We start from the raw sequence: 68,438 nt of genomic DNA, 5'->3' as shown, positions 1-68,438 counted from the left end.
CGTCCAGGAATTTTCATTGCCTTGGAGCCGCACGTTTACTCCTCCTCCGAGAGAAACGGTTATGGGGGAGAGCCCCCCGTAAAGTCAGAGGTGTAGGTGAGAGCATAAAACAGACTCTGGTTTTGGGGTTAGATGCTCGGGAACAGGGGGTTTCCTGAGGCTTGATCACGCCTTTGCGTATGCCAAGCCTCCTTCCTCATGACCTTTGCCCTGGGCGGAGTTCCTCACGCTGGCTCCCAGCAAAATGGCTACACAGAAATTCACCAATTTTGATTTTTAAAAAATGCATGCTGATGAGACAGCTGTCACCATACAACGGCACAAAATTGTTTCAAATGAAGACAAGTGAGCGCTACCAGAGCCATCTTACAGAAATAAACGAACATTTTGGCCAACCCAGAGCAACACTGCCGTCATCAGAACAGTAGTGGTCCTGGCGCAGAACAGAAATAGACGAAAGATGGGACAGTGCAGACAGCGCAGAAATAAACCCGCAGCCCTGTGCTCAGCCACTCTAGACAAAGGGAGGGGGGTGCACAGTGGAGGGAAACAGCCTCTTCAAGAAACCGGACTCGGAAAGCTCACAGCTGTGTGCAAACACCAGAAATCAGAACCTTCCCTAATGACGTGTACAAAAATAGACTCAAAAGGGCCTCAAGAGCTAAGTGTGAACGGGCACAGCCGCTGTGGACGCCAGTATGGGGTTCCTGAGAAAACTAAAAACGCAGCTGCTATTAATACACGAGCCGGCAACCCCACTCCTGGGCATGTATGTCCAAACAGAAGTGTGAATAAAAAGACACGCGCACGCCTACACAAAAATTCACCAATTTGGATTTTTTATAATGCATACTGATGAGACAGCTGTCACCATACAACGGCACAAAATTGTTTCAAATGAGGTTGAAGACGACTTCAGCGCAGCGCTATTCGCGGCGGCCAAGACAAGGACACGGCCTGAGCGACCACGGGCAGACGGACAAAGAAGGTGTCATGGGGCTTCCCTGGCACTCCAGTGGTTGAGCATCCGCCCGCCAACGCAGGGGACACGGTTTCTATCCCTGGTCCAGGAACTAAGATCCCACAAGCTGTGGAGTAACCCGGCTCACGCATCACCATTTCCGAAGCCCGGGTGCCTACAGCGTCTGCTCCGCCACGAGGAGCCCCGAGTCGCCACAAGTCGAGGGCAGCCTGCACAGCAGCAAAGACCCAGCGCAACCAAAACGAAAGACAACTTTCAACCCGAAGGATCCCAACTACGCACTAGCTCTCCTGATCGCCACCCCTAGCTGGCACCCTGCTCGTATTCCATGGGTCCACTGCCCCACATGCATCCCACCAGCATTTTCAAATGTGCACAGTCCAATTCAACAGCTGCGCCTAGTTGCGGCCCCAGCGCACATGCCTGTCTCCGCTCATGCGCCTGCTTGCGTGAGCCGGGAAGCGTGTGGCTGGAAGCCGGTGCTGCCGGAGCCCTGGCGTGCCTAGAGCTGATGTGGCTGCCCTGCCCGGCTTCCCTCCGACCGCCGGGTTTCCTGGCATCCAGAAGAGACACGAGTGTCAGCCCGGCCCTCCGCCCTCCGTCCCCGGGCGTTCTCGGGGCGCGGCGGGAGGGGTCCCTGTCGCCGGGAACTCGTCCCTTTGCTGGAGCTCCAGGGGAAGGAGCCGGTGCTGGAATGCCGTCCCCCACTCAGGGTCTTGTCTAGTCCGTGGGTTAACGGCGAGTCCAGGGAGGAAGAGGGGTGAGGGGTGTAATAAAGCCCCAGCTTTAGGGGAGCAAAGGCCCACTGACCGCAGGAAGCCCGCACAGCTGTCAGCCCAGAAAGGCGCCCTTTCCCTCTCCCCCCAGTCACACCTCCACCCCTGGAAGGGCTGTTCGGGGGTCGTCTTGTCCCGGGGCTGCTGGCTTCACCCCCCACTCCAGGTCCCTTTTGGGACGAGAGGACCCTCCAGCTCTGGCACCCGCTCAGCTTGCCCTGGGCATCGCCAGAGTCCTGTCAGGGGATCGCTTCCCTGCCTCTTTCCCCTGAAAAGAAACTGCTAGAGCATCCTGAAAAGACGATGCACTGTGGCCAAGCGGCGTTTATTCCTGGAATGCATCTGCGAAGTCTGCCAGTGCAGGACGTTTAGAGGGTGAAGATGAAGGCCCAGCGTGACCATCTCAAATGGTGCAGAAAAAGCACTCCAAAGAATTTAACTATGACGTTTCCTCAGGGGACTTCCCTGGGCGCCCAGTGGTTAGGACTCCCGAGCTTCCACCGCAGGGGTCATCTGGTGGGGGAACTAAGATCCTGCCTGCCAACTGGGGCAGTGAAAAATATAATGAATTTCATAAATAAAATTTTTAAAAGTAAGCCAAACTCAGGCACACGGAGCAGACTGGATGTTGCCACAGGTAGAGGATGGGGGTGGGTGACATGGGTGAAGGGCGGAAGGCCTCCAGCTCCTGGGACTGCAGCGCCCGTTATGGCGACTGGCGTTAGTCACACTCAGCTAACTGCATATGCAAAGCTGCTAACGCCACTGAACCAAGCTGTCTTACCTGACACGGCGCAAGCCACAGTCCACGGGGACGCCTGAGATGCCGAGGTTTGAGGGTTTATTCAGAAGGTAGCCAAGCATGGAGACAGGAAAATGAACCTCCAGGCAGGCAAGAGGCTGGGGCATGATGGGATCAGGAATAAGAAATAGGGAGAGGTGGTGGGGAACGGCGTCCCATCGTGGGCCTGCGCAGGTGGAACCAGGGCCTGGCGTCTGCACCTTCCAAAGGTCACCCTGTGGACACCCGTGCCGGCCCAGTTGGAGGGGCCGTGGTCCCACAGCTCAGCTCACACCAGGTGCAGCTGAAGCCGAGTTCCTGGAGGACAACTCGCGCAGACGTGTTGTTTAGGCTGAGCTGCGTGGAGGACACGTGGCTCTTTACGCAGCAATGATTAAAATGAGCTTGAGGCGTCAAGGCAGGTTACAGGTGAAGTGGATTTAACTACAGACTCCATACAGTTTCACAGTGAGGGTAGGTCTTAAAAAGTCCTCATCAGGACAAAAAAAAATCCTGAAACTGTGTACGGTGACGGACTGTGCTGTCTCACAGCACATACAAACATTCAAGTACCTGGTACACTTGAGAGCTTCCCAGGCGGCTCAGCCAGTGGTCAGGAACCCGCCTGCCACTGCAGGAGACGCAGGTTCGATCCCTGGGTCGGGAAGATCCCCTGGAGGAGGGCATGGCAACCCACTCCAGTATTCTCGCCTGGAGGATCCCATGCCAGAGGAGCCTGGCAGGCTGCAGTCCCTGGGGTCACAGAGCCAGACCCGACTTAGTGACTAAACAACAAACGTTTAACCACGAGAGATTACATACTAAACAAGATCATTTTCCTACTTGTCTTCAGAGTATTTTGCAGCCCTGAGCCTGCCCTCCGCCTGGCATAGCAGCAGGGGCTGCTATCAGTTGCCCCCTTATGGACCCACCAGGCCTTGCAAACCACCTCATTCACTGGTATTTTCTACCTGGTCAAGTAGGCCTGTATGTTTGTGGACCCTGGGATAGATACAGTTGGTGCTTTTGTCTGTGGTTTTCTTGTGGGGTTTTCGGTTTCCTGGGACAAAATGTGAATAGACAGGCATCCAGACAGAAGAATGGGGAGCAGGGAGAAGGCGGCACAGAGGTGTGGGGGGGGACCCCCGTGAGGACGCAGCTCTGGTGGCTCACCATCGGGTGAGCCTGTGACGCCCTGCTCCCCGGGGCCCACAGTCCCCACCGGGGCTGGGGGCACGGATTCCCGACCGGCCAAGGCCAGCAGGTGCCGACCGTACGTCCTTGAAGGCAGCACCAGGGAAGGGCGGAGAGGACGGTTGAGAGGTCACTCTGGAAGCCAGCTCTGCCGGCTGGGGTGGCCGCAGGTCAGGTGCGCGCCAGCTGTCACCTGCCCAGGTGCCTGGAGAAGCCAGCCTCCAGCTGGGCCAGCCTCCACTGGGGCTGTGGACATTACGCGTGTGTCTGCGGGGGTGCAGGCGGCAGGGATGTCCTGTGAGGAACGCGCGCTGGTCTCCTGGCCCGAGGAGAGGGGCCCAGGCTGCTCTCTGAGACCGCAGAGCCCGGAGACCGCGGCGGGGGCCGGCCCAGGGCGCGGTCTCCGCCCGGACCCGCACCGCAGAGCCGCCTCCAGAGCGGCCCTGCACGAGCGACCGCCAGCGAGGGTCCAGATCGCCGGCCCTGGGTCGGCGCCTCTCCCCGAGCGGCTCCCTCGGCGGCCGCGCGAGCCCGCGTCGTCCGGGACGCCCCGAGGCCCGTCCTCCGCCGGCCCCGCCCAGGGCGCGCGCGCCCCCGCGCCGCGGGAGGCCCGCTGGGAGGCGCGCGCGGTCTCCATGGAGACGGCCGCGGGGACGCGCGCCCAACGCCCGCCGGGGCCCGCAGCCCAGACCTCCGGCGCAGGTGGAGGCGGGCGGGCGCGAAGGGCCGGGGGCGCTTGGGGGAAACGCGGAGGCTGGGCGCCCGCTCCCGCGTCCCTGGGGCAGAGACGAGCGTCCCCACCCCGGGGACCCTGCCCCTTCTGTCCCCAGAGGCCTCCGCCGACCGACCCCGGCCGCGACCGCCACCCTCTCCGGCGGTGATGACTGTCTTGCCGAGAACCTCCCCGCTGCCCACACGGAAGGCTGCCCCCAAGTCCTCGGAGCCCCCCACCCAGGGCTCCAGGCCACAAGCGTCCCGCTGGAAAGGCTCCTTCCTCGCTTGGGCCCGCTGCTCGCCCCTCGCAGGCCTAGGGTGTGTGTGTGTGTGTGCGCGCGGCAGCGGGAGATGCCGCCTAGCTGCCCGCACTCTCCAGACAAGCAGCCAGGACTGGGGGCCGAGAGGAGAGGCCACATCTCGGAACTCCTCCTAGTCAGGGCCCTTTCTCCTCATCGATTCACACAAACTTTTACTGAGCACCTACTGTGTGCCGCCTACAAAGGGTCCGGTGACCCACAAGCCAGACAAGCAGAAGCTGGGTGGGGAAGAGAGACTTCGGCTGTAACTGCAGAAGCTACAGCAGTGACGCGTGCTTTGAAGAACCAACCTGGGAAAGGGAGAGACGGTGGGGGGTGGATGGCCCTACTTCAGATGGGGTGCTCAGGGAGGGGTTCCCGGAGGAGGTGGTATTCACCTGATTGGCAAGAATGGGAGGCGAAGGAGGGCTCACCAGCACACAAGCCCCAAGCGGAGGGGCGGGTAGGGGCCACGGTGCAGGGCAGGACACCGAGGCAGCACGCTTGGATTTGATTCTAAGTGCCATGGGAAGCCGCCCGAGGGTTTAAGGAGGGATAGGCAGGATCTGATGGGGTCCAGTGGGGGCTCTGAGAAAACGGTGGCTTCTGTGAAGATCTGGCCACAGGGAGGCCCACTCGGAGGCGCTCTCTGTCTTCTGGGGCTGGTAGTGCCTGGCGGACAGGTCCAGGGTGAGCTCAGAGGCCAGGAGACAGCTCAGGCCCTCCCCCGGGTCCCCTACCGATGTTCCCAAGCTCTGGGGCCTGGCCCCAAAGGACAGCCTCCTCAGCCAGACAAGGCGGGCACATGGCCAATGTCCGTCCTCATCCAGAGGACTGGCCTGGCCTCCCCGTCCCGTCCCCACCCCCGGCTAACTGGCCAGACGAGAGGTCAGCAGGGGCAAGAGCACTGGACTGGGAGTAAGACTTGGAGACAGCCCAGAAACCCCGGGTGGGCTCGGCCCCTTCCCTGCACCTGGCACCTCAGCTTCTTCAGGTCCCAGGGGGTCCCTTCCCCTGAACCTATCGAGGATGCTCCCAAAGCATTCAGGGGGCCACCTCCTTCAAGAAGCAGTGGCTGATGAGAGGGGAGGGGCGGAGGAGGGCTCAGTTTTGGAGAGCCGTGTATGCCAGGCTCTCGAGTTAGGAGGAGGTGTTGTCTCCTGGGCTTTGCTGGCCTCTTCATTTTCAGAAGTGGGTCCCCTTGCACCTAACTTCTGAAACAGCAGTTGGAGCCCCTTCTAGAGTCTCATATTTGAGGCTACACAAGACAGAGGGGTCTTGGGGGCAGATGTTAAAGCAGAAGATAATTTAGCTAAGGAAGACTCAATGAGAAGAAATTGGGATGGCCAGGGTTGAAGGAGCTGGGGTGGGAAGCGGGCTGCGGAAGGGAGGGCAGGTGAGCCGGGGGTATAAAGTCGAAGACGTCAGCAGGGCCTGGATGCTGTGGCCAGGGCGGGCACCCTGAGTGGGAAAGCGACAAGCTCCCACTCTCCTCTTCAAAGGCCTCTGAAGCGGGCGATGGTGGGCAGTGGTGGGCAGGAGGAGGGGCACCCCCAGAAAGTGGCAGTTAGGGAGCTTTCAGGGCAGCTGGGTTGGTTCTAGATCCGGAAAGAAAGTCAGGACGCCCAGGATTGGGCGAGCCAAGCCTGACTGCTCTGAGATGAGCTTCTATGAGCCTTGCAGGCCCTCGTGCTAACCCTAAGCCTGCCCAGCTTTGACTCCCATTTCATTCATTCAACAAATATTTATTGAGGGCCTACTATGTGTCAGGCCCCGTGCAGCGTGGCTTGAGCGCATCCCTGCTCTCGTGGGGGTGACAGGCACAAGACAGGACAATCTCAGAGAGCAATTAACAGTGTAAAACCAAGTGCTACTGCTAGAATCGGGGTGGTGCCGCTCCTTGAAATGAGGGGAACAGCAAATGCTTTGTTGTCTTCCCCGGCCGGGGGGCCTTGCCAGTGCGGCCACACTGGAAGATGGTTTCTCTGCTTGTCAGGCTCTGCCCTGGCCCCAGCGCCCCTCCCAGAACAGTGTCTGGACGCGACCTTGCCCCAGCCCCTCGGCCTTCATCCCTGGGGCCCCATGGAGAAGAGATGTCAAGCTCTACCACGGCCGAGGCCGGACAACAGTTCCGACCTTGGCCTCCCCGGCGCATGGGCCAGCTCACCCCCCAGGAGACCCTGCCGGAGGAGGGAGGCAAACAGGCGAGGGGTCAGCCTCTCCCGGGCCTCCCTGTCCACGGAACACGGCTCGAAGTCCACTCAGCGCCACTGTCCCCCCAGAGCCTGCCCCCCTCTGCTGGGCAGCGATCCTCCTGCAGGAGAGGCCCTTCGGGGAGGCAGGGGCAAGCCTCTCCTAGGCCGCTGTGCCCACAGATCACGGCTCAAAGGCCACTCGGCGCCATTGTCTTCCCAGAGCCTGCCCCCTTCCCTGCCCCTGGCCGGCAGAGATCCCCACAGGGGAGGCGGGGCTGTGGCTGAAGGAAGAAGGGGGGGCAGAGCCAGGCTGTGAGGGGGCAGAAAGCCAGGCCATCCAAGCCTCCAAAAGGCTGAATTCGATGGGGGAGCCAGGAAGGCCTGAGGCTGCGGCCAGGTCACCAGGGGTGGCCTGATGGCTGTGCCTGAAATGTGGGGCGGGGATGGAGTTGGGAGACACGCGCAGGCCAAGCCGGGTGGACTCACAAGGCCCAGGATGGGTGCTCACAGGGGACGTGGGTTGGGGGCACACGTGGAAGCCTGCCGGGTCACAGGGCATCAACACTTAAGTGGATCTGTAAGAGGGGTCTGGAGGCTCATTCTGGGCTGGTGTACAAAGGACAGTCAGGGAGACTCATCAGGAACTGACCGGCCTGCCCCAAGGGCACGACCAGCTGGGCACACCGGACGCGGACTGGTGTCCAGGGCCGAGACGCACCCCTCGGCTGTCACCTCACAGCCTTGTTCCCCCAGTCGGGTTTTATACCACAAATAACTTCACTAAGCAAAAGGGCTCTTAAAGGAAAAAGACGTAAAAGGCCTGGAGAAGGCCATGTGGCCGAGCGGGTCCCCAGCTCTGGCAGAGCCGGCTGCGGGAAGCTGGGGGAGACGCTCCAGACACGAGCCTCTGCTCACGTCCAAGGGAACAGCACCACCTCCAGGCCCCGTGTCAGCTGTCGGCTCCGGGGCTGGGGGGGCACTGTCACTTCGTGCCCCTCATCCACAGGCCCCCCACCCCTGGATGAGCTGGGACCCCAACACATGGCGCCCGGCAGTAGTGGGTCCTTGCACGCTGAACAGCGCCCATCCCTTCTTTACACACTGTCTTCTAAGCACAGCTGCACTTTGGGGGCGTCTGCAGCGGGGAAGCGGAGGTGGATGGGCGTCGGGGCTCCGGGCTCGCTGCACTGCTCCCTGGGGACAGGGCGTGGTGGCCTCTCAGTCGCTAGTCCTGCCTCTGCAAGGGGCCTGCCTGCCGCTGGCGGGGAGAGGGGAGACCAGAGGCCCCCAGAGCACCCCCATTCAGGAATTCACAATACACATTTGCATCTTAAAGGCGACCTTTCCCCACCCTTACACCTGGTGAATTCCCCCATTTCCCTTTACATACTAAAAAGCACCTAAGGCCTCTTACTTCCATTTTAAACCCCAAACCGGGCCAGGCTGGAGCCAGCCTCGCTGTCTCAATCAGTGTGGGAGACAGAGCTTCCTGTCAGCCCCGGAGCCCGCTGGGCCTTCCCATAGGGGCTGCGGCCCCTCAGACCTCTCGGCCTCGCGCCTGGGGCCCCATCCCAGGCTGCCTAACTGTGAGTGTGTGAGTGGATCCTACAGGGGTGGGGACAGGGCTGGCCCAGGGCCCAGGCAGGTGGCTCGCATGGGGAGTGTGTGGGCAAGCGGGGGTCCAGGCCAAGCCACATGTCTGCTGCAGGGCCGGTCCAGCTGGCGCTCAGAGGGCCCCCTCGCCCCGCTACAAATAGGCAACCTAGGGTCAGATAAGGATAAGTGCTATGAGGAAAATAAAGCGGGGCGGCGGGCCTGGAGGCAGCTCTGAATGGATTCTGGAGGAAAAGGGCCGGCCACGTGGCTGTGCCAAGGCCCCAAGCGGGAGCCCCGGGCGTGGGGAGAGCCTCGAGTGTCGCGGGAGCCCCAGCAAAGAACAAAAAGGCCAGAGCCAGGGGGTGGGGCGGCGGAGGGGGGCGCGGCCCCTGCTCTCTACAAGTGTCGGGGAGGGCGGGATTGCAGCGGAAAGTGGGAGACACAGAAGAGCACTTCAGACACCCCGGAGGGGAAGGCGGGCGCCGCGGTCCGCTGCTCAGGAGAGAGACATGGGTGTCACCAGCGTATGGGTGGTGTTTGGAGCAGCAGGACCCCAGGACCTGAGGAAGGGGCGGCCGTCCCTGCCAGGCCCTGGCCAACTGCAGAGGCCTTTCCCCACGTTTCGCCATCCTTCCATTGGCCACGGGAGGCCTTCGCCACCTGTTCTGTCCTTACAGGGGGGCAGGCGGCTCCCTGGGAGTGGGGGGTTCGCGGGCCACGCCTTCCCGAAGGCATAGGCCCAGTCCTCTGTTTGCTCATCTGTATGCTGAGGTCAGTGAGAGGAAACTACTCCATCCCACCAGCTCCCGGAGCCCACCGGGCTGGAGGGGCCTCTGGAGCGTGTGCACCACGTCCTCCTGGTGGTCTGGGCTGCGCTGCCTGGCCTGCACGTGTGCAGTCTCTGCTCTGAGTCCTTCGCTCCTCCCGGTACGGCCAGGCCTACCCCTGGCCACAGAGCCTTACCCCTACTCCCGCTGACCCCCTCCTCGCCGGTCAGGTGCTGGACATCAGCCCACTGTTCCTCAGCCCCCACCCCGCTTCTGCCCCGACCCAGGTCCAATCTGCAGATTTTTTTAAAAAGGGAAATTTGAAATCGACTGCACTGTTGTGTGAAATGGCCTGATTTTTAAATTTCACCTTTTTAAATACACTGGGCTGAACAGGCAAAGTCCAGGCAGAGGTTCTGAGAAGTCGGAAGCTGGCCAGTCGGCTCATTCAACCAGTTTCCTGAGGGGCTGCCCTGGGTAGATAGGTCCTCGGTTCTAGGAATTCTCTCAATCTGCAGGGCCCGGGCGGGTCCCCTCCTCTCTGACGGTTCTTCCTCTGTCTCCAGAGGACAGCCACTGTCTCCTGCCAGCCCACACCCTCCCCTTCCAACCAATGTCCGGCAGCGGGGACAGGGCCCTCATCCAGCCTCGCCTGCAGCTGCAAGCGGCTCCAGATTCTCATTTACAGCCCATCCCCCGCCCCCACAGGACCAGCAGATTTCACTCTGGGGTCCCCTCGGGGGCCTCGCCCTCTGTTCTCCCTTTGACCTGAGTCCCTCTCGCCAGTCACCAGGTTGCCTGGGCCAGCTGTCTCCTGGGTGCCCCTGCTCACTCTCCACCTCCGTGCATCCTGAGGGGGACAAGGTGTCTCCACCTCGCAGCTTCTTCTCGCCCTGCACCTTGCATCTCTGGAACCCGAGGTCTTCGCTCAAGCCCTGTGTGTCCGCAGGCCCCTGACCACTGCTCCCCATCTCCCCCTGGACTCGGGGCTCCAGGCCGCTGGGCTAGAAGGGGCCCCGCCTCTCCGCAGGAGCCTACGCGGAGACTCATCTCCTCTCTCCTGCTGCATGTACTCAGTGGCCCCTTTCGTGGCTCCCAGCCCCTGACCTCCCCCATCCCCCTGCGAATCCCAGCACCCTCACACTTCCCTGGGTCAAAGTCCTCCTCTCCTGGGGCTTGTTACAACCGCAGCTTGTTGGAGAGCACGCCGGGCAGGGCAAACGCTGTGGCAGGGGTGCGAAGACCTCTGAGGGGCCGGCGGTTCTGCTCTACGCCCCCACTCCGTCCCGCCAGCCCCTCCTCCATGCTTGGGCCTCAGGAGACTGCAGGGCGCAGGATTGGGCCTAAATCACTCACCCTAAAAAGGATCCACCCTCCTCCTGGAGCGTCTCTACGTGTCTCAGCTTTTCCCAAGTGACGGCTCCTTTGGCTTGGAGAAAGATGGTCCGACGCCTCCTCCTCACCCCCAGTACTGGACCCAGCGGCAGGGCCACCAACTGAAACAAGCTTCCGCCTGGTACCCAGAGAGTGTCCCCGCTCTCAACTGCGCTCCCCACACGAAGAGGGGGGGTGCTGCCCAGACGAGAAGCCGCTCCCCTCCCTCATCCTCCTTGGGAAATCCTCCCGGGGCCAGCGCCTCCCCTCGCCCCCGCCGGAGCCACCTTGTGGCTCTGGGTAAGGGTGGAAGCTACTTCGTACCGTAAAATGGGGGCACTTGTAGCATCCGCGGCGGCGGTGGGGGGGAGGGGGGACGCCTAGGGAATGTCCCCAGAGAAGCACCTACAGTCCTCCTCGCCGCCTCCCGCGTGGTGACCTGGGCCCTCGAGGCCTAAGGAGGCCTCGGGTGAGCAAAGGAAGGCGCCTGCATCCGCCCTCCCCTTGCACTCAGGCGGAGACCCCCCTCGAAGCGTCCCGGCTCCTTCCACACTGCCCCAGCCGACCGCGCGAGGGCGTGCCCTGTGTTAGTTCGGACAAATTAAAGCTCGTCCAGCGGGCAGGCCCGGGGTCCCCTGGACGCGATCTGGGCTTGGGGGCCCGTGGAGCACTCTTGGCTGTCCGCTGCGGAGCTCTGGGCTGCGGGGCCTCCCTGGGGGCGCGCGCTATTCGGCCTCAAACGGGGTGCCCCCCTCCTCTCGCGCTCCCTCAGCCTAGGGTGCGCCCCTCCGTTCCCCTCTCGCGAGCCCTCCCTGGGCGCGGGCCGCCTCTCCATCGCGCCGCGGGCTCGGGCCCTGTCCAGGGTGCACAGCGGCGCGCACAGCGGTGCCGGGGAGGCCGGCTCTGGGAAGCCAGCGGCCGGGGAAGGGGCTCCAAGAAGCACAAGTTGGCGTCGGCCCCGGACCAGGCTGTTGTTGTTCTCAACGTGGTCCGCCGCGGAGCCATAAAAGGGGAGCGCGGCGCCCTCCCCGCCAGAGCGCAGCGCGCACGCCCAGCGAGTTCCGGTGTAGGCAGCGGTGGCGGCAGCTCGCTAGGCCGACTTCCCGGCTCCCAGGCGGTCTTTGCTCCGGCCACCTCGCGCCGGACTCCAGCGTTCCGATCGCTCCTGCGCCGGCCCCGCTTCCGGTCCCGATTCGGGACCCCCGCTCCGGCCGGCCCGGCCCCCACCCCAGCCCTGCCGCCCGGCCCCAGGCCCGGCCGCGGCCGCTCCCGCCTGGAGCCGCCGCGCGCCCCCAGCCCCCCGGCGCCCCCGCGGCCCCTCGCCTTTCTCTTCCCGGCGCGGCCTCCGGGTTTCCGCGCCCCGCCCGCCACCAACCCGCTCGCCACTATGTCTGTGGAGCTCGAAGAGGCGCTCCCGCTGACGACTGCCGAGGGGGCGGCCAAGAAGGCGGCGAAGGCCGGAGGCTCGGCCGCATTGTCCCCGTCCAAGAAGAGGAAGAATAGCAAAAAGAAGAATCAGCCGGGCAAGTACAGCCAGCTGGTGGTGGAGACCATCCGCCGGCTAGGCGAGCGCAACGGCTCATCGCTGGCCAAGATCTACGCGGAGGCCAAGAAGGTGGCGTGGTTCGACCAGCAGAATGGGCGCACCTACCTCAAGTACTCCATCAAGGCGCTGGTGCAGAACGACACCCTGCTGCAGGTGAAGGGCACCGGCGCCAACGGCTCGTTCAAGCTCAACCGCAAGAAGCTGGAGGGTGGCGGCGGCGAGCGGCGCGGAGCCCCGGCGCCCGCCTCTGCCCCGGCGCCCGCTGCGCACAAGGCCAAGAAGGCGGCCCCGGGCGCGGCCGCCCCGCGACGCGCGGACAAGAAGCCGACTAAGGGCCCACAGCCCGAGAAGCGCTCGCACAAGAAGGGCGCCGCTTCCAAGAAGGACAAAGGCAGCAAGGCCAAGAAGGCGGCGGCCGCGGGGGGCAAGAAGGTGAAGAAGGCGGCCAAACCCAGCGTCCCCAAAGTGCCCAAGGGCCGCAAGTGAGCGCGGGGCCCCGGCGCGCACTTTGCCACCCCCCAGTGCACGTAGGTTTTGCGCGGAGCCCGCACCGCCGTGCGCGCTCCGACATCAGTGGGCCCGGGCCCCGCCGGCCTGCCCATCCCCCAGCGTGGGAGCGTTTTTTTTTTGTTTCGTTTTTGGTTATTGTTTGCTTTAGATTTTTGAAACGGCCCTGGCGACGCCCTTATTGGCTCTCGCCCTTGGCCCGGGCTGTCGCCTTGGTTACCGGCTCCGGGGCGCCAATGGCCGGGCTGCGCCTGCCCGCCCCGTCCCTGCGCACGAGGACGCCACGGCGGCGCAGCCCTTCCCGCCTCCGGGCGCGCGCCGGGTAATGGCGCGGGAGCGCGCGTTTCTTTCCTCTCTTCGGTCTCCATTTTTGGGGCAAAATAAATTGTTTAAACCTTTCAACCGCTCTTGTCGTCTTCGAGTGGAGTGAGGCTGGGCGCGGCCGCCGCGGGGCTTGAACTTGGGCTGGATGGGTAACGGAGGGTCCCTTCCGCGCCGAGTCCGTTAGAAATGCAGGCGGGGAGCTGGGCGGTTCGTCCCCGAAGGTGGCATGGGTTTACCTGGGTAGAAGGGCAGTTTCGCCCCGGGGCTGGGGGAGCAGGGGCTTTGGCGAGGGTCTGCTCTCAGTCGCTGCAGGGTGGGTCTTCACAGAGCTTGGTGAACTCGAGTTCAGTGAGACTCCCTGTTGATGTGATGGACAGCGGACCCAGGCCCACCCACCGTGATGCAAGTAGTGGTCTGAGCAAGGCTGACCCTCCTGGAGCTTGTCAATCTGCAGCCTACGTGGGATCCAGAGTTAAGGGTAAATTGGCAGCAATGATAGCTGTTGGTCTAGTTGGGCAGTAAACAGGCCTATTTTAATATGTTTCTATGAAGAGACAGCCCTGCAAAACGAGAGAACTCTGGAGCGATGGGGAAGCCAGCGAAGATTCCAGAATAATGCATATGTACAGACCAGGCTGAGCAAGCCTGGGGCTAGATGAGAGCGCGGAGAATCCTGGTACAGCAAGTTCCTTGAGTGCTGCCTGGCAGCCACTGCCCTCAGGAAGAGAGCGAGGAGTAACAGCGCAGACCCTCCGCACGGTGGGCAAGCGGCCACCCAGACCCGCTTGACCTCTCCCGGCCCTGCTGGGGGTCCGCACTGCCTCCTGCTGCAGGGAACTGCGGGGCCAGCTGCCAGTGTTATTGCTCAGCCTTGTCCGGGGCCAAGACAGCTCAGGTGCCGGCCCTGCCCACGCTTTTGCTGGGGGTGGGAGGGAACCACGTCGTCTTCTCTGAAGTGACCAGGCCGCTGGGGCGGAGGAGGAATGCTGGACTTGGCGGTGGCTGTCTGGATTCTTGGGAAAAACACCCGCCCTGCCAGCCCAGGTTTTGGCTACAGCGTCATCTACTTTGCAGCTCTGATTGGGGGGCAGTGTGCCCAGTACCCTCCTGCAGGGCCACTGTGCCAGAGTGGGCCAGTCCCAAACTGTCTGCAGAGCTAGCCAATAGGCCGCCAGCAGCTAGCAGCCCTGAGAGATCTTGGCCTCCCCAGGGTCCAAGGGATGGTGCTCCTGACCCACTAAACGTGAGCCCTGATTCCACCCTCTTTCCCTGAACCAGATGCCACCTGGGCTCACCCCAGCTGTCCAAGTCAGCCTCGGGCTGGGGCCTGGCTCTCTGGGCCTCTCCCAGGTGGCCCGGGGAGGGGCGGGGGGCGGACCGGCAGAGAAGTCTGCCTCTTCTGGCCACGCTCTTCACACCAAGCAGCTTCCCCTTGCAGAGCTCCCCCGACCCAAGCTCCTCCCCTTGCTAACTCCACCCTTTGACGACCGACCTCCAGCTCCACACCCCCAAGTGGGCCTGCAGCCCGCCGTTCTGCACGGTGTTTCCAGACTTCCCTCCTGAATTGGCTCTGCGCTGCTCACCACCCAGTTCTCCCAGCAGCCTGGCTCTGCTCTGCTCACCACCCAGTTCTCCCAGCAGCCTCCAGCTCTGATGCCGCCTCCACCTCTCCTGGCACCCCCTCCCCTCTGCTCTTTGAAGGCTGGGCCCCTGGCTTGTTGCCTTTTCCACGCTAAGGCCTGTTTCTCCAGGAGCACTGGCGCGCCTCTTCTGATGATAAAAAGCAGTTTCATTTTCTCCCAGGGACACTCATGCCCCGTGTTGTCCAGCCACAATGCTCTGGGGTCTGGCCCTTCCAGTCCCAAGGGTGGTCACATGGCCAGAGAGCTGGCTGATGCCTCTTGAACCTGTTGCCTGGCCATGATCGGTGAAATGAGTTCTTGACCTCAACGAGTCAGTTTGGAAGTAGTGAGAAAGAGGTGCTCTTCCGCCCAGGACCCCTAAGGGTAGGGACATTGGGCCAGAGCTGCTGGTGGCCACCCTTGTCAACACAAGGAGAAGGCCCACCTGAAAAAGAGGCCAAGGCAGAGAAAGCTGGAGCCAGTACACAGGGAAGCAGATCCCTAAGGATATGATCGCGAGGTCCAGGTCCAGTTGTGCCCGAAGCTGCTTAGACCCGGCTGTTCCAGGAGTCGATGCTTGCTTTTCACATAAGCTAGTCTGACTTGCGTTTCTGTTACCTGCAACCCGGTCTCACTCCTTCAACTCATTTTATCCTCCCATGCCCACATCCTGGACCTTGTCATCCATTCAAACTGCTCTTCCTCAACCCCCCCGCCCAGGATCTCCCTGGGTGTCCAACGCAGGAGATGCAGGCTCTCTCGCTGGTCCAGGAAGGTCCCGTGCGCCGTGGAGGAGGTGAGCTCGCGGGCCACAGCTGCTGAGCCTGCGCTGTGTAGCCCGAGCCCTGCGCTACGGAGCGGCTCCTGCAACTAGAGGAAGCCTGCGCGGCCGCAGTAAACCCGTGAAGATGGACACGCGCTCTCCCAGGGGCCTTCACTCCACCCACAGGCCCCTCCTCAACTCTGCCCAAGTTGCCTTCAGCCGAGCGTGGCTGGGTCCCACGCCCTGAAGTTGAAGAAACACCCTTTGTGTGCCCGACACCCTGAGGAAGACTGCAGAGACCTCAGCCTCAAGAGAGCCCTAGAGGGAGGTGTTCCAACACCCACCTCACTGGTGCAGGAGGTCTGTTTTCTGCTCCTGCACAGAGCAGGGGGCGGATCTGCTTACTGTGTCTCTTGGACTTGGCTTCAAGCGGCCTCAATTCCAGGCAAACACTGAAGGCACGTGACGCCGCAGGGCCCTGGAGGAGGGCTTCCTGGATGAGGTGAGCGTACTACAGCAAGGAGGCAAGTGACCACGGGCACGGCCACAGCCCAGGCCTACATCCGCCGGGCAGAGGGGCTGGGTGGGGGTGGGGGCCCACAGTGGCAGGGCAGGGCTCTGGACCTGGCTCCACCATGGTCTGATGCCTGGGGCAAGACTGCTCTCTCCAGGCCTCGGTGTCCTCATCTATAAACAGAGCCGAAAGAGGTTCCTTTTGCTCACTCATCTGCTGAGCAGGGCTGTCTGACCCTCTGGCTAGGGTCTCGCGTTTTCCACCACCTCTGGGTGTACGGCCCTCTCTGCCGCGAGGCTGCCTGCATCCTCTGCCTGGGCTGGGACCTGCCTCTCTGGGAACCTCCTCAGACCTCAGGTCTGCCTCTGTGTTCTGGATCCTGCTTCTCCCTGGGCCCTGGATGGCTCCACAGACGCTGCAAAGGCCCCTTTTAAGGCCAAACTTCCCGAGCAACCCGTAGAATGGGGTCTTGACCCAGTCAACTCCAGTTCAAACTGTCCTCCGCCAGGACAGGACCTGGTGCTGAGCACAGGACTGAAACCCAAGTCCATGTTGCATCTGACCCTGGCGACGGGGGTATCCTAGCCTGCAGAGCTGAGACTCTTCGTCCAGAGGTGAACATGTCCACATCTGGCCCGGGAATCAGGAACCCTGAGAATCCAGGGAAAGCAGACCACCAGCTGCGGCGCCACTTCCCACCGAGGAGGTAAGTGGGCAGCCCAGCAACCACAGCGGCGGCTTCCACCCGAATCCGGCAAGAACCTGCCCATGGCTGCCCTGCAGGGGCAAGTGAGGGCGGCCCCGTGCGGCCCAGCCACATCCGCCATGCAAAGAGATTGCCATTCCCCACCATAAGGTGGGTGCATGCCAGCTGGAACTAGAGTCTCAAACAGAGGTGCACAGACCCCAGAACCCTTCTGATGGTGTCCAGGCAACAGGGGGACAGAAGGGAGCCAGAGCTTTCTCAGACACGGCGGAAGCACCTGCAAGTTTCTGAGCTGCCCTCTGGAGGCAGGGAGGGGAGTGGGTTATCCAGGGAGGCTGGCAGGAGGGTCCCCCAGCTGCCTGTGGTCCCACAGGGCGCTCGGTCATCCGAGGCACCTCCTGAGAAGTTTTTATGTGGCAATTACACATTTTGTGTGTGTATGTGAAACCTCTCACTTTCAAAATGTGGGCTTGAAACTGGAACTTTGTGCATTGGTGGCAGGAATGTAACGTGATGCAGCTATTGGAAAACAGTATAGAATTGAGCCGTCAATTTTACTTCCGGGGACACAACCGAAAGAATTGAAAGCAGTGACTCGGAGACCCGCGCAGCCGTGCTCAGGGCGGCACTCACCACTGAAGCCACCCGGCGGGAGCACCCAGGGCCCATCGGTGGCTGACGGATGAACACACCGTGCACTGTTACTCAGCCTTAAAAGGAGGTTCTGACACTGTGACATGGATTAACCTGAAAAACGCTGCGCTCAGTGAAACAAGCCTGTCAAAAAGGGACAAGCATTGCATGATCCCACGTATGCGAGAGCCGACAGGAGCCAAGTTCCCAAAGCCAGGAAGGGGGATGGTGGGTGGCAGAGGCTGGGACAGGGACGGGGTCAGAATCTCCGGTTTGCAAGATGGAAAGTCTTCTGGGAGGGGATGCTGGTGATGGCTGCACAACAGTGCGAGCCTATTTCATACCACTGGACTGTGCACCGAAACACGGGTGCGACGGCACCCTTACATCATGTGGGTGTTACCAAAACAAATTCCGTTAACAAAATCCATAGCAAAATACACTCCTAAGCCAAACAAAATCACGTGTGACATGGTGTAGCCTGCAGCCCCCACCTGTGTGATCCCTCATTTTGATCTTTGCGGGTTGTTCTGGCTGTTTCACGAGACAAGCAGCTTTGGATGGCGGTCTCCTGATGGAACAGGAGGCAGAGGAAAGCCCCGCGGTGGTGACGCGCTCAGCCTGCCGCTGCTGAGGGCCTGCACCCTGGGTGACCAGCTCCCTCCAGAGCCCTGCGCTGTGCACCTCCGGGTACGTGCTTCCCTGTTCTCGCCCAACTCCTCTTGCCTCTCCCAAGTGTTCTCTTTCTCCTGGCCACCTCCATCAGGGGCTAAGAGCAGAGCAGTGAGGCCCTGTCCCAGCACCCCCTCCGGCGCCTCCACTGGGAGTGTTGCCCCTGGAGTCTGCAGCACGTCTCCCTGGAGCCCGGGACCCTTCTCCACAGGAGCAGCGCCGTGACAGCGGCAGGTGTTGGCTCTCCAACAACCAGCACCTGTTGCTGTGGGCTCCTGGGAGTTCAACTGTGAGCACCCACTGTCCTGATTCAGAGATGGACAAACCACACCTCACGGCAGCTTTGTATGTACTGGGGGCCTCCCACGCAGCCCAAGCCAGAGCTCCTTCCCCGAGGACTGAGGCTCTACCCTCCCCCTGGCTGAGGTCAGCCATCGTCCCCTCTGGTTCCCATCACTAACCTACCCTCTGGGCTTTCCCAGTGGAGAGCAGGGTGCTGCCCTCATCCTGCAAGCTGAGACCCAGGCCAGGAGCCCCTCCATCTGCCCCTGTGGGCGGAGTCTCTCCCCTGCCTGGGTCTGTTCCGCTTGGGTGCGCAGAGCTTTTCAGGTACACAGCTTTCCAGGAAGCTGTGAAGCCAGGTGGACTGCACACAAGAGTCGGGGAGCCATCTGTCCACTGCAACAGAAATCTGGAGTCTAGGGGACCCTCTGCTTCCTCTGAGGCCTGGAGCCAAGCCTTGTGCCCGCAGGGAGGGTGGGCTGAGGAGAGCCTGCCGGCTGGGAGCCCAGTGAGGGGTCAGAGAGCCTCAGGCAGGAGCTGGTTGCCCTTCTCCTGAGACTTACTGGCAGAGAGGAGAAAACGGCAGTCCAGCGAAAATCTGGAGAGCGACCTGGCAAAGCCTAGAAACGCTGAGGATTCAGACAAGAGGCAACTGCAGAAGGAAATGCCTATGACGCCGTTTATGTAGACCTGAAAATCACAAACCCATGTTTTGATATGAGAATGCGCCTTTAAACATCACATTCATGTCGAGGTTATAAGAACCGGAATGAAAAGCGCGCACACTCCAGGAGCATTACATGCTGTGTGGTAAAAGCCCCCATCAAACTGCCAACTCCGGAAGAAAAGAGTGCGGAAAACCAAGGAAACTTCCCTCTTGCTGCTCTGCTAAACGAAGGAAACGTGACAAGTCTTCACAGTCGACATTCCCGCACGTTCAGTGTATTTGTAAAACCTCCTACTCCAAGCAGAAGAGCCCAGAGGAGACGGAAGCCGGAGGAGAGCGCCCGCCCCTCCGCGGGGCCGGCTCCAGGACACCCTCCGCGGCCCCGGAAGAGGAACCGGGGAGCCCGGGCCGCGCGGGCCCCGCCCCCGGCCCCGCCATTGGCAGGAGCAGCGCCGGGCCCCGCTCTGATTGGCGGCGTTGCGATCCCTGATTTGCATAGACCCGGATCGGGCTGGCGGGCCGGGGCTCGGCCGCGGAGGCGCCGGTCTGCAGCAGCGCCCGGAACACCTGCGCGGCGGGGCGGACGTCCTGGGGGCTCGCCCTGGAGCCGACGGGTCCCTCCGCCTCGGCGCGCCCCACCCCGCGTCGGCGCCCCCCCATCTAGACGCGGCGCCCGGTTGAGCCTGCAGAGCGGCGCGCAACCTGCCTTCGCGGATCCAAGCATCTGGGCGAGGGGCGGCCGGCCACAGCCACACAGACGGACATCTGCCTGCAGAGCAAACGTGGGGGCGCCGGCCAGGCTGGGCGGGTGGCCGCCTCCGACGCGTGTCCCGGTCCGTGCGCTCCTGGCCCCGGGCGCTGCTCACCTGAGCCGGGGCTGGGCTCGCGCCCGACCCCGCAGCCCCTCCTGCCCGGCGCTCCGTCTGGTTGCTTTAAGCCAGTGGATTCAGACAACTTCCAGGTATTAAGAGTGAAAAAAGACTCAATAAAGAGCCCCTTGCCAAGTCTTTATTGTTTACCAAAAAGCAGTTTTGCCAACAAAAACCCCCGCTGCTCCCCTACTTGTGACAAAATCATTCCCCAGGACCGTGGCCAGGAGGAAACAGATCAGTTTCTCCCACCGGCTGCATTTTCTAGACAGGTTATCAAATACAGTTTATTCAGAAAACAAGACAATGTTTTAAGAACCTAACTCCCAAACACTGAAAGATCCCATAGGCTGGGCAGAATACAGCCTCTGCTGAGAACCGCCAGCAGGGACAGGCTCCGAGGGAGGGCCCACCCGGCCACCCGGCCACCCGGAGAGGGCTGTGGGCCAGCGCTCCCTCCCCTCCCTCGGAACTGATGGGGGTGGCCCGCGCCTCTTCCCAGGCTGCCTGCCCACCCCGCCGGGCAGTCCTGGTCGCAGCCAGCACGCACTGCCCGGGGAGGCCGAGACCCTGAACCAAAATCGGGCTATGATGGCAGCCAGTCCGCCGCCCGCCAGCCCCCACAAGTGCGACCCATGATCCCAGCAGGATTGAGCACAGCACTCCCCCAACACACACACACACACACACACACACACACAACCACACCACACACACACCCGACCAGTGATCCCAGCAGGATTGAGCACAGCACTCCCCCAACACACACACACACACACACACACACACCACACCACACCACACACACACACAACCCATGATCCCAGCAGGATTGAGCACAGCACTCCCCCAACACACACACACACACACCACACCACACCAGACACACATACCAGACACACACACACACACACACACACACACACACGACCTGTGATCCCAGCAGGATTGAGCACAGCACCTCTGGGCTTGGAACTCCCCCAACACACACACACATACCACACCACACCACACCACACCACACACACACCACACAAACACACAATCTGTGATCACAGCAGGATTCAGCACAGCACTCCCCCAACACACACACACACACCACACCACACCAGACACACACACCACACACACACACACACACACACACACGACCTGTGATCCCAGCAGGATTGAGCACAGCACCTCTGGGCTTGGAACTCCCCCCCCTACACACACACACACACATGACCTGTGATCACACACTATTCACAGCACACCTCGGCCTGGGAACTCCCCCACCACACACACACACACACACAACACACCCACACCCACACCCACACCCATGACCTGTGATCACGCGGTATGCAGCGCTGTGCCCCTCGGCCGCGGTCTCCGGAAGGCCTGAGCTACTGCGTGTGAGGCCGCTTGGCCACAGGCTCTTCCTCCTGACCCCGCTTCAGCCATCGCTCCAGGAGGCTGGCGCTGCCTCTCTTGGGGGTTACTGGGCTCTTCTGCAGGAACTGGCTGGACCACTGGGGCGCATCTGACTCTGCCTTTTGGGGTGTTTTGGGCTCTTCCTTTTTGGGTGACTTCGTGGCCAGCCACTGCAGCATCTTCTGGCTGCTGGCACTCACTTTGAGCTCCTAGGAGAAAGCAGCGGCAGCTTAGACCCCAGCTCGAGCTCCCGGGAAAGTGGGGAAGAGGCGCTGCGTGAGGGACCGACCTGGGCACGAGGAGGGGAGCAGGGTGGGTTCCCAGGGCCGGAAGGGAGAGGGGGCAGCTCGTGGTGGGCGAGACCGGCCACAGAAGATAGCGGGCAGGCTCTCCAAACCGGGGCAGAGGAGGAAGCAAGCGCAGGAGAAAGAGCGTCACTCGGCCTGAGCAGGCCGTGCAGGGAGCAAGCTGGAGGGCGAGCAGCCCTCAGACAGAGGCTGGGCGAGAGGGGCCTGCTGCCCCCTGCGCCCGAGCCCAGCACAGGATGCCAGCTCTCCAGAGCGTGAGTTCTGCAGAGAAGACGGTGGCAAACATGGGGACGGGTCTGGTGCAAAATGAGTATCTACAGTTGCATTTTTTTACAGACAGGTAACGAAAAGCGCTACCAGGGATACAAGGCTTTGAGAGAACCGAGAGAAAAAGGCTGATGCTGACTGTGAGTGTGAAAACGTAAGAGGCTTTGAGGGAGACAGGGCGGGGGCCGTGGTTCCAGCTGTCCCCGTCCTCTGGCCCCTGAGGAGCAGCTGCCGCCCCCACGCCTCACCCCAGGTGTCGGCGGGGCCAACTGCTGCTCTGGGGCTTATCACCCAGGCCTCTTGTCTGTCCACCTTCCTTTCAAAATACAGCCCCGCGATCCCCGCCAACCCTAAAGCCTGTGTTCCTCACAGGAACGCTCTCCAGTCTCCTGAAGGAGAACGAGGACTGAAATCCCCCCATCCTGGAGCTGGGAAAGCAGAGAAAACAGATGGAAACACATCTCCCATTCGGTTGGCAAGAGATGGTTCTGGTCAGGGCCCCTCTGTCCTTTTCACAGTCACCCTCCAGAGGAGGGGTGCTCAAAGGGGGCTTATCAGACCCACCCGAGCAGCCTCGTGAAGTCACAGAAGGCCCGGCCCAGCCTGAACACCGACAGGCACGCACCGGGCCGACCCGCAGCCCGCTCTGAGGGTCACACCCTGGGCCGCCGTGCTGTGCACGGGGGGACGAACTGTGGGTGCTTTGGATTCAGTGTCTGGCGGTAAAGGTCCCAGGCACTGAGAGGCCCCTCGCAGCAGGCGGAGCTTGGCAGGGACAGTGGGCGTCCGGGCCCTACCTTCCCGGCCAGCAGGTGGAGCGGGAACAGACACTCGGGAGTGTTGTTCCGGGAGCTGTTCACCACGGACGAGACTGGGTGGAAGGCGATGTTCTCCGTGGGGCCGATCAACTTCAGAGCTTCCTGAGCTGAGACCTCACCAAAGTCCAGCCACTTAGAGACCGCCTCCTCGCCATCCAGTATGGCAGGCATCCTGGGGGGTGAGCGCAAGACAGGGGTCGGGGGCACCGGGGGGAGTCTAGTCAGCTGAGGCACAGGCTGCCCCCCTCTCCACGCCTGCACCCTGCACGCTGCCCCGTGCCCCCGGGAACAACAGGGCACGGAGCTCAGCCCAGGAGAGCCAGCTCAGAGTGTGGTGGCGAAGACCGTGCCCGGTGCTGCCAGTGGGTGCCCTCCTGCGCAAACGCTGCAGACTGGCGACCTTTACGGCGCCCCGGCCTAGACTCCAAGGGGAAACAAAGCCTGGAAAACCTGTCTGTCATGAAGACCCCAGCCTTTCCACCCACGGCAGGCTTGTGTAAGGAAGAGCTATTTATAAACCTGTGACCGAAAGGCAACCGAAATGCAACTGTGACTGAAATGGCTCAGAAAAGTGAAGAGGCCGCCCCAGACGACTCCTGGCACCCACAAGACGTTAGGAAAAGAGCTCTTGGTTAGCTTCCAATTTTATGCTCTAGGCCAGTGCAAAGCATGTACACACTTCATTGGGGGATGGGTATGGCTGAATTTAGGAGAGAAATGCATGAATGTTACTTTTAATAATTATTGTTGCTTCAACAAATTAGACACACACTTGCTTTACTATTTTGTTTTTTTGGCTGCACCACACAGCTTGTAGGATCTCAGTTTCTCAGGGATCAAATTTAGGCCCTCAGCAGTGGCGGCATGGAGTCCTAACCGCCGGCCTGCCAGGGAATCTTCCCAGGATATACTTTTAAGCAGTATTTTTGACCCTCTGCCATCTAGATTTACAATGGATGGCACCTTTGCACTGAATCACAACTTCATCGGCAGTACTTGGCAGCAGTTTACTTTTCTTAACTGTATAACACAGTGGAACAGAATCTTAGATTTGATGAAATAGGACTTTATTTTAAGGTGAATTAGCAAGACTAGAACTATTATATCCCAGGAAAGCATCATTTCAGACAGAATGCTTAGGACAAAGGGGTTAAAATAGATAACCTAATAGGTGCCATACTGGATTCTTCTCAGCAAAACATCATAAAATTACCCCTGAGGGCACTGAGACCTGGCAAAAATCCTGAAATCATCACACAAGTATGTCAGTTCTGCTAATGGTTGTTTTTAAAATGAAAACTTATTCCAGTGGGATTGGATATTAGACAGCAATTCAAGCATAATGCAAATTTTGCATTTGCTTATACACAGTTTCATCTGTGAGGAAACCCAATGTGAACACAGAACGCGTCACGCTGCTGCACTGAACCGTGCAAGGGCACGAAGCCTGCGCCTCAGATGCTGCCGGCCGCCTCGGCTCAGCGCACGGTCTCCTCCAAAGTGGCGGTCTGCTCTCACTTTGCCCTTGTAAACGCTTCTGTTCAAAAACCTGCTCGTTTAACACCTCAAACACGTCTAAGCTTCCTGGCTCAGACATTCTAAGCAGTGCACGAAAACAGAAAACGTGGAAGTCTTGGGGAGAAGGGTGAAATAATAATAAACCATCTTGAAAGCCAGACTTCCCAGGTGGCTCAGTGGTAAAGAATCCACCTGCCAGTGCAGGAAACGTAGGTTTGATCCCCGGGCTGGAAAGATCCCCTGGAGAAGGAAACGGCAGCCCACTCGGTACTCTTGCCTGGGAAATCCCATGGACAGAGGAGCCTGGCGGGTTACAGTCCATGGAGTCGCAAAGAGCTGGACACAACTGACAGACTAAACGACGCTCCTCAAAGCAGGGAGAGAGCATGTGGTATCTCCCGGGCAACAGACACACAGGACCCACAGCAGTGAGGGGGCTGGAGAAAGGAATACCCACGGCCAGGACAGGTGCCAGCAGCGTGGAGAGGCGCACCGACCAGGCTCGAAGGGACAGACGCGGCGGGAAGGTTTCTCAGTATGCCAATAAAGCCAAACAGTGGGAAAAAAGGGGGCCTTTCCCACAAAGAGAACGTGCTGTCTGTACAAAGAGCGTGGCGGGCGGGGGGGGGCGCCTCTCAGGCCTCTGACGGTGGTCTGCGTGGCTCCAGGCTGTGCGGCTCCAGGCGGGACGCTGAAGCTAACTGGGGGAGGCGGCCCATCGCCTCAGGACGTTCGGTTCTGATTAAATATGTATCCACTATGAAGGCCAGCCTCCAAGGAACAACAGTTCAAAAGCAGAACACACCCCAGGATTTAAGACCAGAAAAGACAACCACTGCGCATCACCTTCCTCCCACCACGTCACAGTAAGTCACAAACTGCGACTCCTCCAGCACAAGCTGACCTCAGGCCTTTCTGAGGTGTGGCGCCATATTCACTGTAACTTCTTTGTACTTCTTAACCACAGAATGCATGCATCTGTAGTACGGGTTGTATTAGATTCCTGTTATTTTTTTAACTGGGTCACTGACAAAATGTTTAAGTGTTGTCCCCTTATTCCCACTTTTCTGTAAGTTCTCTGGATTTCACTGTGCAGTTTTGCATAGCGTGGCAACTTCCAGGAACGGGTGTCATGTTAGCCTCACGCAGACTGTACCTGTATCTTGTGAATCAGGCTTAGTTTCCGACTCTCTAAATCTGCGCATGCAGAAACTCTGAATTCCAAAAGCTGCTGTTTAAACCCAAAGACGACAACCCCCGCCCTGAGCCCCTCTGAACGCAGGCGCAGGGTGTGTGGCTTGCCTGTTGTGGATGTCGTTCAGGACTCTGCAGGAGTCCACCGTGATGATGCTGTACGAATAGAGGCAGTCTCCTCCCGCCGGGGGCTCCCAGCAGTCAAAGATCCCGGCCATCGTCAGCGGCCTCCAGTTGTCCCAGACTTTCTCCCAGTCCTCGGGGCTGGACACAGCGCCCACCTGCTCGGACTGGAAGCAAACCCATGGCAGATCAGGCAGTCCGCGGCCGCCCTCCCCTGCAGGCGCCACCACGGCCATCATCTCAGCACGGAGGCCCTGGACCCGCCGTCAGAGGACAGAGGCTTGGTGGCAGAGCCTCCCCGAGGCAGTAGCTTTACGGCCCCGGAATGCTCTCAGCATACGGTCTAACACCTGCCGCGGGCACTCAGGCCTTCCGGGGTCTGGAGCCTCACTACAGCTTTCACGCCCAAGGGGAATGTGCGACCCGCCCTGCTGTCTGTAAACAAAGCCTTCAGGTCGGGGAAGTAACTTTCCTCTTCCTGCCCGAAAGGTCTTTTCTGCCCGAGCTCAACGTGCTAACTCCCACCTGCCTTCAAGATTCAGTTCCCAGCTTCCAAAGGCTGGAGAGTCGCCTCCAGCCTCCCCCTTGACAAGAACAGGTAGAGACTCTCCATAACCGTAACTTTCCTTAAACTCATCAGAGAACGCAGGTCATAGGGCAGCCACTTAGCCTCAACTGTAAAGCAAAGACAGGGTCATCCAAAGGGAGAGGAGACCCCACTGCGGGCTTCCCAGCGGTGACAGGAGGCACACGAGGCCTCCTTCATGCAGCAGCTAAGCGTTCAGATAAAACGATCATCCAGCTGCCCTCTGCAGAGCGCGGGCTTGCCCGAGAGGGCTGCAGGCGTCCGCACCAGCCTCCGCGGGTGCTCACGAGACAGACAGGGCCCGGGACAGAGGAAGACCCCCTGCCCGGCATGTCCAGGTGCTCGGGGACAGCAAGAAGCCTCACCCCGCCCTTCTCCTCCAAGTGGCACAAAGCTTAAGGAGCCAGGGGAGAAGGGAGAAAGCCCCTCACTCCTAAGAGTCAAGGCTGCAAAAGGGCCACAGGAACAGCTCTCTGCTCCCCTGGGGAGCAGCAGGCTCACCGAGAAAGCTCGAGAGCTGGGGGCACAGTTCCGCTTAAGACGAGGCTGAACTGGGACAGCAGACAGCGCTCTGCAGCCTCTGTGGACGAGCAGGCCCCGGGTGACGGGCAGCAGCGGGTGCCTGGGGAGAGCGTCCTGGGGGCTTCAAAGCGTGGGGAGCAGGGCTCTTGAGGAAAACCCTCCGGAAAATCAACCCTCACCCTGAACACAGGGCAACACCAGACAAACAGCTGAAGCGTCTGGTGTGCGACGAAACCCAAGTCCAGGCCAGCTCCCGGCAAGACCAACGGAGCCTAAGGGCAGACACACGTGTCCACGTCCAGCGACAAATATGAGCCGTCTCAGTCTCTCTCCTACCTCCTGTCTGGCAACCAGTGAAAAAAAATCTAAGATATACAGAACAGCCAGATGGCCAAGGAACTACGATGCACAGAGATCGACAGGACCAGACTCGGGAGTGAATAAGAAGCAAGAGTGAACTTGAAAACAAATCAGTAAAAACGGCCCCGACTGAGACGCAGGGAAAAGAATGAAGTTTATGAAACACCTGGGAGCTTGGGACAGCGTCACACCGGTCACACGTGTGTAACGAGACTCCCAGAAAGAAGACATAATGGGACAGAAGGGAAATCTGAATAGACAATTTATGGCTGAGAATTCAAAAAAAAAAAAGGAAAGACACCCAACCGAACGTCCGAAAAGCCCGAGAGCCAGACAGAGGACGCGCCGCCGCCGCCGCTACCTGCTCGGTCCTGATCTGCGGGAAGTAGATGAAGTAGGGCTGCCGATGGTTTGAGGCCTGCCGTCGCTGCCACTCGTAGAACCCGTCCGCCAAGACGACACACCGTCTCCCCTTAACCAGAGGCACCTGGGGGAAAGCACGGGCGACCTCAGGGCGGCAGCTCCTCTGCAGGTCGCGTTTCATAGGCACGAAGGCGTACGTACACAGGTGATGGAAAGATTAAATAACGTGCCTGAGAGGAAACAGGCGCTGTGGAGCCAGTCTCCAAAGCTGGCCGCCCCCACAGCGAGCCCCACCCAGCAGGATTCACATGCGATGAGGTCCCCTCCCTCAGTGACCTCAGGCTGGCTCGGTAAAAACCAAGGAACACAGCAGAGGTGATGCTTGGGACTTCCGAGGAAGGGCCATAAAGCCCCGTAGCTGTGCCCACTCCCTGGAGGGTGGGCAAGATGCCGCCTGAGATGCCTGACTGCCCACCCTCACGAGACACATGGGCAGGCCTCCCACTGTCCCCGCATCCTGGCTGAGGGTGGGACACGTGGGTTAGAAGCCACCTGGACCACCAGCTGTCCTGCGACGCGAGCGCTACACAAGAACCTCTGGATGGGCACCACGTGTCCAGCTGGGCCCAGCAGCCCACGGTTGAGTGGGAGGAAAAGCCCCGCTCTGTCCACCGGGACACAGAGAACAGCACTCTACAGCGCCGAGCGGGACACAGCCTGGAGCTGCTTCGCAGGCGCCCAAGGCGCCGCAGCTCTGCCCGAGCGCCCGCCGGCACGCGCGCCTTCTCCCACCTTGAAGGACCGCTTCTCCATGATGGTGTCGCTGCGGCAGTTGCTGGTGTTGATCTGCAGCTTGGCAGGGTCCTCTTCCCTGAACCAGAAGGGGACCAAGCCCCACCGCATGGGCGCAATGATCCGCTCGGAAGGGTCTGCGTCCTGCCACGAGAAAGGGCGCGGTGCAGCGAGGAGACGGGAGGGGCCCGCGGACGTTGTGGAGGGCTGGCGGCACGCCACGTGGAGGAGGGCATGGCCGGCCCCTCTGGCGCTCTCGCCTGGAGAGCCCCGGGGACAGAGGGGCCTGGCGGGCCACAGCCCAAGGGGTCGCGAGAGTCGGACACGCCTGAGCGGCCTACCCACCACCACCGCCAGTGCCGAAACGCAGAGGAGGCGGCTGTGGACAGGGAGAGCTCCTGCCAGCAGTTCTGAAGACTTCTTTCTCACGACGTGCGTGGCTGGCGCTCTCAGGCAGCCGTGCTTATCAGGACGGTGACATTCTGCCCAGGGGCGTGGGGGGTACAAAGAGGTTCAGCTCCTTAAGCTGGGAGTCAGTGCCGGCCACAGGAGAGACAGGCTCTGAGGCCCTGCACCTCACGTGGCCCAGCTCTGACAAGGCACACACGACAGGTATCCCACGGAAGGTCCGTGCAAAGATGGGGACACACCGAAGACGTGCCCCATGCCTTGTGAGGCCACACAGATGCTAAGCGACATGGAGCGAGGCGATGCCACGGGCTACGGCCCTGTACGTGGTGCCACAGGCGTGCTGGGATCTGTGAGAGGGGGCCAAGCGGTCAGCTCCTTGGGAGGGGCAGAAGGGGGATCGGGTGAGGGGGTTCTCGGATTGGACCCCAAAAGAAGAACAGGACTGGGACAGAGAAGAGATGGGAGGAGGGACCAGAGGGGAAATCAGAGGCCGCGCCAAGACTGGGCAGGAAGTGGTTTCGTGCAGCAAGCATATAGCAAGCCTAGGATGCTATTTTTAGGAGGCCCGTTCACAGGGCTGGCCCTCAAGCAGCATGTGAGAGCTTGGCTTTTAAGAGCGCCCCTCTTCCCCTAACTGACTGGGATGGCATCCTATGCCCGCTTCAGGCAGGAAACAGGTTCTTGCTGAGCACCGGCTTTCCTTCTGGGCGTCTGGGAGGCTGCTGCGTGCTGGGCAGAGCGCCCACGTGACCAGCGCCAGCAAACCTGGGGCCTGTGTCTAACGGGTCTCTCTGGGCAGAAACGCTGCACACGAGTTACTCCCTCTTTCACTGCTGGAGAAAGAACTTGCTCGGTGTGTCCCCTGCCAGGGAGGGAGAGCAGACTGTAAAGAAGCCTGGGCATGAATTTCCCCAGATCTCTACTTGCTTCTCTTCCTCTGCTGATCCTACTGTGTGTCCCTTCACCGTAATAAACCGCAGCCACGTTACACGCTGCCTTCTAACCAACCTCCAAATGCGAGGGTAGTCTTGGGGCCCCCGCCCTGAACGTACGGTTGCTAAACTTTTCTGGGGTACCTGGCCCCCTGAGAATTTGACGAGGCCGACAGATTGAAACGCACACACTATTCTCTCGGTACACACGCTGGGCTGGCACAGGCTGGGCAGCGCGTGCGTGCTGGGCTCTGCTGCAGTGGAACGGTGGGTCTGGTGAGAGAGGGGAGAGGCCTCTACAGCAGATGCGCGCAGACTTCTCTCTGGAAGGCTGAATACTGAGTCTTGCCGACTCTGCAGACCCCACGGTCTCTGGCGGGTTAATAACCACTATTACAGGGGCAGAGCAGCCACAGGCAGCAGGTAAACAGGTGCTGCTGTCCCAGAAAACTTCATGCAGGGAAATGATCAGAGGAGGCTTTCTGCCTCCTGAGACCCTGGACTCCAGGGAAGAGACAAACCGTACCTGCAAGGCCTTGCCCTAATCCCTCACAGGTGAACAAAACAAAAAAGGTGTTCTGAGCCACCAGAATGAAACCCACAGAGAGATGCTTCCTGCGTCCAACGAGCGTGTGGAGCTAAAGCTGAGGAGATGGCGGCCTGGCAGAGGGACAAGCAGGCTCTCCTGTGATGGGCCAGACAGTGGGCATCTGTGGCTTTCTGAGAAAAACGCTTTCTGCTCTTGCCTGGAGAACCCCAGGGACGGGGGAGCCTGGCGGGCTGCTGTCTATGGGGTTGCACAGAGTCGGACGTGACTGAAGCGCCTTAGCAACAGCGGCAGCAGAGCCCATACAGTCTCTGCTGCCACTCAGCTCAACTCTGGCACCCCTGGCATGTCAGAGCAGCCAAGAGCAAGTGAGCGTGGCTGCCTTCTAATAAAGCTGTTTTATAAACTCAGCGCACAGGACTTGATCAGAAGACCATGGTTTGCCGAGCTCTGGAACAAAGGCAACGATAAGGTCTGGTTAGACGTGTGGCAGGGAGTAGGCACACGCGTGGTAGTTTAATATTTTTCGAGGTTATGACTAAAAAGAATCTGCAAAATCTACATAAAGGTGACTGGTGAAGCCATGAGGATAAAATTTCTTAGAGAGTAAATCAACCATGGGATGAACCTGCGGGAGGTGGTGGGGGGGAGGGGGTGGAGAAAAAGGAAAAAAGAGATATGAGAGGACAGTGCAGTCCAACAAAGAGCATCTAGAAAGGATGGCAGGATGGAAAGAGCTGAGAGCAAGGGGCTCCAAGAGCACAGGAAACCGTCTAATAGGATCTTAGGAGGCTTTCCCTTTTTGTTCCAAGCTAATGCATCACTGACTCCATGGACATGTGTTTGAGCAAACTCCAGGAGCTGGTGATGGACAGGGAGGCCTGGCATGCTGCGGTCCACGGGGTCGCAAAGAGTCGGACACGACTGAGCGACTGAACTGAACTGAATGCCCCAACTGTGCTCTTCACAAGATCCTGTCTCATTTCTTTCGAAACCTTGCCTGTATTAACGAGCCAACCCCTCCCCCACACACCACGGAGGCCATGCTTGTCCCACATGCAGTCAGCTTTCGCAAAGTCACTGCGAACAGCAAGTCAGGGAAACCCAAGAGCTGCTCGGGGGAAATACAGAGCTAGGTGGCCAGGAGCCTGTAGTGATGTTTTCACTAACTGGTCCGTATGCAGCCACGCCTTCTCTCTATTTCTGTGCACCATACTTAGTGTTGTGTGTTAGACTTTATTTAACATATGTTGTTGGTTCATTAATTTTGAATTCATGACCAACAGTCACAGTAACTCATGCCTGAGTGAAGCGTCTGACACATGATGTTCTCTGTAAGGCATGTTACCTCCTTCTTGCTTTTTTAGGAATCCTCGCCTGCACTTTACCACTACGCCTGGAGACAATTTTAAACAGTGAGATCGCCAGCAAAAAGCACAGAAATGCAAAAAAACCCAGCAATAAACAGACCTCAAGAAAGACATTTGTTTACAGTATAAAAGCCGAAACGAGAAGGTGGAGCTTTGATCTCAGCTGGGAATGTGTATTTGGGACGCATATTTCACCACTCTATGTCCACAAGGGACTCGAAAGCAACATGAGTATTATTTTGGGGGGTTCCAAAGTAGGCCAGTGATGTTGCTAAACAGTCTACAATGCAGACAGGTCAGCTTCCACAACAAACATTTCACTCAGGGTGTCAGCAGTGCCGAGGCTGGGAAACCGTCCTCTTAGAAATTCCACGCGTCGCCTTTTAACTGGAGTCATTCACTCGACAACTGTAAACCAAACCCAGGTAAGGGGCTGCCCCACGGGGGGACATGATGAATAGAAAGTACTTCTAAGCCAAAACGCTGAGAATCCTGCTCAGTATTACTCATCTTCTCCTCTGCCCTCGCGGACCTGTGATCAGAACAGCTGGTAGCGCTGGGGTTGGACAAGAAGAAGGGGAAGTCGGGTGCAAATCGGCGGTTTCAAATGCAAATATTACAGTCTGAACAGCGCCGGTCTTTGATGATGTGGATTAACAAGCTGAAATGGTTCTATTTGGCTTTACGATTCCACAATTTTTCATTTTCACATAAACGAAAACTATTTATCAAAATCAGGAAATCCAAGTGACCTTTATAAAATTTATGAGAGAGGTGACGTCAAAACACGACATCAGGAAATGCGCAGCACTCACAGGGGAGGAGGGCTGTGTGTGCTCCGGAGCCCCACCGTCCCATTCCTGGTTCCAGGAAGCATCACCGGAGCGGAAGGGTGGACTGGGCCTTCGTACCAGCTGCCCCTCACCAACTGGGCAACCTGGGACCCCTCACAGTCTTTCTGCACTTGTCTTCACACCTGTTAAGTCTGCTTCCAGCCAGCATTCATTCGATAATGAGATGGTACAAAGAGAACCGTGGCTAAACACTGAGACGCCACATACAGTCGGTCCTTGTCTACAGACTATGCTTTCTTCTGAAATGTTTTATTTTTTCCTTTCCCAGTCAAGGTTTCCCATAGTATTTATTTTGATTTTCTGCTCATTAAAAAGGTTTTTTAGTTTCAACAGGGAAGTATGCGCCGACTAAAAATGGCTCGAGTAACTATTTCATGTAAATGGCTTCACTCAACCAAAAAAATCAGTTATCTCGTATGTTGATTTCAAAATATGATCTTCCTAACGTAAAGATGAACCTGTTGACTACCACATAAACACAACACTTCTGAAGAGCACGCAACAGGGACTTCCCTGGGGGCCCAGTGGCTAAGACTCTGTGCTTCCACTACCGGGAGCGCAGGCTCAGTCCCTGGTCACTGAACACTTTCCCCATATGCTGCATGGTGGGGCCTAAAACGTGAAAAAGAGAAAAGTGAGCAACAGGGGTTCAGGCAACTTCATGAAGTGCCTCATGCATTGCGGACCAAACTGAAGAAGGAAACAAGCAGGATTTTAAAACATATCAAAGATATTCAAAATATCTAAGACGTGGAGAAACTCTCACTCTCCGGAATGAAGCACTTTTACTACACTGCATGTATACAGACACTCCCCCCCTCTCAGGAGATAAAGCATGGAAGCAAAACATTATAAATTACTGACCACTCCAGCACTACAGATGTAGATTCTAGAAACACAAGAAAGCAATTAAACTCTGGAATACCAGACCAAACACCTCTGTTCCTAGCTTCAGTTAGAGAGATACAACAAGCAGAAAGGGTAGAAGCTTCAGCGTTCAAGAAACGTCAGAGGCGTTGTAGGCTAGTGTTAGCGCCGCCCTAAGCCTAGAGAGTCTGCTAAGCTGGACTCCTAAGGGGCATGGCGATCCCCTTGCTCGTTTTTCTTCTTTAAGATCCCTAAACGACCCAGATCAGGCCGGCGCTCACCTTCTCCAGGTGCAGCCGGGACAGCAGCACCGGGCTGCTGGACCGCGGGCTCTTGTTGTACGAGGGGCAGTACCGGTCGGGGTCCCTCCACTCCGGGAGCCGCTGGTGGCCCTGCCGGTCCCGGTAGGCGCAGGCCCGGGCCAGGACCTCCTTGGGCAGGTGGCAGGACGTCCGGCCGCACATCCTCGGCGCCCACACCGCGGGCCCTGCGCGCGGGGACGGAAGGAGTCGGACTCGGGCCTCGCCCCACGCGGCCCGCCTCTCCCCAGCCCCAGCCCTGGCCCCGGCCCGCGCGCCCGGCTCCCGGGGACGCCGCCCGCCTCGCGGCCCGGCCCGGCCCGCCGACAGAAGGGAGCTCGCCCCGCCTGGGCCGCCTCCCGCCCAGCCGCGCCGCCGCCCCCAGCCCCGCTCCGCCCGCTCCAGGCCCGCTGACCCTGAGAGCCGAGCGCCGCCGCCGCCCGCCGCGACTCACCCGCGCCCGCCGCGACTCACCCGCGCCCGCCGCGACTCACCCGCGCCCGCCGCGACTCACCCGCAGCTCACCCGTCGCTCTTGCGCGCCCGCGCCTGGCCCCGCCCCCAGCGGCCGCCTGGCCCCGCCCCCAGCGGCCGCCTGGCCCCGCCCCCAGCGGCCGCCTGGCCCCGCCCCCAGCGGCCGCCTGGCCCCGCCCCCAGCGGCCGCCTGGCCCCGCCCCCAGCGGCCGCCTGGCCCCGCCCCGTGACAGGCTTCGCCCCGCGCGCGCCGGCGGCTCCGCCCGGCCCGCGCTGCACCCACTCCCGCGCTGCGCCCAGGGACTACCTGGGAACGTGGCTCTCCTGAAAGCGCCCGACAAGGAGACAGATAGTCTCGGGGTCCACGTCCTCCGTGTTGGCCGGGCCCCTGCGGGGTGAACTGCCTGCATGGCTAACCTCGGGGAGGGGCCGGGAAGGGCCCGAATCACGGGTCACTCACACTTCAGTGGGCACCGGAATACTTTGCAAGGCCTCCACCTTTACCTCCACCCCAAATACCAATCTTTAACAGTCGACGCCAAGGTTTTTAAAAATAGGCAAAACACATGTATTGGCAAAACCACCACACCTGGGTTTAAAAGCCCAGCTGCGGAAACCAGGGCCTTCCGCTCTGCAGGGCTGTTCCTGGAGCCGCAGGAGTGCACCCCCACCTCAGACCTTGCACTCGGCCCACCCAGACCCCCAGACCTCACCCATCTCCTACAGGAGGGTGGTTGTGCCCGCCCACGGCTGTCATCCCCTCAGCAAGCCCGTGCTGCTCCCGCTCCGGGGTGTGGGGCACGGGCAGAGGCCAGTGAGAGGGTCCTGCCTCCTGTAGGTACTGTGGCAAAGGGCTACGGGCGGCAGAGAAGCCGGACCCCTAAGTACGAGTCTGGAGAAGTAGCAGTCATTCAATAAATACATGCTGATTTATTTGTAGGGATAAGATGATGGTTCAGAAGGGGATAAACTCAGGTGGTGCAAGCGCTTTATTCATTTGCAATGCCCCTTCCCTGGCAGGCAAGGCAGCAAGTTCTAGAATGAGCTAAAATCATGCCGTTTAAAGAGTCACTGTCAGCAGAGGGGTTTGGGGCGGGGGGTCAATTTAAGGAAACGAAAAACACAACAAAAGACCCTCAGTGATTCCTAATTGCTTTTCAATACACAGGCTTGGAAAGGAGCTTCCACTGGGTTCAGGAGGAAGGCGCAACTCCTGCGTAGTGTTCGGGGAAAGGGGAGGACGTGATCCGATGCAAGCTGGCCTCTTAGCCCACAGACGCCAGGACGATGTCCACGGGCAGCTCCTCCGAACTTCTGGCTGTCACCTGCATAGTGACCGTGTCCAAAAGCAGCAGCCGGGAGCGCACCAGGATGTCATGGCCGCCCCGGAACACGCCTGCAGGGGAGGAGAGAAGGCAGGCGCGTAAGGCCGAAGGGGGCTGCGGGGCTGGGCTGAGGGCAGCGTGCCACAGCTGGCAGAGGCAGCTCTGGGGTGAGACGGGAGCTGTGCGAGGCGCTGGGCACGTCACTGCACCTCTCTGAGCTGCAGCGTCATCAGTGACCTCGGCAGAGATCAGTCTGCATGTCACGCTGCTGCCAACCCCCGATGCACTACTGGACGTGTACGGTTCTGTGCGACATCACCGAGGCTCTCAGACTGCATCGAAGGTCACAGACCGAGGGACAGCCCCACCAGGGCAAAATCGCAGTGCAGGCGTCTGCAAAGCCCAGGGGATGGGGTGCCGCACTGCAGGCTTGGGGGCGGCCAGCTGTGAGCGGGGCGCTGGAGCAGAGCCACTTCCTAACCCTGTTTATAAACACTCAGAAAACAGAACTTCCCTTTGCTCATAGTTCCAGGTGCAGCAAGCGCATTGGCTCATTAGCTTTTGGAGAACCAACGGGTCAGAAACATTTACATACGAAACATCTATGTGTGGGCCTTGCCCTAAAATAATCTGGGGGTGGAGACCGCATCTGGGTGGAGATGCTCGCTGCTACGGCTGGAGGAGGAGTGCACGGGGGTTCCGTGTGTGTGAGTTTGAAAATTTCCAGAAGTGCTTAAAGACCCCATTCCTATTAGAAAGGAATAGCCAACTCAGTGGAAAATATAGAAATAAATAGAATGCATGCGCTGTTTCACATCAAAGGGTGTGAGAATGACTATGGCAGTTCGCATTTGAGGAGATGCTGAGCACCAGTCAGTGTACAAGACACGCAAAGTGAAGCCACACGAGACACCATGAACATGCCTAGCACAGACCGCACAGACCGCGCAGACCACACAGGCCGTGCAGACTGCGCAGGTTGAGAACACGCTGCCCGGTTGGAAGTGTGGGAGAGAAGGCACGCGATTCCTATGGAAGGCAGCTGGAGATATTTACCGAGATGAAAGATGCACTTTGACCTGGTAAAGCCTTGAGAAACTCACCCTACAAATACCCAGAGTGCACACATCCAAAATAAAGTGCCTAAGCAGACACGTGTGTGCGGGATTGTTCCCTGCAGCGCAGTCTGTAACGGCAGAACACGAGAACCACCTAGGTGTCCCTCAGTCCACGTGCCGGTTCTGAGAGACAGTACTCAGCCATGAGAAACAACCAGAGCTCGGTCTGGGAAGATGTCTGGGAAGACGGGAAAGTTCTGGAGGTGGGTGATGGCGACAGTTGCAAAACAGCGGGAATGTACTTAACGCCGCTGAGCTGATGTGAAGATGACTACACTGGTAAACTTCATGTTATTAAAAAAAGAAAAAAAAGGAAGAGGAAGCTCTCCAAGACGCACGGTGAAGTAAACACCCAAGTGCAAAGCAGCGTGCCCGCCATCTGCATATGGCTGTCTGACTCTGCACGGGGCAGCGTGCACACTCGCTCTCACGCCCTTAGGATCACAGGGAGGTGCCTGGCGTCCTGTGCAGTAGCTCACTGGCTGCCCGTGGGCAGGGACACTGACTGGCAGCAAGCGCTGGGGGAAGACGGCGCTAGCTGGCCTTCTCATACCTTGTGATGTTCAGCGCTGCGAGCTCTAAATCCCCGGGTTCCCCGGGGGCACCCAGGCCCTTCCCACGAGAAACGCCACTTACCGGCCAGGAGCAGCGTGTGCGTATTCTTGTTGTCCGGCACTTTGTCAGACCGCTCACAAGGGTGCATTCCTAAGAACTTGACGATATTGCCCACAGCCTCTGCAGGGAGAAGTCCCGAGTTATTGACCCACTTAGCTCATCTCCACCTGGTGCTATCACCACTCCCCCAGCCCCAAATCCCACTGTATGCAGCTTTTAATGAGCAGCATCTGAACTGTCCCTTGTGGCTCAGCTGGTAAAGAATCCGCCTGCAGTGTGGGAGACCTGCGTTCGATCCCTGGGTTGGGAAGATCCCCTGGAGAAGGGAAAGGCTACCCGCTCCGGTGTTCTGGCCCGGAGCATTCCATGGCCTGCGTCGTTCATGGGGTCGCAGAGCGTCGGACACGACTGAGCGACGTTTCTACTATTCTATGTATCTGAACTCTATGCTCTAGCCTTGGCCCTGGATCTTCGGGGGGCGGGGGCGGGGACGGGGGGAGGAGGAACACTTCAACAGTGGCCAAGGGTCTTGAAAGGCAGGCAAACCAGAACCGGCACCCGCAGCATTTACCCTCGAGTGTCTTGATGGTGGACAAGGTGAACGTCTCCTCCTTCTGGAACTCATCCCCCACCTCGTCCCAGGCTGCCTCGAAGTTCAGCTTCATGACCTTCTGGATGTGATCCGCTATCGTGACTTCCAGGTCCTCCAGCTGGGGGGCGACAGGGGGGTCCCTGCGGCACACAGCTCCAGGAGAGACGGCGAGAGCCTCCGCTCCGCTCTGCCCACCCGCCCCTCCCACCGCGCAGGCTCCGAGCGCTGGGCTCCGGGGCCGGGCCCCAGCGGACCGGCGGCCTGTCCTCAGCAGCTCACGGCCGGGCGGTGGCCCCTCAGCGGGACGCGCCCTCAGACACCGAGCTCCTGGGGCTCCAGCCCGCTACGTGGAGCCGTATTTGCGCTTAAGCTGTGCACCTTTTCATTATGCTCTGCGCCACCTCTCAGGCGTTTAGAATACCCGGTGTGATGTAAACGTTACGGAAACACATGTAAAGACAGTGCGAACGCTAAGTAAATAGCTGCCTTGTGTGATAAGCTCAAGTTTTGCTTTTGCGAACTTTCTGGAACCCACTCTATTTTCCGTCTGTTGGTTGGATCCATGGAGGCAGAACCCACAGATATGGAGGGCCCCCTGTCCGCCTCTCGGGGTGTTGGCTGTGAGAGCGCACCCTCTGAAGCCGCCAGTGCCTGACTCGATGGGGCGGGGAGTCGGGGGGGGGAGGAGTGCTCAGAGGCCGCCCCGAGTCAGCCGGGCCCGCTCTGGACGTGCACCCTGGGCCGACTGTGTGGAGAGGCTCCCGCTCATTCGCCAGCAGCTCTCTGCTGAGCCCCTGCTCCTGTGCACGGGGAGGGCGTTCACAGGTAGGACACAGCCCCTGTGGCAGAAGCCGGGCCTCATACCCAGCCCTCCTGGCCTTGGCTGCGCGCACTGCTGGCTCAGGCCTGGACCCGGGAGGACACAAGTGCCCATCGGGTGTGCCCCAGCGACTGCCCCTCTGGCCACGAGGGCCCTGGCCGTCTCCATCCCAGGCTGCCTGTCAGGGTCTGCACTCAGACGGCAGGGAGCCGCCGTGCGCCGGGCAAATCGAGAATGACCCTGCCCTCGGCTCCGTGCTAGCCCCGCGAGCTGGAGCCAGGATGGGGCATCTCACTGCGTCAGAAGGTCGCCGACAGATACAAACTGACCCCGTCTCTCTAGAAAGTGACTGACAGCAGGAACCAAGAAGCCCTGAAACCGTCCTGCGTCTCTGACCCAATTATCCTACTTGTGGAAAGAAATTGTTAAAAAAATGTTTTTTTAATTATTCTACTTCTAGTCACAAGAAGACAGATCTGAAACACAGGTACAAATTTATACTGAAAAGGGTGTTTAATGTAGCACTCAAAAACAGTGAGAATTTGGAATCACAAATGCCCAATGTTAGTGGAATACAAAGTGAGGTGAATTAGGATATGTCAATAGAAGGGAGTATTTTAAAGTCACTAAGACTTGTGTTTATGAAGTATTTGTACTGACGGGAGATTACACCCTGGTTCTAAGTGAAACCAACAAGATCTGTAATGTACGTAATGACATCAGACACAGCTTCTCTCCCCGCAGCCATTCCCAAGGGCTACGGTGAACGTTTCCCTGTCTGAGTGTACTTGTTTTTGTATTTCCCAGGTTTTCTTGTGACACTTGAACATGTATTTTTTAAGTTAAAAACAAGAACTCTTTTGCGACGTCTAAACCGAAACCAGCGCACATGCGTGCAGGCTGGCCGTGAGCCCTGCAGGCCCCGGCGGCGCTTACCACATACTCATCCTCGTAGCCCTCATCGTCCGCCTCCCCGGTGGTGGGGTCGCAGTCCTTGACGGTGAACTTCATCATGCAGCTGAACGTGCAGGCCACTGCGGGAGGGAAGGCACGCCGTCGGGGGCCTCTGCGGGCGGGCGGCCATAGCCTGCCCTCCAGGCCCCGACCGCGCCAGCCTGCCCGCGGGTCTGGACCGAGGGCAGCGGCGTGGGGAGGCAGGAGCGCCCTCAGGCAGGAGCCTGAGGAGCTGCCCTCACGAGGAAAGAGGAGCAAGGGTGGCAGAGACGCTTCAGGCTGGCCACACCCACGAGCCGCACAGGCCCACCACCCCAGGCCCGGAAAAGCCCCTGCCTCTCTGGGAGGAGTGGACTCGGACAGTCACGTCTGTGCCTCTCTCTGGCTCTTTCACGGCCAAGACAGAGTCCTGCCTGAGGGCCGGGGCTCGGCCTCGCAGCCTGGTGAACTCAGGCAAGCTGTTTACCCCATCTCGGTCGCCCTCTCAGACAGAGAGAGCAGTGCTGCCCGCAAGGGTGTGTGAGGAGGAAACGAGCTGCTGTGTGCAAAGCCCCAGGGCGGGCTGGCCGGCCTTCTGCTCTGGACCGACCTCGAGGAGCTGAAGCTCTGACCGGAGACGAACAGCTGGCACCCAGGCCGCCCTCCCCACCCCGACCCAGGGGCTCCCGGGAGGCCGGGGGGGCTCACCCGCCGTGGGGTCCTCCTTGGGCAGGGCCACCAGCGTGTAGCAGGTCCCGGGCTGGTTGTAGGGCAGGCTCCGGGCGGGCACGTAACACAGCACCTCGTAGGCCTCCGTGGGCTCCATCTGCACCGTGACGTTCTCCAGGGTCTGATCGTTGAGGGTGTTCGTGCAGTCAAACTGGACCAGGGAGCAGAGGGGCCGAGACGCTGAGCCGAGGGTGGGGGCCCCCCGAGCTGCAGAGGAGGCGTCGGGAGCCCTGCCTCCCACCCCAGGGCCACCCTGACTCCCAACCCAGGCCCCCTGCCCAGACCCCCTGTCTCCATGTGGACACGCGGGAGCCGCACAGGCCCTGAGTCAGGGACTCGACTCGCAGCAGCTGGAGGCAGACCCGGCATCGCGCCCGGCTCCAGCCACTCGGCATGGGGGCCCCCCGGAGGCTCCCCGCTCACCTGGAAGACCATGTGGTCCACGAAGGTGTGCTTCGTGCAGCGGACGACGTACTCCGTCTCCGACTCGGTGAGGGCCACGGGCTCAGGCGCGGACTTGAAGAGGGGCCCCAGCCCCTGGAACTCGGGCACGGCCGCCAGCTGCTCTGAAACCCATACGCCGCGCATTCACCCAGCAGCTCAGCAGGGTCTCTGATCAGTCCTCAGGCCTCTCACTCCCGGTTCCCTGACACATCCGAGCACTCCCTCCCCGCTGTCCCACATGGGACGCCAGACCAACCGATGGACGTCAGGCCCACGGCCCGGCCTCATCCATCCAGAGACTCCCTCAAGCTTAGAAGCTCAGCAAGGGTGCTCAGAAGAGGGAGACAGGGAAAGACAGAGGAAGCGAACGCTGCTGGCCACGGAACCAGGCAGAAGGACAGACTGCTCTCAGACACGTGGCTGTTGGGACAAGTGGCCCCAAAGGAGAGGGGGCAGATTCAGAGTGTTACAGAACGCCCAGCTCAGAGTGGCCGGCGGGCATCTGGTGCAGGCCAGCTTCTGGCCCTGGTACGCCTGGAAGAATGAGGCACTGGCAACCGGCCCTGCTCTCCCAGCTGTGCTCAGGAGTCACTGCTCCAGAAACACCCAGGACTGCGGGCATGGCGACAGTGCAGACCCTCAGGCCTCCCCAGACCCGCCCGTCAGAGACCCCCCTCCTGCATCTCGAACAAGCTTCCCCTCGTGACTCTGACGCACACGGATGCCTGAGGACCACTAGTCAAGATCCGTCACTCACCTTCCTCCACGTGGAAAAGAACTCTACCTGAGACGGTATGATCCCCTGCCCTAGACTTAGGATTTCAGGGACAGAGGGAGAAGGCAGGCAGTATCATCATTATTCTGCTCTTTCCGCCCATAACGAGGCTGAACTCAGACCTCAGGACAAGGGGTGGAGCAGCGTTGAGTGAAACCACTAAGTTCGTGCTGATCTCTGCCGGCAGCAAGAGGGAAGGAACACACAGGGAAAGCCTGCGGGGAGAGCGACGCCAGCCAGCTCAGGGTCCCGGTTCAGCCACACCTGAGATGGCGTGTTGGTGGAAGACAGGTTCGGGAGTGGAAAGGACAAGGCGGACTTGAAATGAATCCCACAGTCATCAGGAGCCTGCTAGCAGGAGGCCGGCACCAGTGCAGTGACGGACAGAAAACAGGTCAGAAGCCGCGAGAGCACGCAGCAGGGCAGCAGAGGAGGCGAGTCGGGGTGTCGGGCTGGGGCCACCCGGACGGGAGGCTGCTGCTGGGCCTCAAAGGCAGGAAGCTGGTGGACAACGTGGTCTGCCAACTAGACACACAGCCTCTCCCCTTAGAAATGCGGGAGCAGAGGGACAGACGGAATCCTCACCAAACCCTGCCAGACAAGGTGGCCGGAGCACATTTGGAGCCCGAGACACAGGACTGTGTCGTGCCCTCAGCTCTGCTGAGCAGCGCCAGACGTCCCAAACCGACTGGGCCCAGGGCCTGCAGCACCCAGAACAAGGCCAAAGCGGCTCTAAGCCAGCTGGAGCTCGACTTTATAATTGTTTCTGCCCTCCCCTTGGTGCTGTGCAAACTGGGGCAAATCACCGTGTCTCTCTGAACACCCAAATCCTCAGATCCCAAATGGGTGCACCAACCTCCACTGAGGGTCAAGCACGCTGTCTAAATACCCTCAGAGCCAGCACGCAGGGGAGGCCCGATCTCGGCTCCTGGGGGAAGAGTCGCCGCGGCCTGCGAGCCCCCTCACTCACCCTGGAAGATCTCCTGCCGGGTGGCGGCCACCTTCTCAGGCTGCTTGGCGGCGGTGACCGGGGTGTTTTCTGCGGGAACAAGCACGCATAGCAGAGATGGCCAGGGCACATGGACCACAGCGCCGTTACTCGGGAAGTGTGATCCCCGCCTCCCAGCGTGAAGCACGGAGCACGGGAGACAGTGCGAGTGTCTGTGTGCAGGGGGCTTCCTCTCCAGGGCGAGAGGCAGGCGGGGTGACTCCCCCCGCCCAGCACAGCCCCTTCTACCCTGGGCAGCTGCGGTGGCCTTGCAGGCCAGGCAGACCCTCCAGAGGAGGCCTGGGCCCAATGGCCTCTGAAGGACACAGGTGCGCCTTACCTGTCCTCTGCTCTGCCATGGGCGCAGTGGCCAGGGGCACGGACTTGAGGTCGAAGGGCTTCTCCGACGGCTCCAGAGTGTACTGCTGCAGTGCCCTCTCCAGACCCGGGATGGACACGGTCAGACCTGGAGGCCAGAGCGAGACGGGGGCCGGGGGTCAAGGCTGTAGGACCCTGAGGAAACCAGCGAGACTGCTGAGCCCCGACCTGCCAGGACGCCCTCCTCTGCAGGGCTGTTGCGAGGAGCGAATGGACACGGGACAGGGGCTTGGACACAGGGGGAAGTGCTCGGCAGGTTCGCAGGACTGGCGAGCGGTTCGGCTCTCTGGGCTATTCCCACCCTTGGGGCCCCGGGCCTCCTGAGATGACAGTGATGCCCTGCAGTTGCCAGGGGAGTCCAGCGGAGGGCACGCCGCCCGGGAAGGCCGCAGCCCGGGAAGGGGGCGAGGGGAGTGGCCGGGCGAGGAGGACTCACCGTCCAGGACGTAGCCTGCGTTGAGGGCCCTCTGCTTCTGCTCCAGGACGTGGAGGTAGAACGTGGCCCGGTCTCTGACCTCGTTGTCGTCGTCCATCACACACCTGTGGCCACAACACGGAGCTCCTGACGGGGGCCATGGGGGGCAGGGGGCACTACAGGGCCCCAGCAGAGGGCGGGCAGAGGTGGCAGGGTGCTTCTGCCCCCATCACCAGATGGGGTGCCTGGGTATCAAGAGGCACAGGGGTGGCAGTATTCACTCTCCCGGGACCCTCTCCCAGAGCCCACCCAGGGAGGGAGCCACGCGGCAGCACATGTCAAAAAAGACTCGAACGCGACTCCGCAACCCCCTCCTGGGTGCACACCCCAGAGAACTGAGAGCAAGGCATGTGGAGCCTCGTGCACGGATGTTCACAGCAGCGCGACCCATGCAAGCCAGGAGCCGGAGATGGCCCAGACGCCTCCCGACCGGGGGCCAGACAGACAAGCACGCGGGGGCTCTTCATGCCACGCAGGAGAACCTGCCCATAAAAAGGCATGGAGTGCCGGCACACGTGACTACGCGGCTGAGCCCTGGAAACCCCGTGAAGGAGCCGGACTCGCGAGAGGCGCCACGCTGAAGGCCTGCAGGCGCGTGACAAGGTGCGTGCACAGGCAAATCCACGGCCGGGGGGCGAGCGAGGGGCGGGGCAGGGCCGGGGCAGGGCTCGACTACTCGCCGGTACACGGTTTCTCTGGGGTGGCAGAAGTGTTTTCAAGAATTCCCTGGTAGTCAAGTGGCTGGGACTCTGCGCTTCCACTGCAGAGGGCCCAGGTTCGATCCCTGCTCAGGGAACTAAGATCCCAGAAGCTGCACAGTGCAGTCAAGACAAAAGCTCTCAACTTAGACGGCGGTAATGGTTAAACGACTCTGAATGTAACAAACCCACTGTGTGTGCATTTAAGATGGGGACACTGTGCGCACTGCGAGTTATAGCTCAATAAAGCTGCTTCTTAAACAGAAAATACCCTGCGCTAACACCCAAGCAGAGGCGCTTCCACACAGCACTGTGTTTTACGCTTTCCTGTGTCTCCACTGTTTTCCACCATCAATAGCTGTGCATCTTTCTCCCCCTTTCCAGCTACAGGGATGGGGGGCAGCCGCCAGCCGAGGGGACGCCGCACGCACCTCTTCAGCAGCACCAGGATGCTGGGCAGCATCTCTTCATTCTGTGCCCCGAACTTGGCCAGAGCACTCACAGCGCCTGCGGGAACAAGGCAAACACGGCTCAGGCCAGGGCTCAGAGCGGGCCAGCCAAGCAGCCTCCAGGCCTTGCTTCTCCCGGGGGAGGCGGCCCTGTCCTTGGGCCCAGCAGCCCTTCTCAGCTCTGACCACCACGGGGCCACGAGAGCTGCCCTCGATCTCTGTATCCTAACGGCCTCAGGGGCAGCGAAGCCTCACCTGACCGCAAATGAGGGAGAGACTGAGCTACAACTGAGGAAGAAGAACTGCTTGAGGACCATCTGTCCAGAGCAGCAAGAGAGGGCAACAGCAGTAAGTCTGAGTGAAATGAGGGGTCGGATGGCTGCACGTGGAAGTGCACACTCATCGAACAGAGTGTGTTATGTGAGTCACATCTCAAGAAAGCCACTATGAAAAACGAAATACCGAGAAGAAAGGAAGGAGAAAGGTGAAAAAAAGGAGAAAGGCACAGGACTACGTGCAGTGGAACAGAAGGGAGCGCCTGCCGGGGGCCGCCCTCAGGCCTGCAGGCCCCGGGGCCCGCGCCGCGCCCACGCACCTGCGCGGACCTCCGCGTGCTCCAGCACCACGCGGTTGTAGATGAAGCGGATGTACTTGGAGGGGTTGCTGGTCTTGGGCCCCTCCTGGCCCAGCAGGTGCAGGATGCGCGTGGCCAGCACGGTGAACTCGCAGTCCTCGATGAACTCGCACAGGTGGGACAGCCCCGTCTCCTTGCTCTCCGCGTTCTCCTCGATGATGCTGATAATGCAGTCCACGATGGCCCGCTTGTACTCAAAGCCGCCCTGTGGGCCAGGGCCACAGGAAGCTGAGCAGCAGGCGTCTGCGGAGCCCGGCGGCAGCGCGGCCCAGCCGGAGCCTGCAGGCGAGGGCCTGGCTCCCGCGCTGCCACCTCCCTTCTGTGTAAAAGCTAAAGGCTCAGGCTGAATGCTCGCCGGGGCCATTCCGGACTAACTGAAGACACTTTAATAGAAACCTCTGGGACTTGATTTTCTTCCCACCTTTGAAACAAAGGAAGAATGGGCGGTACAAAGACTGGAGGGGTAGAGGGTAGGGGGTTATCGTTAAATGGGAACCGAGTTCAGTTTTGCAGGATGAGAAAGTTCTGGAAATTAACTACACTCCAGTGTGAAGGTATTTAACAATACTGAACAATATACAAGGTGATGAATTCTACTGTGACAGTCACTCGGTCTTTGTGACCCCATGGACTATACAGTCCATGGAATTCTCCAGGCCAGAATACTGGAGTGGGCAGCCTTTCCCTTCTGCAGGGGATCTTCCCAACCCAGGGATCGAACCCAGATCTCCTGCACCGCAGGCAGATTCTTTACCAGCTGAGCCACCAGGGAAGCCCAAGAACACTGGAGTGGGTAGCCTATCCCTTCTCCAGCGGATCTTCCCAACCGAGAAATCAAACCGGGGTCTCCTGCATAGCAGGCGGATTCTTTACCAGCTGAGTTACATGGGAAGCCCTTGATGAATTCTACGTCGTGTGTATTTTATGACAGCGGTCTCCAACCTTTTCGGCACCAAGGACCGATTTTTGTGGGAAAATTTTTTTTATGAAACATTGCAATGGCTAGAATATTTTTATACCAGATTACACCAGACAGACCGTTATTCATCTTCTGCTTAAGCATCGCCTTGAGCACCTGCTGAGTCTATATGGCCGGGGGGCACGTTGTCAGTTACGACTGTAACCACAGTGACTGGGGCATGTTTGTACTGCCTGCACACAAGGAGCCAAACGGGCTGCGGGCACCAGAAGCCAGCCAGCTAACAGGTGGCTCCAGGCCCGCCTGCCCGGGAGCCAGCAGCCAGGCCACCCACGCTTACCTCTTCCCGCAGCATGGAGAACAGGAAGTTCATGAGCACGGCGTGCTTGCGGGGGTACTTCTGACACAGCGCACTGATGGCCTGCACGACCACGACCTGTGCCAGAGACAGGCGTGAGCCGCGGCCCAGCCCCGCGGGCGGCTCCTCCAGTCCCCGGGGCCAGTAGAGCCCCTCCTCAGGTGGGGCCGGGCCGCGGCACGGCAGGCCAGGGGCTGAGGGGACCTCCGAGCCCCCCAGGCAGGGCAGCGAGCACTGCGGTCCAAGGCCCCGATCCACACTGTGGGTCCCCGCCCCGTCTGCTCATCTACTCAGAGCTCAGGGCAAGTGCACACACGCCCTGGCTGGCCCTTCCCAGGTCCTCCCGGGCGGCTCCCCCGGGAACTGCTGCCCTGAAGGTCTCCTCGCTGCACCAGCATGTGGGACGATCCCATCCACTCCGGAGTCAGCTCCCATGGTCCCGCCCCAGAAAGCGAGCTGCGAGGGCAGGCCGGCGTGCGCGCTGCTCTGCTCGCCCCTCCAGACTTTGCCCAGCACAAGACAGCGCGCACACGGGAGACAACAAAGGGCTTGACAGGCCTGGAGCTGCTCGCCTCGCCGATGGAGGCCGGGAGCAGCACCTCGCACAGTGCCACAGCGAAGCCCACGGCAGCCCCCGGCCCGCCCCGCAGCAGGCGCAGCCCGCGCACCTTGAACTCGTCCGAGATCTCGGACATGAAGGAGGAGATCTGCTTCATGAGGCGGTCGATGCTGCCCTCGCTGCCCGTCTTGAGCAGGGTGGTGATGGCCAGCGTGGCGATGCTGCGGTTCGCGTCTGTCACGAGGTTCTCCAGGTCCAGGTTGCAGGCCGTCACCGCCGACGGGTGCTTCATGGCCACCTGTCCGGGAGCAAACAGGTGACGACACGGACGGACCACGGGAGGCCTCCCACTGTTCTGCTGGCCCTTCAGGTGGGTTCACGCCAGCACCTGGGGGATAGAGGCCAGCGAGGGCTGCACCTCCTGCCACGGGGGCCCCCGCCCCCAGCCCTGTCGGAAGGCCGGCCCCACTCTATCCACTGCGAACTCACCTTGTTGAGGGTGCGGACGGCGGCGTAACGGAGAGCGGCCTTAGGCGAGCTGCAGAAGAGCTGGAGCACTGCGTGGGGAGACGCCGGTGAGGGCTGCCCCCGCGCGGCAGAGGCCGGTGAGGGCTGCCCCCTGCGCGGGGGACGGACGCCGGTGAGGGCTGCCCCCTGCGCGGGGGACGGACGCCGGTGAGGGCTGCCCCCTGCGCGGGGGACGGACGCCGGTGAGGGCTGCCCCCTGCGCGGGGGACGGACGCTGGTGAGGGCTGCCCCCGCGCGGCAGAGGCCGGTGAGGGCTGCCCCCTGCGCGGGGGACGGACGCCGGTGAGGGCTGCCCCCTGCGCGGGGGACGGACGCCGGTGAGGGCTGCCCCCTGCGCGGGGGACGGACGCCGGTGAGGGCTGCCCCCTGCGCGGGGGACGGACGCCGGTGAGGGCTGCCCCCTGCGCGGGGGACGGACGCCGGTGAGGGCTGCCCCCTGCGCGGGGGACGGACGCCGGTGAGGGCTGCCCCCTGCGCGGGGGACGGACGCTGGTGAGGGCTGCCCCCGCGCGGCAGAGGCCGGTGAGGGCTGCCCCCTGCGCGGGGGATGGACACCGGTGAGGGCTGCCCCCTGCGCGGGGGACGGACGCCGGTGAGGGCTGCCCCCGCGCGGCAGAGGCCGGTGAGGGCTGCCCCCGCGCCGCAGCCAGGAAACCCAGGGGCCCCGGAAGGGGCAGGGACAGGGCACCGGGCACAGTTCGGGGACCAGGGCTCAGAGACTGTTCAGACCCAAATCCCCCACTCACCTATTCCCCAACTGGCATGGCCACCCCAAATGAGGAGAGCGCACCTGTCCACCCCAGGCAGGGCCTCGCCACTGGGAGACCCACGGGGCGGGCGGGGGGGCGGGGCCTGGGCCCCTGAGCTGGCCGGGGGCGGGGCCTGGGCACCTGAGACAGCTGGGGCCAGCTCCTTGGCGCTGCACCCGGGCAGGTTGACAATGGCCGAGGCGGCCTCGTACACCACCATCTCGTGCTTATTGCGCAGGCAGCTCTCGATGAAGTCGAACAGGGGGCTGTCACGGCTGCAACGACAGGCGGCAAAGAGGACGCTGGGGGGCCGCCTGGGGGCTGGGCGAGGGCTCGGGGGGGCGTGCGGCGGGCGCGGTGCCACTACCTGCCGTCCTCGTCCTCCAGCTGCCGGCTGGCCACGCGAATCATCATGCAGTAGGCGAAGGGGGATTTGAGGCCGTGCCGTGTGAACTTGCTGATCATCTTGCTGACGGCCAGGCGGTCGTTCTTCCGCACGTGGTACAGGAGCCCCAGCGCGTGGTACTGGGGGGTTGCAGGCAGGGCGAGTGAGGCCTGAGGCCACGGGGCCCGCTCCCTGCCTCTGGGGTGGGCACGGAGCCCAGGTGTGGGCCACGCCCACCAAGCCACCTGGGACTCTGCAGGCCTCCGTCCCGCGACCCCGCCAGGCGCCGCGCAGACGGAGGAACTGGAGACCAGGGGTCTCCGCCCAGAAAGAGGAAGCGGGAGCCGGCCTGGGCTGAGGACATGTCGGGGGCCGTGCAGACGGGCGCCCTTACAGCAGGCCCTCGGCCCCCCGGCCCTGCCCCAGGATGCGTGGCTGCTGCGAAGCCAGCAGGGGGAGGGGAGGCACACAGACCATCCCCTCTGCCCTCCGGAATCCTTACTAGGGTGGCGCTCAGGGCCTTTTACATGGGAAGAAGCCTCTGTGATCCTGGAGGGTTTGAGGGGCCAGAGTGGGCCCTGGAAACGAGATCCAGCACTAAGACATGGGGAGAGAAAACAGATGCCCACACGGGGGGCCTGCAGGTCTGGGCAGGAGGGCAGAGGCTCCCACTGAACCCTCACCAGGCACCAGGGAGATGGCATCACACACCCAAAATAATACTCGCTGGTTTTTAAACCACGCCAGTATTTTAGCATGAGCCCATCAAGTCTGTACACCAACTCTCCCTGCAAGAGATGACCTGGATTCTTTTCCTCAAACCCCCAAGTCTCCCCACCACGAGATAAGGACTGAAGCCTGCTCCGGCCAGGGGCCGCCAAGACCTCCGTGATGAAAGCCCATCCTGCTGGCCAGCGCCTGAGTATTTTCAGCATCCCTGCCCCGTTCGCGGCTCACCTGGACCATGATGTTGTCACTGGACGCAGCCTCCTGGGCCTCATTCACCCAGCGCTTGACCACGTCGAAGCTGCACTTGAGCAGGTGCTGTGGGGCACAGGGCACGCTGAGCGGGGCGGGCAGGACACCCTGCTGTCGGGGTCCTCCGAGAGGGCGCAGACTCAGCACGGCTCCCACCCTCACTCCTCCTGCCCCGGTGGACTTCCTGCCAGGCTCAAATCCCCAAAACCTGTCACCCCAGGGCATGGGTCAAGGCCGCCAACTGGGCCCTCAATCCACCCAGAGTCCCCTGGGCACTCTTCACAGAGCAGGGGGTGGGACTCTCACAACTGGGGCCACACATCTTTGGTTTTCCTTGCGAAAGCGATCTTTGATATCTCCTCAGCCTCCCGAGCAGCCCCTGCCCCTGCCCCGCCCCGCCCCAGCCCCTGCCCAGGCCCCGCCCCAGCCCGCCCGAGGCTACACACCAGCGAAGACACGAGTGCGGAGCTGGAGACGCTGGGCACCTTGTCCACGATGGCCTGCTTCATGTAGCGCTCGATGGCCTGCAGCATGGTGCTCTGTGGGGGCGCAGGCGACAGGATGTGGGGCGGAGGCCCGGAGGAGGGGAGCAGGTGTGCGCCCTGGGACCCCGCGCCCCTCCCCAAGCGGGGCACTCACGTCGGTGATCTGGCACAGGGCGCGCACGGCTGGGCCCCGGTAGCTGTCCTCCTTGCCGGTCATGTCCTTGGTCAGGCTGCGGGGACACGGCACAGGCCTCACGCAGGGGCAGGGCCTGCTCCCACACCCCACCCACCCCAACCGGGTCAGCAGGCCCGTCTCCATTATTAACGGGTGTCCGCTCTGGGCTCTTAACCCTTCATCAAGAGGCCTCCATGAAACTCCACACTGCCCGGGTCACTGCCCTGCTGCAACGGCAATATCCCTGGCGGGGCTTCCTGCTGCTCTCCCTGTCGAGGGGTCGCGGAGAAGCCCCCGGACTCCCCCAGGTCCGGCAGCTGCACTCCACCCACCCACCTTTGTCCTGCTCTGCCTGCCTTGCCCTGCAGGACTCCACTCCCCCAGTTCCAGGAGGCCTTTCCTGACGCAGATTCAAGCTGGCGGTCCTCCTGGCCTGCTCTCACAGGCGTCACACAACCCTCCCAGTGCCGGTCTGTGGGGTTACCTCCCGGGAAGCTCTGGGGCTGCGGAAGCCATGTCTGCCACACTCTCTAAGTGAACCTAAACACGCGTGTGTAGCAAACCCCCAAACGGCGTCGAGGAGAAGCACACGAATGGAGCCTGGGGACGGCCCAGAGCCGAATGCCTCCCGAGCACAGCAGTCCTTTGTGGGAAAGTCTGCCTGTGGGCTTCATGCACCCCACAGCCCCCCGTCCCCGTCGCTTCTTCCCGGGCTCTCCTGGGAAGAGCCGGAGTCGCCATGGAAGCTCCGGGCTGCCTCAGCGGACCAAGAGGAAGCAGGGAAGGGACGGTTTGTGCCTAACTCCAGGCCAGAGAATTACAAGCAGAACCGCCCCCCCGGAGGCGCCATGGCTGGGCAGAGTAACTGAAGGAGAGGGCGAGGAGAGAGCAAAGGAGGCAAGGGCGCTGGCAACACGTGGCCGAGGACCGAGCGGCGGGAGCTCGGAGAAGACGGGCTCGGCGTGGGTGCGGCCATCAGGGACCTGGGACTCGCCTGCTGGTCACGATGATGACGTCCTCTGCGATGCACGACATCTCTTTGATGGTCAAGTAGCACATCCGACGGAGGGTGGGCTGGGCAGAGGAGAGAGCCCGGTGACCCCCGGCTCAGCCTGACACAGGGGCCGCCTCTGACGGGGGCCCTCCCACCACCCCGAGAGCTGTCCCCCCGGAGGAGGGCAGGGGTGGCGGCACTTACGTCATTGGACTGGAAGAGTTTGGTCATGGCGAAGAAGGCCTCGGTCGCTTCCGTGGTCCCCAGGTGCTCCCCCTGTTGCAATTCAGAAAGAAGCCTCAGCTTGGGACAGAAAGGCCGGAAGGCTCTTCCTGCTAAGACAGCCCAGGTCGGAGCCTCAGACCCAGCTGAGGCTGCATCAAGGGCAGCACCTCAGATTGGGACCCTGAGGGCACCTGGAGATGGGCCGCTGGATGCAACCACACAGGGGCTGTGCCCCTGCCCCCAACACACCCCAGTACCGTTTTCCGCATCCCCAAGCCTCACCCTGTTACCTGGTTTATGAGGTAAAGGATCTTGGTGAGGATGTGGGCACATTTCCGAGGGTTGATGGGCGTTTCGTTAAACACACGGGCCTGAGAAGAAGCGATCAAGGATATTTACCTTCTGGCTGAGTTTACTTCCCTTCCATGACTGTCCTCAAGCACTTCAGAGATCTGAGCAGGCCCAGGGTAAAGAAATACACTTGTCCTACCTTATTTTCACATGAAAGGAGCTTTGTTTTCCTTTTTTCTTTAAATTCATCTATTAACAACTCCTGAAATCCTCCCTAGATATTACCTGGAGATGTGCTGACTTAGAGACTAATGAACACTCAGTAAAGGCTTTTTTTTTGGGGGGGGGGCCCCACACCCTGTGGCCTGCATGCAGGATCTTAGTTCCACAAACAGGGCTGGAGCCAGTGCCGAAGTGCAAGCGCAGAGCCCTACCCACTGGACCCCCAGAGAAACCCTCAAAGCTTATTAATTAACTGGCAGGAGAAACAAAGACGAAGAAAAGGATCAGCATGATGAATTCCCCGTCTTTCCACGACCAGATTTCTCCCCTCATGTCCTACAAACCAGCACTCTGAATGTGCTGGCGTTTCGATCACACTGACTGTGAGCATTCTCAGTGGAAGACCCAGGGGAGCAAAGGACACTTGCCTCCTGCAGCACCGCACTCTTCTCGAGGTGCTGGAACGGGTTGGAGCCTCCACCTTCCATGAGAGAAGACACGGGACTGAGCAGAGGTTGTGACCCTGAATTTCAACTCTCCCAGTTGTAGACGATGGAGAAAGACGTCCCTACGGCTCGGAGGTTCAAGCTCCAGCTGCTCTGAACAGCAGTCAAAGCTCTACAGGCTGCCAGCAGATCCCGCCAGCCTCCTCCAGGGAGCTCCCCTGCCCCCAAACCACTAACTCGCAGTCACCCAGCAGCCCTAGTACAGTGCTCGTGTGCCTCTCAGAGTGTCCTTTCATTCATTTATGCAACTGGTACCTAGCTGAGCCCCTACTGCGTGAGGGACCACCATCTCCAGTGACTAGGGTTTCTGCACACAGCAGAAATCACACTTGTAATTAATGACACACTTGAGTATCTGACTGACGTCTGTTCCCTCCACTCCGCTGCGACCATTCTTATATTCTTAGCTTGCTCACGAGCGCGTCTCACTAGCTCTGCTGCAGAGTCAGGGCGCAGTGCAATCTGGCACGCACCGGGACCTCGAAACGTTTGCTGGATAAATGAATCGGAGTCAGGGTTCTCAAACACCGATCCGGGCACTACCGACTAGGCCGCCCCAGCACGGGCGCAGCCCCAGGGAATCCCCAGAGGACCACCGGGTCTGGCCCCCTCCCCTGACAGGCGGGGAAGCAGAGGCCCAGAGGCGCAGACCCGCCCAAGGTCACCCAGCAAATCGCGGCCCGAGCTGCCGGGTGAGGGGCAGCGGAGCCCGCTCGGGCTCTCCGGGGCCGGCCGCGGATGGGCGCTGCACCTTCGCTCAAGTCCCCGGGGCCTCCCGGGGCCTCCCGGGGCCTCGCGTCCAGACGGAGGTCCGGGAGGAGGCCTCCCGGGGAGGGCGCGGAGGGCTTGCGCGGGAGCCCGGCCTCCCCCAGGGCCTCGGCCCTCTCACCCGATTCCTCGTCCTTCTTGTCGAATTTCTTCAGCATGGCGACGTCGCTGCGGGAGCCGAGCGGCAGCCAAGGGTGGACGCGGCGGCCGGGGGCGGCGGTTCCGCACGGGCTCCTTCCGGCCGGCCACGTCGCCCGGCGCCGCGCGCAGGCGCACTCCGCGCTCGGCGCACGCGCACCCGGGCCGCGCCGCCGCGCGAGGCGTGGCCCCCGTCGCGGCTGCGGGCGGCGGGGCCTCGGCCGCCCGGCCGCGCGCCCTCCCGTCAGCGCCGTCGTCCCCGCCCCGCGGGGCCCGGCGGGAGTCTGGGCGGGCGCTTCGGCGGCGAGGCCGCAGCCGCGCGCTTCCCGGGGCCCCCGATCCGGTCAGCGCCCCCGGCGGGCCCGGCGGCCTCGCCTCCCGCCAGCCGCGCGCGCGCCGGCCGGCCCTGCCCGCTGGCGGCGCCCGACACCTGTCACACGCTCGCCCGCGCCGGGCAGGGTCGGCGCCCGGCAGGCGCCCTGTGGGCGGCTGCGTGCCCGGCGCTCCCGGCGCGCAATGTCGGGGGCGCGGCTCCGCGGCGGGGCCCTGACGGACGTGGCCGAAGGCCGGCGCGGCGGCGGCGGCCCGCTCTGGAAACGCGCGGGCGCTGGTGGAGCGCCCGCGGCACGCGCCGCCGGGCGCTGGGGGCGGGCAGGGACGCGAAGGGGACACGGGCGTCGCGCAGGGCCACCCCCGCGGAGCCGGGAGGACACCCCGAGGCCGAGGTGAGGACGCGCGCTGGCCCGAGGGCGGGAGCGCAGGTGAGTGCGGGCGCCGGCGGGGCCGCAGGGGCGCGGGGACCCGGGGAAGCGCACGGCCGCGCCCCCGGGGGCTGGCTCTGCGAGGGCCGAGGCCGCGGTCGGGGGGCCGCAGGGGGCCGGGGCCGTGGGTCTTGCGCCGTCGGGAAATAAGGCAGGAGTCAGAAAGATGCGCCAAGCCTTTAACCAGTAACTCCACCCCTTGTCCGGAGGAAATCATCCGAAAGAAGAAATTAAGTTGCTCGCTGCGGCCCTTTGCGGCCAGAAAATTGGAAGCATGGAAACATCCTAAACGTCCAGCAATAAGGGGGTGGTTAACAGAATTATGGTGCACCCATTGGTTGAAAGATTCCACATCCCTATATAAAGGGATATTTCTGATGGCTTGGGAGGCAGCAATCCAAACTTCTTAAACAAAATGAGACATTAACAGGGAAAAGCAGACTGTAAAACTCTCCTTAATTCGGTTGAAATAAGAACCCCTCTTGGTTAAAAACCAGGAAAGAACCCCAGAGATTTGCGTCGTTGGGTTAAGACCATGAAATACGGATAAGTTATGTAGAGTAAAATACAAATAAATACAGAATACCCTTTTATGTTATTAATTCTATAGAATTATATACTACTACTACTAAGTCGCTTCAGTCGTGTCCGACTCTGTGCGACCCCGTAGATGGCAGCCCACCAAGCTCCCCCGTCCCTGGCATTCTCAAGGCAAGAACGCTGGAGTGGTTTGCTGTTTCCTTCTCCAAGGTATGAAAGTGAAAAGCGAAAGTGAAGTCGCTCAGTTGTGTCCGACCCTCAGCGACCCCATGGACTGCAGCCTTCCAGGCTCCTCCATCCATGGGATCTTCCAGGCAAGAGTACTGGAGTGGGGTGCCATTGCCTTCTCCAATAGAATTATATACCAAGGGCAATTTTTATAACACCTCATTTTTACAATGAGAATTGTGGGTTGTGACTCCAACCCTGAGTATGAGGTCGTATATCATTGTGGGGATTTTACTGCTTTTAAACAGTAATGTACATTCTTTGGATAATTGCTAAATCCTTCGTGGAAACACAGGGTATGGGGAAGTACAGAGGAAATTAGGGAAATCTGAGTAAGATTTGTGGGTTGAGCCAATATCAGTGTTATCCTAGTTGTGGTATGCTCTCTCTTTTTTTAAAAGTTTTTAAAATAATTTTGCTAGTTAAAAAAAATTGAGATGTAATCCACATGCGTTAAAATTCATTCTTTGGGACTTCTGTGGTGGTCCAGTGGCCGTCTCCCAGCTCCCGATGCAGGGGGCCTGGATGTGACCCCTGATTAGGGAACTAGATCCCACGTGCTGAAGCTAGGAATTCACAGGCTGCAACTAAAAGATCCTGCGTGCCGCAGTGAAGATGGGAGATCCCGCGTGCTGCAGCTGAGAGCCGAGCAGCCAAATAAGCATAAACGTTTTTTAAAAAAAACAACTCTTGTGTAAGTGTAGAATTTGGTGGTTTGTAATAAATTTAAAAAAATTGTGCCTCCATTACCACTAATTCCAGAGCATTCTCATTATCCCTCAAAGAAATCCATCTCCGTTAGCAGTCACTCTCCATTTCTCATTCCCTTCCCCCCAACCGTTACCCTCCTTTCTGTCTCTGTGGATTTGCATGTTTGGGTATTTCATGTAAATAGGATCATAGAACATGTGGCCTTTTGTGTGTCTGGCTTCTTAGCATAATGTTTTCAAGGTTCATGTCATAGTATGAATCAATATTTCATTCTTTATTGCTGAATAATATTCCATTTAGGGACACACACGCACACACACAGACACACACACACACGCACAGAGACACATACAGACACACACACACACAGACACACACGCACACACACATTTTGTTTACTTTTACCAGTTAGTGAGCACTTCGGTTGTTTGCGCTTTTTGGCTCCTCAATAATGCTGCTGTGAAGGTTTCTGTACAAGTCTCTGTGTGGCATATGTTTCCGTTTCTCTTGAGTACAAATGCTGTGTTGTGGTAACTATTTTCCCTAGCTGCCTGATTTCCAAAGCATCTGCTCCCCCTGTGTTTCCCACCAGCAGTGTGTTAAAGGTTTCAATTTCTCCAGGTCCTCACTTACTGTCTTTTTTATTGCCAGTCACCTTAGTGAATGTGAACTGGGATTTCACTGTGGTTTTCATTTCATTTCCCCGATGGTTAATGACGTTGAACATCATTTCTGGTACTTTTGGCTGTTAGTACATCTCCTTTGAAAAAATGTTTACTCAAATACCTTGTCCATTTTTAAGTTGAGTTATTTATCTTTTTATCATAGACTTATGAGTTCTTTATAACCCCAGCTAGACCCTTATCAGGTCTATGGTTGACAAACTTTCATAGCCAGACCCTTATCAGGTCTGTGGTTGACATATACTCTCGTTCGTTCCGTGGTTGTCTTTTCACCTTCTTTACAGTGTACTTGGAAGCACAAGCATGTTTTACTGTGATGAGATGCAATTTATTCACTTGTTGCTTACGTTTCTACTGTCTTTCTTATACATAAGAAATCATTGCTTGATCCAAGGTCATGAAGATTCACCCGTATGTTGCCAAGAATGTTATAGTTTTACCTCTTACAATTAGGCCTTTGGCCCATTCTGAGTCAGTTTGTGTAAAAGGTGTAAGGCTGGGGCCCATTCTGAGTCAGTTTGTGTATAACGTGTGAGCTGGGGTCCAGCCTCATTCTTTCGCATGCATCCAGTTGTCCCAACACCGTTTGTTGAAGACCGTTCTTTCTCGACCACAAATGTATGGGTTTATTTCTGAACTCTCGTTTCTATTCCACTGATCTTAGTTTTGCAAGATCTTACCATTGGGGGAAATTGGGCAAAGGGCATGAAAGGTCTTTCTGTATTATATGTTACAGTCGCTAGTGAGCATACAGTTATCTTAACACAAATTTATTTTAAAAAGGCAGATATTATTTTCATGATAACGTTCTCACCACTGCCACCACCCTGACACCACAACCCACCCCAAATAAAATAACTGTTCTGTGTTAAGAATTTCCCCAGCCTTCCTCGGTGGTCCCTGTTCTTTACCACTAGGTGGCACCAACTCTCTCTTTTTTCAGAAGCTACCGCAGGAGGAGGCAGTGCCAGGACTTCTTGCCAAGAGCAGGGCCCTTTGCCAGGCCCTGGCTGCCACCATCATGATTCAGGGCAGTCCTGGCCGCCCTGACTGTGCCGAGATAACAGGGAGACTCAAGGCTGCCTCTGCTTCAGGGGCTGCTTGTCGCTTTGTGAGATGAGCTCTCCCCACGTCTCCTCTGCTCAGGCTTCGAGAGCGTTCCTTCACTCACTCATTTGCCGTTCAGTCGGCCACTCGTGTGCAGCTCTTTGCAACCCCGTGGACTGCAGCACGCCAGGCTTCCCTGTCCTTCACTGCATCCCAGATTTTGCTCAAATTCATGTCCACCCATGATCACATAATGCTCATGAACACAGCCGGTACTCTATCCAGGTAAGTCATTGTTAGTCATAAAAATTAGACCTTTGGGGAATTTCCTGACAGTCCAGTGGTTAAGACTTGGCAAAATCACTGCTGAGGGCCCAGGTTCAATTCCTGGCAGGAAACTAAGGTCCCATAAGCTTCGTGGTGTGTGTGGGGGTGGAGAAGGCCAAAATAACTCTAAAATATTGGATTTTTAAAGGATGTGGTAAAGAATATAACCACCCCACACACCTTTGTAAACTATAAAGGACTACTCTTTAATAAGCTACGATTATTCCTGGAGCTAGGAGATCCCAAAGAAAGTTCAAAGTAAATATCATTGTGCCTTTATAGTCATAAAAAGGAATCTCATAGAGGCTTGTGTACAGTGCTGAAGTACACGGTAGAGAATCCGCCTGCAATGCACAAGACCCTGGTTTGATCCCTGGGTGGGGAAGGTCCCCTGGAGGAGGGCACGGCAACCCACTCCAGTATTCTTGCCTGGAGAATCCCCGAGGACAGAGGAGCCTGCCGGGCTACTGTCCATGGGGTCGCAAAGAGCTGGGCAGCTGGCGACCAGCGCACAGGGTGCGTGGAGGCTATGTGGCTGTGGCTCCCTGTCTGCACTGCCGCATGCTGCCCGGTTGTGAGTGAACCACAGCATACCCATCTGTTCTCTTATTGCTCGGCATTTACATTGTTTCCAGCCTTTTTTTTTTTTTTTTTTAATCAACAAGAATAAATGCTACTGTGAACATTATGGTTTTTCCAGTGGTCATGTATGGGTGTGAGGTTGGACTGTGAAGAAGGCTGAGCACCGAAGAATCGATGCTTTTGAACTGTGGTGTTGGAGAAGACTCCTGAGAGTCCCTTGGACTGCAAGGAGATCCAACCAGTCCATTCTGAAGGAGATCAGCCCTCGGATTTCTTTGGAGGGAATGATGCTGAAGCTGAAACTCCAGTACTTTGGCCACCTCATGCGAAGAGTTGACTCATTGGAAAAGACTCTGATGCTGGGAGGGATTGGGGGCAGGAGGAGAAGGGGACGACCGAGGATGAGATGGCTGGATGGCATCACCGACTCAATGGACGTGAGTCTGAGTGAACTCCGGGAGTTGGTGATGGACAGGGAGGCCTGGCATGCTGCGATTCAGGGGGCTGCAAACAGTCGGACACGACTGAGCGACTGAACTGACCTGAACTGAACAGAACATTCTTGTGCCTGTCTTCTGCCGCATGTGTTTACACGAATGCCTCTTGCACAGACACATCCAGGAGCAGAATAGCCGTGTAGGGACATTCAGCCTTACCAGATAGTGCCAATTGCTGCCCAGAGTCCTTGTACCAATTGGCACTTCCCACCGTGGATCCACGCCTTCTCCAGCTCAGTGTTATTAAATCCACTTTCTGCCAACCCAGCGGGTGTAGATGGAATCTCACTGAGATCTAATCTGCTTTTCCCTGAAGTTCCAAACCTTTTACTTGCTTATTGAACAGCCATGATCCTCTCTGAAATGCCCATTCATTTCTCCTGGTAACCAGAGTGCAGGCATTCTCTGTATGGCACAGGTGCTGGTCAGGCGCTCTCTGTATGGCGCGGGTGCTGTCAGGCGCTTTCTGTATGGCGCGGGTGCTGTCAGGCGCTCTCTGTATGGCGCGGGTGCTGGTCTCGGTCAATGGTGTGTATTGCAGTTCTCTTCTCCCTGTTTGTGACTTGTGTTTTCATTTCCTTTATGGTGAATTTTGATCAAGGTAAGCTTAAATTTTAATATTTTTAAATGATCAGTGTTTTCTTTTGTGGAAAGTATATAGTGTGTCTTTTATTCTGAATGGCATGTAATTGATTACCAATGTTAATTTCAGGTATCAGCAATTTTGAATGGCATGTAATTGATTACCAGTGTTAATTTCAGGTATCAGAACAGTGATTCAGTTATACACAGACGTGTATCTATTCTGTTATGAATTCTTTTCCAATTTAGGTTGCTACAGAATATTCAGTAGAGTTCCCTGTGCTCGGCAGTAGGTTCCTGTTGGTTATTTTATATAGTGTGTGTGTACATGTCAGTCCCAGACTCCCAATTTACCCCTCCCCCACCTTTCCCCTTTGGTAGCCATTAGTCGGACACGACTGAAGCGACTCAGCACTGCAACAGCAGCAGTCTGTTTTTAAAGTCTGTGAATCTGTTTCTGTTTTATAAATGAATTAATTAGTGTAATTTTTATTTATATTCTATATAAATGATGCCATATATTTGTCTTTATTTGACTTAGTCCCATTAGAATGATAATCTCCAGGTCAGTCACGTTGCTGCAGATGGCATGCTTTTGTTCTTTTAATGACTGATTCATATTCCACTGTATATATGGACCGCACCTTTCGATGCGACGCTTAGGGTGGTGGACACTTAGGTTGCTCCCGTGTCTTGGCTGTTGCAAACAGTGCTGCGGTGAACATTGGTGCGTGTGTCTTTTTGAAGAAGAGTCTTCGTCTTTGGATTGCTGGGTCAGTGCTGCGGTGAACGTCGGTGCGTGTGTCTTTTTGAAGAAGAGCTTTCGTCTTTTTCTGATTTATGCGCAGGAGCGGGCTTGCTGGGTCATATAGTAGTTCTATTTTCAGTTTTCCTGTTTCTCAGGAAGCTGCACACTGTTCTCTACAACGGCTGTATCAGTCTGCATTCCCCCCAACAGCTAGGAGGACTCCTCTTGCTCCACACCCTCTCCAGCATTCATTATTTGTAAACTTTTTGATGATTGACATTCTGACTGGTGTGAAGTGATACCTCACTGTAATTTTCATTTGCGTTTCTCTAATGGAAACAGTGTCAGACTTAATTTTTTGGGCTCCATAATCATTGCAGATGGTGATTGCAGCCATGAAATTAAGACGCTTACTCCTTGGAAGGAAAGTTATGACCAACCTAGATAGCATATTAAAAAGCAGAGATATTATTTTGCCAACAAAGGTCTGTCTAGGCAAGACTATAGTTTTTCCAATGGTCATGTATGGATGTGAGAGTTGGACGGTGAAGAAGGCTGAGCGCTGAAGAATTGATGCTTTTGAACTGCAGTGTCGGAGAAGACTCTTGAGAGTCCCTTGGACTGCAAGGAGATCCAGCCAGTCCATCCTAAAGGAGATCAGTCCTGGGTGTTCATTGGAAGGACTGATGCTGAAACTCCAATACTTTGGCCACCTCATGAGAAGAGTTGACTCACTGGAAAAGACCCTGATGCTGGGAGGGATTGGGGGCAGGAGGAGAAGGGGACGACCGAGGATGAGATGGCTGGGTTGCATCACCGACTCGATGGACGTGAGTCTGAGTGAGCTCCGGGAGTTGGTGATGGACAGGGAGGCCTGGCGTGCTGCGATTCATGGGGTCACAGAGAGTCAGACACGACTGAGCGACTGAACTGAATGATTAGTGATTTTGAGCATCTTCTCAGGTGCCTGTTGGCCATCCTGGCATTTTCTTTGGAGAAATGTCTGTTTAGACCTTCTGCCCATGTTTCAGTTGAGCTGTTTGGGTTTTTGTTGTTACACTGTGTTGAACAACACAGATTTATGTTTTCTTCCAAAGATTTAAAATTTTGCCTTTCTCATTTACGTTCTGACTTCATTATATGTTTTTTAATGGTGTGAGGTAAGGAGTTGATTTTGTTTTTTTTTCCACTTGGATAATCAGTTGACCATCACAGTTCACTGAATAATCCTTTCCTTCCACACTGACTTGCCATGCCATTTCTACCTCATGTCAGACTCCCGTCTATAGCCCGTGCGGCCCGTGGGTCTGTTTCCGAGCTCCCACGCCGTATCGTCAGTCTCTCTACTCCCGTCTGTAGCCCGTGCGCCCCGTGGGTCTGTTTCCGAGCTCCCACGCCGCATCATCGTCTGTCTCTCTACTCCCGTCTGTAGCCCGTGCGGCCCGTGGGTCTGTTTCCGAGCTCCCACGCCGTATCGTCAGTCTCTCTACTCCCGTCTATAGCCCGTGCGGCCTGTGGGTCTGTTTCCGAGCTCCCACACCGCATCATCGTCTGTCTCTCTACTCCCGTCTGTAGCTCGTGCGGCCCGTGGGTCTGTTTCCGAGCTCCCACACCGTATCATCGTCTGTCTGCCCCTCTGTTGGTTTCGCACTGTCTTAATCATCACAGTCTTAGGTTAAGTGTTCACATTAGTATCTCGGAGGGTGAATCCTTCCGTCTTATTTTTGGAGCATGGCTTGACTTTTTTTTTTTTTTGCCTTTATTCCTGCATAGAAATCCTCTAAATAAAGCTTGTTTCGTAGACAAACCGGTGGGATCTTAATCAGAGTTGAATTAAATCTGCAGGTCAGCTTGAACACTCTCGCGTAACTGTTGCTGTGTTCCAAGTGTGTTGCTTTTTAAAGTTAACCTTAGCACTTGAGCGTCCCCCAGATGGCTCTGACGGGTGCCAGGTAGTTATGATCTGCCCAAGCTGTCGAATTTAATTCTCACAGTCCCCATTTCCCGGGTTCACCAAGGCTTGCAGGGTTTGATGATTTGCCAAAGCTCGCCTAGGGGAGGCAGCGGAAGAGCCAGAGTTTGAGCCCGTCTATCTGACCCACAGCTCTGGCTTTACTGCTCAGGGTTTAACTGGCTCCAGTCTTTCCACGTGTAAGCGACACATGACGAGTGTCTCTGGTGTACATTTTGCCCCCGTTCCCAGAAAGTTCGTGCCACTTCTACTTGCCCAGCTTGTTCCAGCGTCAACATTTACAGTCGGAACCCACGGTGAATAGCAAGCCAGAGAAACCGACACTTCCTGAGCCGCTTCTTAACGCCAGACAGCACCAAGTCATTCTCTTGTGTTATCTCGTTTGATCCTCACAACACCACCAGGAAGCTGAAGCTCAGAGAGACACACCCATTTGCTCAAGATCTCACAGCAGACGAGGGACACAAAGGAGCCCGAGGGTAACGCCCAGAGGCTGCCCCTCACCTGGGAGTGAAATGCAGATTCCTCCCTGCAGCCTGTGAGGCCCTAACGCCCTGCGTCCTGCCCTGCTCCCGCCTCGCCGGGATTCTCCCTGTCCCCCCCACTCCCTGTGGCCCTGCCCTGCGGGCAAGGCCTCTGCCCGGCTCGCGCCCACAGTGTGGAAGTGGCTGCGCTCTCCCGTGCAGTCGGCTAAAAGGCCACCTCCTCAGAGGTGTTCCAAACCTCTGTAGCTGAAGTCCTGCCGCCTCTCTTTTCCATGGAGTTGTTCAGCTTTCTTCATGGCAGTTTCTCACTGTCTGGGTTGATCATTTGTAGTAAAAGTTCTCCAAAAAGGGAAAAATAATAGGATGTGTTAGCGTGTGTGTGTAGACAGACAGGGAGGTTGAGGCCCATTGTAAGGAAGTGGCTCAGGCACTCATGGGAGTGGGCGGGCCCCGAGACCTGCCAGGTGCTCAGCAGCCGGGAGCCCCAGGGGAGCCGATGACTGGGTTCCAGCCCAAGTCCAAAGGTCTGAGGAGCAGGGGAGCTGATGGTGTGGTTTCTGTCTGAACACTGGCAGCCTCAAGACTCAGGAAGAGTGGACATTTCAGTTTGAGGACGAAGGCAGAGAAAAAGCCAATATCTTAGTTGGAAAGGCTGTCAGGCAGGTGTAGTTCCCTCTTATTCAGTGAATTTTTTTTAAAAAAACACAGGCCTTCAACTGATTGGGCGAGGCCCACCCACACTGAGGAGAGCCATCCTCTTTACCCAGTCTGGTGTTTTAAATGTAATCTCATCCAAAGCACCATCACAGACACACCAAGGTGATGAGTGAGCAGATATCCAGGTGCCCCATGGCCAGTCAAGTTGACGTATAAAGTTACCATCACACTTGTTCACTGTCTCTCTCTACCTTCAGCTGCTAAGGCAAGTCTGGCATGTTCCTGGCGCACAGTAGGGGCTCAGTAAATAGCAGTGGAATGAATGAATGACAGCCCAGATTCCCGCCCTGCTCTGAGCAACTCCGTGTTGATTCTTTCTCTGCAGTAAGACTCTCCTTCAGATTGATCCCTTGGTTGACTGAAAAGAAAAAAAAAAATAACATCTGAAGTCAAACGAATGTCCATGTGCAAAAGCTTGGTATTGGTTTTGTGTGATGAAAGCGCCCAGGACTGGGAGTGTCAGGCAGTTCAGCTTCTCCTGGACCCCCTTGGTGCCCAGGAAAACAGAGTTAACACCCACCCTGCTCGTGTCTGGATGCCCAGCTGTAAGCCTGAGAGGCTACAGCGTGGCTTCAGGCTTCCCGAGAGATGGTTTTCCCGTCCTTGCAAGGCAGGAGGAGAAGCAGCCGTCTGCAGGCTCACCCTCCAGGAGGGGCAGCAGGGCTGGGTCCTTCCACGGCTCCCCAGGAGCTGGCGACAGTGAAGAGAAAGGGTTGGGAACATCTCCACCTGCCTGCAGACTGGAGGACAGCGCGAGAATAGTGACAGTTCAGTGAACGGACAGGGAGTGTCTGTCAGGAGCTCCCCGAGGCCCGTGCCCACCTCGCGGGGCCCGCTGGCCCCTGGCTGTGCCTGGCTGCGCAGACTGTAGTCAGAAAGGCCCCGGGACAAGTCTGCCTTCGCACGAACTGCCGAAACACTCGCGTGGCATCATGGATGGAGTGCTCACAAGTCACATTCATGCACAGGGATTCAGTGCAGGCGCCTCTCTGGAGGGTGACCCTGCGGCGGCTTGGGAAGGGCCTGGGACTTGGAAACCCCAGGAAGTTCACCCACTGGGGCTGCTGTGTCTTCCTGACCGTCGTTAGGGACCTGCTGGACATTGTGCCCTGCTCAGAAAAGACGTGACCGAAGGCTGGTGGCCGAGGAGGAAGGGCATGGGCCGCACTGCCTGAGACGCAGACGATGCCCCAGGCCTGCTGCAGAGCCACCGCGCTTTCCGCGTGGCCGATGCTTTCCCACGTTAAACACGCGAAGAGAGTGAGCCCTCCCTGGACCACTCCTCCCTACACGTCTCTCTGCTCCAGGGAAGACTGTAGACAGCCTACAGAACGCGCACGGGTGACTCCCCAGACGTGCCCTTGTTCCAGTCTCCACCTCTTTGCCGCCAGCCTCGCCGCTGCGCCCCTTCCACGGGGTCTTGCCCTGCCCAAGGCCCCCAGCTCTGGCGCTCTGACGGCCCCGGGACCTTGTGTTCCAGCTCTCTGGCTCAGCCTTCCCACACCATCAGAAACCAGTAGCCAGTCTGCTCTTGGAAGTCACACAATGCGATGGTGTATTACTTACCACTGCACAAAAGTCACCCCGAAACTTAGCTGCCTAAAGTGACACCGTTTAATGAGACACCAGCTTGTGCCCTTAGGATGGCCAGCATCGAAAGAACAGACCAGCTAGCGCTGGTGAGGGTGTGGAGGAACTGGGGCCCTTGTGCTCCTTTGGTGGAAACAGGAGAAGGAAGACATGCAGAGGCCTCCCCCCAACTCAGCATAGAGTCTCCATTCGATCCAGCAACTCTGTCTCTAGTGCAGATCCAGAAAAATGGAGAGCGGGCTCTCAAAGACATGTTAGGAGACCAGTCAGACTCTTGTCCATTGCGTTGGTGATGCCACCCAGCTATCTCATCCTCTGTCGCCCCTTCTCCTCCTGCCCTCAGTCTTTCCCAGTGTCAGGCAATATTATTCAGCCTTAAAACAGAGGAAGTTCTGATACACCTTGCCACTTGGATGGGCCTGGAGGATCTCGCACTCACTGAAATGAAGCAGTCGCAAAGGACGGCTCCAGTCTGATTCCACGTCCAGAGGCACCTAAAGCCGTCACAGCCACCGAGACACAAAGCGGGACGGTGGTTTCAGGGCCTGGGGAGAGGCGGGGGAGTTACTGTTCAGTGTCTGTAGGATTCCGGCTGTGAAGAGAAGGCGCCCCGGGCGACTGTCATATGGCATTGTGCCGGTAGTCGCCAGGGCCGAACAGCACACCTCAGGTAGCTGGGACGGTCCGTTTATGCTGCGTACTTTTTACTGCAGTAATTCTGTGTTTTAAATCCCTTTCTTATCTCACGGTTTCTGTGGCTAGGAATCTGGACCTAGCTCAGCCGGGTGGTCTGCCTCAGGGTCTCTGACGAGGCTGCACAGGGGCAGGGGTCTCATCTGAAGGCTGAAGAAAGGTCTCTATTGCCAGGGTTCACTCCACTGTCAGCCGTCGGCTCGAGGGTGTCCTTCATTTGTAGGCTTTGGCCAGAGGCTGCCCTCAGGCCCTTGCCACGCGGGCCTGTCCATGCGTCAGCACACTTCTTCAGAGTGTGCACACCACACAGGGCGGTATCGCAAGACGGCGCGTGAGGTGGAAGTCAGCATGTTCCCAGCCTGACCGCAGGTGTGATGGGGCCTCGCCTTTGTCACGTCCGAGGAGGGAGGGTCGAGTGATCAGGCCCAGCCCACGTGCCGAGGGCCTGCACAACGGCGGGCCTGCTGACCTCTGCTCTTCCAGTCATTGTTCATGTTAAGTCGCTTCAGTCCTGTCGGACTCTGCGACCCTGTGGACCTGCAGCCCACCAGGCCCCTCTGTCCATGGGGTTCTCCAGGCAAGAATCCTGGAGCGGGTTGCCGTGCCGTGCCCTTCTCCAGGGCATCTTCCCGACCCAGGGATCCTGCCCACGTTTCCTGTGTCGCCGGCGCTGCCTGGCGGGCTCTTCCCCACGGGCGCCACCCTGGGAGCCCTCCCCCTGTCCATGGTGCCACCCAGTTGCGTCACCTGGAGCCTGAGCTCCAGCCTCGAGTCCTTCCTTCCCCTTCTCCACATCCAGGCCCTCTGCAGGCTTCTTGTTCCCTCCAGCAAATACACCCAGAGCTCCTATTTATGGGCCGGACTGCATGCCTGGCTTCTGGCTCAGCAGTAACCCAGGCAGGCTCCCTGCCCTCCTCATGCCCCAGGCTTGTCGAGGCAGTGGTTTTAAACTTGTTTCCTTAGCTGTAAAGTTAGAATTGTGTAAATGATCACCAAGTGAGCTGGTATGAAGTCACACGCTTTGAGCAGCGTCTTAGCACACAGTAAAGGCCCAGCAAGTCTTAGCTGTGATTGTCGGAGAAAGTGGGGGCACCTGTGAGTGAGAACACAGGAGGATGCCCTGGAAGGGGACAGCGAGGGCGCGGCCGCCTCTCCCAGGCGGGCGGGGAAGGCTTCTCCGAGGGGCACGTCTTACATGAAACTGGAGGGGCCGGAGGTGCCCGGCAGGCGAGCACAAGCGGTGCAGGGGCCAAGCTGGTGCTGGGGAGGGCTTGGGCGGCCAGGTAGGCAGAGGACGGAGGGCCTTCGCAGACAGGTTTTGGAAGCAGACGGGTAAGGAATCCACCTGCCAGTGCCGGAGGCACAAGAGACTCGGGTTCAACCGCTGGGGAGGGAAGGTCCCCTGGAGATGGAAATGGCAGCCCACCCCAGTGTTGCTGCCTGGAGAAGCCCATGGACAGAGGGGCCTGGCGGGGTGCAGACCATGGGGTCTCACAGAGCTGGGCGTGGCTGAGCAGCTGGGCACACACACCTGGGCGCGGCAGGGGAAGGAACGGACCAGGAGATGCTGTGTTTCTGGCTCTAATTAGCTCAGTTGGTAAAGAACCCGCCTGCCGTGCGAGAGACCCTGGTTTGATGCCTGGGTCGGGAAGATCTGCTGGGGAAGGGATACGCTACCTGCTCCAGGATTCTTGGGCTTCCCTGTGACTCAGCTGGTGAAGAATCTGCCTGCAGTGTGGGAGGCTCAGTCCTCGGGTTGGGAAGATCCCCTGGAGAGGGAAGGGCTACCCACTCCAGTATTCTGGCCTGGAGAATTCCGTGGACTGTATAGTCCATGGGGTCGCAAAGAATCAGACACAACTGAGCGACTTTCACTTTGACTTTCCACCACTGCCACGTGGAAGCCAGGAAACCCCCGATTTGGGCGAGATGCCCCATGAAGAGGCCGCCAGCTCCTGGCCGTGTGGCTGGTGAGTCAGCCCTGTCCCTTGCTCCTGGTCTCCCTCTCTGCAGGAGAGTGGCCTCACCCACAGCAACCTTCTCCAGTCCCTCCCTGGCATGCCCGTGGCTGCCTAGTCAGATCAGAGATCAGCAGATGCCTGTTGACGCAGGGAGCCGGGAGGGGCCCCAGCAGGCCCTACTCTGCTGGTCAGGCAGTCTTCCTGCGTCCACACCTCTCACCCTGCTCTGTCCTTACAAGAGGCTGTCCGTGCTGCGTGCTGATGGGGACCAGGCCCTTGGAGTCAAGTGGAACCTGCATCCGGTTCAGATACATTACTTAAGCTCTGGGACCCTAGACATTTTGTCTGTGAAAGAAACGTTTCCTGTTTAGTTGGTGTGTTGGAGGTCTCCAGGACTACCCTCAGCCTCAGTGACTTGGTAGAAAGACTCATAATTCAGGAAAGCTGTTCAACTCATGCTTACAGTTCACTCTAGTAGAAGAGTAGAGGTTAAAATCAGGAAAGGAAAGCGCATACAGAGCAGAGCACAGGAGCTCCCAGGTGTGGCGGTCCGGCTGTGCTGACCACGGGAGACCTGCCGATGGCGCTCAGTTCTCCCGGCGACTGTGTGTGACAGCGCGCACAGGTGTGGCCAGCGGGGACTCTCATCCAGTCCCCCGTGTCCAGGGTTTGTGTGGAAGGGCAGTCTCGTAAGCAGAGAGCACCCCCATGGCTGACCACCGATACACGGTCTCCGTTGCGTGCGCGCGTGCTAAATCACTTCAGCGGTGTACAACTCTTGGCGACCTACGGACCGTGGCCCGTCAGGCTGCTTTGTCCGTGGAATTCTCCCGGCAAGAATGCTGGAGTGGGTTGCCGTGCCGCCTCCAGGGGATCTTCTCGAACCAGGGATTGAACCCAGGTCTCTTGCGTCTCCTGCATTGCAGGCGGATTCTTTGCCTCTGAGCCAGCACGGTCTTCATACCATCCCCCAGCCACGGCCCCAGGCTACCTCACATGGTTGGCATCAGCTGTCTGGGGTGGCCCTGGGCCCCAGGCACACAAAGGCACTCTTGCCATGTGGACACTGCAAGGGCCTGCGTGCTGCCCCCCAGGAGCCAGGCCAGGGCCCGTCCTCGCTGTGGGACGGGCAGGGTGTGGACCTCCCAAGCGTGCTGAGCTCTCTCTTTACTGCACACTTGATCTAAACACTTAACACGTGTCCCAGTCAGGGTCCAGCCAGGAAAACTGAAACCACTGTAGGTATTTAGAACAAACA

At 58.9% G+C, this 68,438-nt stretch overlaps 3 protein-coding genes across 5 annotated transcripts; 1 reads left to right on the top strand and 2 right to left on the bottom strand.

Annotated features, from left to right (window-relative positions):
* Positions 1-11,999: 11,999 nt before the first annotated feature.
* Positions 12,000-13,054, top strand: H1-10 (H1.10 linker histone). The gene has a single exon (XM_068982626.1). It carries the CDS (start codon positions 12,066-12,068, stop codon positions 12,708-12,710), a length of 645 nt encoding a protein of 214 aa, XP_068838727.1. The 5' UTR covers positions 12,000-12,065; the 3' UTR covers positions 12,711-13,054.
* A 7,992-nt stretch (positions 13,055-21,046) lies between these two features.
* Positions 21,047-33,495, bottom strand: HMCES (5-hydroxymethylcytosine binding, ES cell specific). 3 transcript variants are annotated; one of them, XM_068982727.1, is made up of 6 exons: positions 33,313-33,495; positions 28,051-28,194; positions 27,257-27,382; positions 25,413-25,594; positions 22,572-22,764; positions 21,047-21,408 (listed from the first exon to the last, which is right to left on the bottom strand). In XM_068982727.1, exons 1-6 carry the CDS (start codon positions 33,493-33,495, stop codon positions 21,172-21,174), a joined length of 1,065 nt encoding a protein of 354 aa, XP_068838828.1. In that variant the 3' UTR covers positions 21,047-21,171. The 3 variants fall into 3 exon arrangements, with proteins under 3 accessions (XP_068838828.1, XP_068838829.1, XP_068838830.1); XM_068982728.1 differs by lacking the exon at positions 27,257-27,382; XM_068982729.1 differs by lacking the exon at positions 28,051-28,194.
* Positions 33,496-34,739: 1,244 nt separating this feature from the next.
* On the bottom strand, positions 34,740-53,160 carry COPG1 (COPI coat complex subunit gamma 1). The gene is made up of 24 exons (XM_068982726.1): positions 53,040-53,160; positions 52,073-52,125; positions 51,422-51,502; positions 51,111-51,182; positions 50,907-50,986; positions 49,892-49,967; positions 49,699-49,791; positions 49,232-49,318; positions 48,257-48,414; positions 48,031-48,164; positions 47,102-47,169; positions 46,722-46,910; positions 46,036-46,131; positions 44,738-44,981; positions 44,125-44,200; positions 42,957-43,060; positions 42,483-42,608; positions 42,125-42,193; positions 40,359-40,501; positions 39,915-40,086; positions 39,210-39,307; positions 37,433-37,571; positions 36,883-36,981; positions 34,740-35,199 (listed from the first exon to the last, which is right to left on the bottom strand). The coding sequence occupies exons 1-24, from the start codon at positions 53,074-53,076 to the stop codon at positions 35,069-35,071; spliced, it is 2,625 nt and encodes an 874-aa protein (XP_068838827.1). The 5' UTR covers positions 53,077-53,160; the 3' UTR covers positions 34,740-35,068.
* Positions 53,161-68,438: the final 15,278 nt, after the last annotated feature.

This window comes from Capricornis sumatraensis, chromosome 10 (assembly GCF_032405125.1).
Source record: "Capricornis sumatraensis isolate serow.1 chromosome 10, serow.2, whole genome shotgun sequence".
Lineage (NCBI taxonomy): Eukaryota > Metazoa > Chordata > Mammalia > Artiodactyla > Bovidae > Capricornis > Capricornis sumatraensis.
This window is presented reverse-complemented; position numbering and strand designations above follow the sequence as displayed.

Bases quoted from the DNA above. Each gene is read 5' to 3' on its own strand.
- H1-10 (XM_068982626.1), top strand. From the start codon at position 12,066: ATGTCTGTGGAGCTCGAAGAGGCGCTCCCGCTGACGACTGCCGAGGGG.
- HMCES (XM_068982727.1), bottom strand. From the start codon at position 33,495: ATGTGCGGCCGGACGTCCTGCCACCTGCCCAAGGAGGTCCTGGCCCGG. The intron at 27,383-28,050 runs GTGGGAGAAGGC...GCTTTCCCCCAG, and splicing joins TGGAGAAGCGGTCCTTCAAG to GTGCCTCTGGTTAAGGGGAG. The intron at 25,595-27,256 runs GTAGCGGCGGCG...GTTTGCTTCCAG, and splicing joins CGCAGATCAGGACCGAGCAG to TCCGAGCAGGTGGGCGCTGT.
- COPG1 (XM_068982726.1), bottom strand. From the start codon at position 53,076: ATGCTGAAGAAATTCGACAAGAAGGACGAGGAATCGG. The intron at 49,319-49,698 runs GTGTGTAGCCTC...TGTGCCCCACAG, and splicing joins CCGCACTCGTGTCTTCGCTG to CACCTGCTCAAGTGCAGCTT. The intron at 35,200-36,882 runs GTAAGTGGCGTT...CCTCCCCTGCAG, and splicing joins GCACACGCTGCTCCTGGCCG to GCGTGTTCCGGGGCGGCCAT.